The sequence below is a fragment of the Musca vetustissima genome, unplaced genomic scaffold, assembly GCF_032173495.1.
Source record: "Musca vetustissima isolate MV318-11 ecotype Yass unplaced genomic scaffold, APGP_CSIRO_Mvet_v1 utg11963, whole genome shotgun sequence".
Taxonomy (NCBI): Eukaryota; Metazoa; Arthropoda; class Insecta; order Diptera; family Muscidae; genus Musca; species Musca vetustissima.
The window spans coordinates 1-62,385 of NW_026885097.1; the positions used below are offsets into that span (position 1 = coordinate 1).

Here is a 62,385-nt window from a genome sequence, read left to right on the forward strand (position 1 = left end):
CCCCAATATCCCGGAATGAACTATTTTAACTACAACAATGGGAATGGAGACATATTAATTATTGGTAAGAAGATTTTACACAACATGAGAAATTACGGGGGATACCATTATATGGGTGGAACCCACAAACTTTGACCAATATTGATAATTCTTTGTAAGGAGATTTTATAATGTGGAGTTCCATTATATGGATTTCGTAAGCTTGGGTAAATTTTGTTAGGAACATTTTCTACTCAATGATCATCCAAAATGTAAAATTACAGCCAAATACCAAATATTATAGGGTTACCTGGATACTTGGGCCAATATTGATAATTTTATGTAGTGAGATTTTCTGTTCAATAAGTATCCCCTATATTAAACTAAAAGCAATTCTGTTGAAAACCGTGCCTAAGATCTTCAAAATACCGAATGTTTAGGGCTACCATTATATGGGCGGTACACCGAAACATGGGCCAATATTGATAATGTTTGGTACGGTCACTTTCTGCGAAATTTCAGAGCACTATCTTAAAGATAATTTAATATTGGGCTATCGTTATGTGAATTATACATCAACAATATTGCTATGCAAGACAACGTTTGCCGGGCCGGCAATGTTGAATGTTGAAATGTTCGTGGAGCTCAAGGGAAGGTTTAAAAGGTGAGAAAAAGTCAAAAACCGCGAAAAATTTGCAAAAAATATTTTGCAAGATATTTGCATTTTCACGAATTTAGTATCGAGCTATTTGAATTGCACCACGTCGTAGTTGTTATTTTGAGATATTTTTGGCGAAAATCGGAAGCATATCATTCCTTTAAGCCTACATTTGTCAATTATTGAAAACTTTCTAAATATTTATTTTTTTTCAATTGGATTGACATTGCATTAAAACATTTTTAGGAGAATACAACAAATAATTGAGAAGTATATCATATCACACTCAGGTTGGAAAACGGGAATAAGAACTTCAACATACCGAAAATTGAACGGGAAATAATTAGACGTATTTCTAAAACGTTAATCTATAGTCCATAATTTCTGGGATGGTGTTTTTTATTCACAGGAGTAGTAGCAATGTATGTGCAAAATTCAGAGCAATATCTTGGAGTGTAGCTTAATATTGGGCTATCTTGAATTATATTTGTGAATTATACATCAACAATAATGCTATGCAAGACAACGTTTGCCGGGCCCGCTAGTATTCTTTAAAAAAACCACGCCTACAGGCCTTCTAGCCCATTGGAAATATTCTTTAAAAAATCCACGCCTATAGGCCTTCTAGCCCATTGGAAATATTCTTTAAAAAATCCACGCCTATAGGCCTTCTAGCCCATTGGAAATATTCTTTAAAAAATCCACGCCTATAGGCCTTCTAGCCCATTGGAAATATTCTTTAAAAAATCCACGTCTATAGGCCTTCTAGCCCATTGGAAATATTCTTTAAAAAATCCACGCCTATAGGCCTTCTAGCCCATTGGAAATATTCTTTAAAAATCCACGCCTATAGGCCTTCTAGCCCATTGGAAATATTCTTTAAAAATCCACGCCTATAGGCCTTCTAGCCCATTGGAAATATTCTTTAAAAATCCACGCCTATAGGCCTTCTAGCCCATTGGAAATATTCTTCAAAAAATCCACGCCTATAGGCCTTCTAGCCCATTAGAAATATTCTTCAAAAAATCCACGCCTATAGGCCTTCTAGCCCATTGGAAATATTCTTTAAAAAATCCACGCCTATAGGCCTTCTAGCCCATTGGAAATATTCTTTAAAAAATCCACGCCTATAGGCCTTCTAGCCCATTGGAAATATTCTTTAAAAAATCCACGCCTATAGGCCTTCTAGCCCATTGGAAATATTCTTTAAAAAATCCACGCCTATAGGCCTTCTAGCCCATTGGAAATATTCTTTAAAAAATCCACGCCTATAGGCCTTCTAGCCCATTGGAAATATTCTTTAAAAAATCCACGCCTATAGGCCTTCTAGCCCATTGGAAATATTCTTTAAAAAATCCACGCCTATAGGCCTTCTAGCCCATTGGAAATATTCTTTAAAAAATCCACGCCTATAGGCCTTCTAGCCCATTGGAAATATTCTTTAAAAAATCCACGCCTATAGGCCTTCTAGCCCATTGGAAATATTCTTTAAAAAATCCACGCCTATAGGCCTTCTAGCCCATTGGAAATATTCTTTAAAAAATCCACGCCTATAGGCCTTCTAGCCCATTGGAAATATTCTTTAAAAAATCCACGCCTATAGGCCTTCTAGCCCATTGGAAATATTCTTTAAAAAATCCACGCCTATAGGCCTTCTAGCCCATTGGAAATATTCTTTAAAAAATCCACGCCTATAGGCCTTCTAGCCCATTGGAAATATTCTTTAAAAAATCCACGCCTATAGGCCTTCTAGCCCATTGGAAATATTCTTTAAAAAATCCACGCCTATAGGCCTTCTAGCCCATTGGAAATATTCTTTAAAAAATTCACGCCTATAGGCCTTCTAGCCCATTGGAAATATTCTTTAAAAAATCCACGCCTATAGGCCTTCTAGCCCATTGGAAATATTCTTTAAAAAATCCACGTCTATAGGCCTTCTAGCCCATTGGAAATATTCTTTAAAAAATCCACGTCTATAGGCCTTCTAGCCCATTGGAAATATTCTTTAAAAAATCCACGCCTATAGGCCTTCTAGCCCATTGGAAATATTCTTTAAAAAATCCACGCCTATAGGCCTTCTAGCCCATTGGAAATATTCTTTAAAAAATCCACGCCTATAGGCCTTCTAGCCCATTGGAAATATTCTTTAAAAAATCCACGCCTATAGGCCTTCTAGCCCATTGGAAATTTTCTTTAGACCTTCTAGTCCTTTGGAAATATTTTTTTTTAAAAAATCCCTGCCTATATCCCTTATAGTCCTTATGGAAATATTCTTTAAAAAATTCACGCCTATAGACCTTCTAGTCCCTACAAAATATTTATTTTAATTATTAATTGCCAAAAATCTCTATTCCCCAAATGTATCCACTCACAAATTGTTTCTATGTGTGCACAGCAGATCTGTCCGCTTCCACACTTCGCATCCCACAAATAAATCAAATTTTCTTAGGGGTTGACATGATTTATTTCCTTCAATTTGTAGCTTAGTTTTCATTTATATATTGTCATGAGGCGTGTATGGTATTTGTCTTATAAAGTGTCAACTGGAATCAAATTTTCCGATGTTTACACTATCTACTTAGTGTGTGGAAGCTGGTGGTGGATCGATCTATTTCTTTTGAAAATTTTAAAATATGTTCTATTATGATTAATCACCAGTAATTAATATGATTAATTACCGGAAAATGTCTTTGGGTTTAATGTGGACGGATGGAAAGCGTGTGTTGGAGATTATAGAAGCCTTAATTTTTTGTTGGGTATAGTCAATATTGTATTTGGATACTAGGGGATTAGTAAAAATTAGAAAATAAATTATTTATAAAGCAAGAACCATTTTTTAATTTGTTTATTTTTATTATAGTTGTTGAAACAATATTCTCTTATTCGCTGAAAAATATTCTTTAATAAATCCACGCCTCTGAATGGTCTTTGGAAAAAATATTCTTTAATAAATCCACGCCTCTGAATGGTCCTTGGAAAAAATATTCTTTAATAAATCCACGCCTCTGAATGGTCTTTGGAAAAAATATTCTTTAATAAATCCACGCCTCTGAATGGTCCTTGGAAAAAATATTCTTTAATAAATCCACGCCTCTGAATGGTCCTTGGAAAAATATTCTTTAATAAATCCACGCCTGGTCCACGAATGGTCCTTGGAAAAAATATTCTTTATTTAATCCCTCTTGTTCTTGACCTTTAAACAAAAATTGTTTAAAAATCCTTCACTTTTTCTATTCATTACACAGAATGATCATTCTATATTGCAGCTACCTTGTCTGTGCTCCAAGGACATTTTCTATAATTTACCGCAAATAAATTCCATTACAAAACACCCACTCAAAATGAGGTCATTCGAAAAACTCTTGTATCCATAGCTAATCTCAAAATTGACTGTGAATGAACTCAGGATTTAGGTGACATCATAATAATCTGGTCTTCCTCATCCTTTCCACTCAGCGATTCTACACAAACCATAAGTCAGTCAATCACATTTCAATATTCCATTTCAAATTTTAGTGAGACAGCCAGCCAGTCAGTCAGACATATAGCGTGAGTTTTTAATTTGTAATTTAATACCATGAATGGTCGCGATAACTTTCGTCACACCACCGTTGACATAAGGTCAGAATTACACCATGTCTCATAAGTATGTATTGTAAGGGTATGGGTGTGTGTGTCTGTCTAATCATCTTCATTTACGCCCATGCTGATGGACCTAATAAAGTGTGAAGATGATATTCTTTTTGTAATAAGGTGTTGCAATATACCCTGTCACCCACCCTCTCACCACGTCTTACAAACAGCCAATTAGTTCTCCTTCCAATTCGTTTAGTCACTGTATTACATTAGTTGTTCGTTCGTTCTTCTTCATTTCATTTTGGCTGTCCATCCTTGATCCTGGGATGTTGGGGATTATTTTATAACTCAACGTCTGAGTGACGTCGTTGCTGGATTGCATTAACCGAATTATGTCAATATGTTTTGGTGATGACAGTTCAAGGATTCAGTTATTATATAAATAGTTCCAGGTTCATTATTATCGTCTACATTTTAAGGACTCTAAGAATTATGGATTTTTATTAAAGAATATTTTTTCAACGACCATCCAGTGGCGTGGATTTATTAAAGAATATTTTTCCAGGGCCAACTGAGGCGTGGATTTATTAAAGAATATTTTTCAACGGCCAACTGAGGCGTGGATTTATTAAACAATATTTTTTCTAAGGACCATTCAGAGGCGTGGATTTATTAAAGAAAATTTTTTCTAAGGACCATTCAGAGGCGTGGATTTATTAAAGAAAATTTTTTCTAAGGACCATTCAGAGGCGTGGATTTATTAAAGAAAATTTTTTCTAAGGACCATTCAGAGGCGTGGATTTATTAAAGAATATTTTTTCCAAGGACCATTTAGAGGCGTGGATTTATTAAAGAATATTTTTCCAAAGACCATTCAGAGGCGTGGATTTATTAAAGAATATTTTTTCCAAGGACCATTCAGAGGCGTGGATTTATTAAAGAATATTTTTTCCAAGGACCATTCAGAGGCGTGGATTTATTAAAGAATATTTTTTCAAGGCCTACAAGAGGCGTGGATTTATTAAAGAATATTTTTTCCAAGGACTTTCGCCAAATTCGGAAAATAGTGTTTTAAAACTCCCCTGGTGGTCATTTGTTGTCGTTTCAACTAATGTAACTGTGTCTCCACTTTATAGTGGAGATATGTATCTCATGTCTTTGCTTAACGGTATAGCAAAGACACAAACCACGAACAACTCCGAAAGGGTAGACATTCTCTTTCATAAGGGAAAAAACAGTATTTGCCGGTAATAATAAATGGAGACAATGCATAAAACTACTATTTATTGTAGAGTTTTAGGAATTGCAGTGCGAATGTACTGATGTGCCCATCTGGGAATAAATAACTTCGAAAAAAAGAATTTTTATTTCCAATCGGTGGAATAATAGCAGCTAATATATTTTAGGTTTCTTATTGGAATATTATTTTATAAATTGTTGCATTTGTTGTAGTTGTCTGTTTTTATTTCTAATAAATAACAATAATTTTTATGCTAATTGAAGTAATCACCAAAAATTCCTCTACAAATTATTATTCGTTGACGTTACAAGGGACAATATTTTAATATTATTGTTATTTTTGTTGTTGTAAAGTTAATTTATAATTAATTTAAAGATAATTTATTTTATCTTCTCCGTAAGTAGTGTATATACGTATGTCATTTGTAGGCTGTTGTATATATCGTGTGAAACGTTGTATGTAAGTCTTTTGTGTTGTTATGTTACTGTTGTTGTTGGCTTTTGTTGTTTTTTTATTTTGGTGTCAATAAACATCAAAAAAAATTCCTCTGAATATTTTTTTTTATAATAAATGTCAAATGCTTTTCGTTTGCTACATAATAATAATAATAATTGCTAATATCATCATAACGTATTTTTGATTGGAATGCATTGTAATGTTTGTATGTATGTACGTTTATCATAAGCGCTATAGTTGTTTATGAATAAATAAAATAACTAGTTTTGTTGTTCTGTGTATGGAAATTAGTTTCTTTATTGAAATTATTAAATACTTTTATTTTTCAACAATTAAATGCTATACAAGAAAATAATTTAACGTTTTTTTTAATTATTGATTTTAAAAATAATTAAAATAAATAACAAAATCACAGAGACATATTTACAAAAATTATATTAAATAAAGAGAAACATGCAAATCTATTTAAATATTTTCCCCTTTACAGATTCCGGGTGAAATCTGAGGATATTTTACAAATCGGGTGGTAGTGATAGAAGGTGAAGCAGAACATAACATAGAAATGCTGTAAAACAAAACAATTAAAAATTGTTGTGAAATTTTCTACATAAATTCGGAGATTATCATTATTATGATTTTTTGGGAACTTTTCAACTCAACTCGGATGGAAAACAACATAATTATACCCTACACAACTATGTTGTCAGGGTATTATAGCTTTGTGCAGCCCCAAGAGTTTGTAACGCCGCGAAATATTGGTCCTACCTTTATGTATACCGATCGTCATATCTCGACTAGCAGAGCCGATATAGACATGTGTGTCCGTCCGTCTGTCCTTATAATTTGTAAACACGATACAGGCCACAGTTATGGACCAATCTTCACGAAATTTTGCATGTAGGATGGGTTCTGGTCAATGAAGACCCCTATATTTCAGTTAATATTTATTGGACCAAATACTTAATTTTATTCGGTTTTCTGGTCGCTCCAGAGGTCCGAACATCGTGAAATTTTACGTGGAGAAGGGGATCGGGCCAAAGAATAAGCATGACTATTTTGATAAAGATCGGTCAATATTTAGCGGTTCAAATGAACCCTGACTTTTATATGGAAAATTACAAAATTTGTATTCTTAGGGGTATATAATTGCTCCTGAAGGACATATATGCGAGAAGTTGATAGTATATCCAAGAGGAGTTGTCGACCTTCAAATTGATACCAATTATATGGCTGTATGTACTCTGATGTGGGAGTTATACGTAATTAGGTAAAGGTGACTGTGTGCATAGTATTACCATTACTCCATTAGAGGACGGAAATGTCGCGCAGATCGCTTTGATATTGTACATGAAGTTCCGATTATGTTGAAGGACGACGCCTATAGTTTTCGGTGAAGATGAGATTTTTTTCAGGGGGGTACAATGAACTGAAAACTTTTATTTCGTCAGATTTTCTAGTCGCTCTAGAGGCAATTATTATATGCAGAACATCACATATTTTACATGTTGAAGGCGGTCTGACCAAATACTTAGAGCGGCTGTTTAGATGATGATCGCTCAATTTCTTATTCTATGGGGTAAAAATTTACTTCAAGAAAAAAAAAATTGGAAAATATGCCAAGGTTAAAAAGTGAATTTTTTGATCTATAAACGGTAAAAAGGGTGCAAATATCACGAAATATTGCCCAGACTCAGAATATAGAACGGCAGAAAGTTTGCTTTTCATGGTAGTTGTGTAGGGTATCATATGGTCAGCCCCGTCCGACTATACTGCTCAGTTCACTGGTTTTGTTAATACGTTTCTCGGATTTATATGCCAAGTTTTTTGGACCGATAGTCCTGAAAACAAAAAAATCTTTTATAATCACGCTTATTGGGCCTATAGGTTCATGAAGAAAATATTCTAAAAAATGGATCCATAGTCTTGGAAAAATATTCTTTAAACAAAATACGCATCTATAAATACTCTTTAAAATCCACAACTCTGGGACCGAGAATCCCTGAAAATATTCTTTAATAAATTCTCGTGTTTTGAGCGGATAGTCCTTTATACCGATTATTCTTGAAAAATATACTTTCAGAAATCCACGTTTCTTAACCGATAGTCATTGAAAAATTTTATTTTATCTTTTAAATCACTCTTCCGATAGCCATTGAGTATTCTTAAAAAAAACCCAACCTGTTTAGGCTAATTCCATTGAATTCCATGAAAAAAATATTCTTTAAATAATTCACGATCTTTACACCAATTCTTGGAATGATAGTCCTTGAAAAAAATCAATGTTTCTTGAACTGATAGTCCTTAAAAAATAATCCTTAAAAAATTCACGATCTTTAGACTAATTCTTGAACCGATAGACCTTGAAAAAAATAATCTTCTAAAACCACGTTTCTTGGGCCTACAGGATCATGAACAAAATATTCTTAAAAAATCCAAGTTTCATGGATCCATAAACTACCTACACATTTATACAATACGCAATAAAATCCACGCCTCTTGAACTGAGAATCCTTGAAAAATATTATTTAATAAATCCCCGCTTCTTGGACAGATAGTCCTTGAAGATATAATCTTTAAAGAAATACACGAAATACTTTCGACCAATCCCTGGACCGATAGTTCTTGAAAAAATCAACGTTTCTTGAACCCCTAGTCCTTAACATTTTTTTTTGGAAACATGGAGTAGGAAATTGAACATTCAAAAATATTATGTGTCATATTTGTTTAGGGGTTACATAAGAACCTGGACCTATCTATCAAAACAGCCAAATTACAGCCACTTCTTAATTCTAAAATATAGTCACTTTGGTTGGAAAAAGCGACTAGGGGGCTATACCAAAACGCAGATTAATACTCACAATTTTTGGTAGGAAGATTCGAAGATGAATAAGAGGGGTGTCATGGCCAATATTGATATCGAAACTTTGGTCAATATTGATAAGTTTCGGTGCGAAGATTTGTTAATCAACAATATCCAAAAAAAAAAAAAACAGTGAGCGGAGCAGTATAGTCGGACGGGGCCGATACGATACCCTACCCAACTACCACAGAACTCAAATTTTCTGGAGATGTTTATTCCGATTCTGGGCAATATTTCGTGATATTTGCAACCCCTTGCCCGATCATTTTTGGTCTATAGATTGACCCGAAAATAACACAATAAATTAAGTTTTCGGTCCACATCATTCCAAAACTATTATCGGATCATCACCGAAAATTATAGGCGTTGTCCTTGACCATAACTGGAGCCTCATGGAAAATTTCACATGCAACATGCAACAATATAATTGGTATTAATTTAAAGGTCAACCACTCCTCTTGGATATAATATAAACTTCTCGGGTATATGTCCTTCAGGGGTAAATATATACGTTATAGAATAAAAATGCTGTAATTTTTCACACAAAAGTCAGGATTCATTTGACCCGCTAAATATTAACCGATCTTTATCAAAACAGACATGCTTATTCTTTGGCCCGATCCCCTTCTCCATACAAAATTTCACGATGTTCATTTCATCCCCTAAATATTAACCGATCTTTCCCAAAAACAATAGGGGTCTTCATTGACCAGAACCCATCCTACATGGAAAATTTCGTGAAGATTGGTTCACAACTGTGGCCTGTATCGTGTTTACAAATTATAATGGACACACGGACGGACACACATGTCTAGATCGACTCAGTTAGTCGAGATATGACGATCGGTGTACTTAAAGGTGGGTCTAGGACCAATATTTCGCGGCGTTACAAACTTTTGGGCTGCACAAAGCTATAATACCCTGACAACATAGTTGTGTAGGTTATAAAAAACAAAGAGAGCTGCAGGTCTTTTTTTTCCTATAGATGGAGGACTTATTTTTCCAATAGAAGAGTTTGAGATATACCTTCTATAGAAGATCAGCAGCTCTTCTTCTTCCTATAAAAGAGAAACAGGTCTTTTTCTTCCTATAGAAAAGCTGCAGGTCTTCCATGTTTTGAGGTAGCATTAACATAAATATTCCTCCTTATTTTCGATATTTTAATTTTTTTATATTCCTAGTTCATTGAGGGTGGCTATATTTTCAAAAGAAAAAAATATATATATGGGCAATATTGCCAATTTTTTAACATAGCTGAAGCGGAGGTTCACCCCTTCATGTTGAACTTTATTCTGGCTTGTCTGCTCTTCACTTCAAATAAAAGACTTGTTGCTCGTTTGGTTGCTATGTACAGAGTGTTTATTTACAACTTACATTCTAATTAGGTACACTTAACACTAATAATGTCATCGTCTAGAGTGTGTGTTTCGCACTCTGCGATCTCTACACAGTTACTCTGGGTTGTGTGTTGTAACATACGTAACGTGTGAATTCAATAACTTCAACACTACCCCTCAACACACATACCCAGACACTATCCAAAACCAAAATCAAAATATTCTTTATTCATTTTTTTTTTCAAACACATTACAAACTCTTTGACTTAAAATAATTTAGCAACCGTTAGTCATACCTTGGCTTCCCCTGAATCCCATACTTACAACGGCTCGACAATATTTGACCTAACGGTGCATCCACTCGAAACTATTTGATGCTGAGGGCTCCCCCCTCTTTGTCGACCGTAACGGTTTCTGCAATTCTTTGCATTTGTTGTTGCTGCAGCCATAAACACATTCTTGTTAGGGTTGTTGATCATAAACACGTTCCCCACTCTTCTCGCTGTCAGCACAATTTTCCCGTTGTTTATTACCTTCGCACATTTCTTCCCAAATTTCACATTATGAATTGCCGCTACTCTGCCTACCGATATGAAATTGCTTTGTAGGCTCGGCACAAACAACACATCGTTGAGCACAACGTCACCATCATTGATCCGTACTCTCCCCTTCCCCTTTGCTACAATTGTTTTTCCACCAGCTAGGGAGATTACCTCTCGATGCTCCTCAAACGTCGTAAACAAATTACGGTCACTACACAAGTGTGAGGAAGCACCGCTATCTAAGCACCAAGCGTTCTTGTTAAGGTTGTTGTTGTCGATCGTCGCCAAACTTGTGTACGCATGCTCACCCTTTTGCTCTGCCTTTTTGCATTGAGCAGCGTAATGGCCTCTGCCGCCACAGTTGAAGCAGTTGTTGTTATTGTGTGTGCGGGATCCTCTATACCTGCTACCTGCGTTGTTGTTGGGACTTTGCCTATTTGCGTTGTAATTTCCTCTATTGTTGTTATTTCTTCGATGTGCGTTGTATTTACTGCTATTGTTGTTGTTGGGATTTGCTCTATTTTCGTTGTATTTTTTACTGTTGGGGTTCCATTTATTGTGCGCCATAAATGCCTTTGTGGAATTTTCTGTTGTGATGCCCATTGCTGTTTTTCTTCTCTCGCTTTCCTCGGCTAACTTTACCTTTAGAGCAGACAATGTGGGTAAAGTGTCCCTTGACTCTAATGCAACCACGAGATTCTCGTATGAGCTAGGAAGACTGGCGAGGATCATAATTGCTAACAGATCTTCACACAGCTCTATACCTGCCTCTGCCAATCTATCCACGACTGATGTGTATTCGCATAGGTACTCTTGCACGGCATCGTGCTCTTCCATTTTCATGCCAATTAGCTTCTTGAATAGAGATACCTTTCTGATTGGCCCTTTTGGTCGATGAATTTCGGACAGACTGCTCCACGCGTCCTTCGCCGTCTTGCAGTTCTTAATGTGCGACAACTGAACTGCTGTGATGCTGAGGATAATTGTCGCCATCGCCTTTTGGTCTTTTTTCCTCCACTCAGCATTTTTCTCTTCCATCATTTCCTCGGCGATCACCTCCCATAGATCTTGGTGAATAAGGACGGACTTCATTTGGAGACTCCATGATTCATAATTGTCCTCTGACAATTTCTCAATGTTGAACATCGACGCCATTGTTTCTTATTTTTCTTTGTCGACACACGATACAATTACTGGCACACAGTTTCAATCAAATATCTTCCTGCTGTCCACGACCTTTCACTTTTGCTTCTGGGCTATCACTTTTTATTTTTCCTTCTTCGGCGTTGATCTGGGATTCACTATCTCGTTCAGAGTTCTCCTGGGCCCATAACCTGTTGAACTTTATTCTGGCTTGTCTGCTCTTCACTTCAAATAAAAGACTTGTTGCTCGTTTGGTTGCTATGTACAGAGTGTTTATTTACAACTTACATTCTAATTAGGTACACTTAACACTAATAATGTCATCGTCTAGAGTGTGTGTTTCGCACTCTGCGATCTCTACACAGTTACTCTGGGTTGTGTGTTGTAACATACGTAACGTGTGAATTCAATAACTTCAACACTTCATAACTCGGGAACTACTTAAGTATATGAAAAAAGTGAATAGTTTTGGGTTAATTGATCTGTCGTTGCAAACTGCTCATGATATTGACCTCCAAACTTTATTTTGGTGGAAGCTGTGTCTACTTTAATGTAAAAAAATGTGTAAAAACACGTTGAGGCGAACCAGTTTTTTTATGTTCTCTATCGATTTGTGACTAAGCCACTCATTGCACGGTCTTCGTGTCAAAATAAAACTAGAAGCCAACAAAATGGGGACTACGCCCCTTATGTATCATTTTTCAAAATTTTCACTGCATCTACCTTTAAATGATGCTGACATTTTTAAGCTCGATTTTGAGTGTTTTCTTAATTTTACTTCTAGCTTTAATACGCAAACAGGAATTTGTAAAAATTGATTAAAAGATTATTGTAGTCGCGAATCTGCATCATTTGATATGTATTCTGTGTATGTAGTATGCACAGCTTCAGAGTAATACTCATCCGAAGGTGCGAATTTTGTGCGATCAAATTTCTAAAAAACCTATTATTCGGGCCAAATTTTTAGATCTGTCAACTGAATGATATGGGTACCCGCGATCAATAAGGTTTTTTACGTTTCGGATGATATAAAATCTTCTTCGTGAAAATCCATCTACTAGAACGGCGGGAACTGGCCTTCCAAAAACACGAAAAAATGTTTTTGAAAATATCGCGGATTTATTTGCGTTTTCTGTGTATCATTTCCGCTTCAATAAAAGACCTCATACGGATTTTGATCTTTTTCGAAAAGAGAACTTTAAAAACTTCAGCCGAAAGAGAGATGTACGCAATTTATCTCAAAAATAGATTTTGCTGGCACATCCATGGTTCTTAATGGACCACATTGAAATGGTATAGATCGATGTATTTTTTTAGGGTGCACACCGAAATCGGATGCGCGTTAATGGCATATGGAGTTTTCGGAAATTATTCGCGTTTTATGATGTTTTGGGTACTTCAATGTAACGTGCGGCACATCTTAGTCGTCAAATGAAATTTCGCAAAATATATATGGATTGGAAGATAAACTTCAGTACTTCCTGGAAACCGCATGCGCATTAAATGATTTTGAGAATTACGCGATTTACACGCAATTTAAAATGTATATTTCATAATATTATTTTATTTTAAGATTTATTCCTATTGATAGAACCCCAAGATTTATCGGAAGGGTCTTGATATAATCCGCAAGGCGTATACTTATACACAAAAAGTGATTATTATTATATATGTCAATTTTTCGGCGAAATTCGGGTAAAATAGCAGAATAACCCCAACATTTTTTTCTGAAATTTCTTGTATACAATTAAAAAAATAAATATGATGACATTATTTTTTCGAACCAAAAACAAATATTTTTCCTCAAAATCTTGTTTTGTTGTCGCTGTGATTTAGAAACCCCTACACGGACTTGTGTGATTTTGATATCATTTGATTCACCATGGTGTTTAGATTATGTAGATATTTTTAAATTAATTTTTAGGTGTGTGTATGTCATTAATATAATGAAAATGTTGACGTAATCTCCTATATTTTTATTATTTTTCTCATATTTCGCGAAGATGTACAACTTTTTCGCGATTATTCATATTTTTATTTTACGGAGGAAGATATATATCAACGTTTTTGGTCAATATAATAAACGGCGTAATTTTAAGATTTTTTTCTTATGCCCAAAATTAAAACCTCGATAACTTTTGCGCGCATCAACCAAAAATTTGATCGCGAACGGTTTCGGAGTCAGAACATCTATATGTGTACCAAAAATCATAGGCTCATGTTTTTGAAAATCACATGTACAAAGGTCCCACCACTATATTGACGTAGTCCCGATTTTGTTAAAACAAGTTCCCATTCTATATTGAAATTTTAACATAAAATTTCTTTTATACATTCCCAATTTTTTTGTAAATAACAAATAATTACAAAATATACAAATGTATTTATAATTTTGTTGTGTTGCGTTTATTTATAACAAAAAAAAAACATAAAAATAATAATAAAACAAACATTAGTAACAAAATATAATGCATGCCTATTTAATGCAAATTATTTTTCCATTATTTTTATAATATCTTTAGTTTTTTGTAAATTCCCTACAATCATGCATAATTATTGTTTTAGGTTTTAATTTTTTTCTTCATTATTATTATTATTATATATTGTATGTTTTACACAAAAAAGTATATTTTTAAAGCACGACGTATTGATTATTTTCGTTAATCATTCTAAACATTTATAATAAGTTAATAAAAATTAATTAATATTGTATATCGACAATCGACAGTCAGTGTGACAAAAAACCATCGTATTTTTTCTATGCTTATAAAAAAATTAATCACATTCATTTTGAGTAAATTAGCAAATAAAATCTAAAAACACAGCAGGGGGAATAAGTTTTTAGTTTAGATTATATTTTATGTATTACGGTTTAATATTTGCCCAACAATCTAATTAGAGCTGTAGATTCCTACGAATATATCATCAATTCCCCTAAAGATAAGGTCATACTTATGTCCGCACAGTTCAAAATACTTATAAGTCTCCAAGACAACGCGACCGGACTGATCTATTCATTCCCTTCACTGAAAAGAAAACTTAAACCATTATTAGGGTCCTTGCTCAACGTTTTTTGGAAGCCAATTCACAATAATGGATTTCGACAGTCAAGTTAAGAAGCATCTGATATCCACCTAGTCCCACTATATGACCTATCTGCTGCAGGGAGATAATAAAATCGTTCTTGGCGATTTCAAAGCTCATCATGAGATTTGTTTTTTCCCAACATCCAAATGATCCTTGCGGTATTCATACTGGAAACCAGAATCAGATTTCGCTTCTATCTACCAGGTGTTCATAGTCAGTCCATCACTCCTTCCATATACTTCCTGGCAAACCCAGGTCGCTTTAAATTCAGACCATATTCCCATTTTGGCCACGGTAGAGAAACCCAGCGATTTCGTGGAGCCCGATCTGCGAACTTTCACGAATTAGAATGAATCCAACTGGCACGGCATCACAAAATTCATTCCTTAAGTCTTATGCCGCCACCCGTATGTGCCAGAAAGGGTGAGTAGATTCATTCTTGAATATATTCTAAAAGTGGCAAAAAGTTTCATTCCCGCGGGCAGAATTCTTCTTATAACTATCCATCCAGGGCCTCCAGACCTGCACATACTGTAGTTCTTGAGCATAGGTGCACTAAATGGTTAGAACACCTTAACCACTGCAATATAATTTCCAAGCAGCTATGGTCCATGGTCAAAAGAAATAAAAATCTCCCTGCTACTTTCCTCAAAAATATTCAACATTCTGATGCCAAAAATGTGCATTGGACATTTCGCAGAACAGGATCAAGCGAGCAGTTATCCGGAGATCCAAGAATCTTAAAAAAGAATTGCAGCCCTTATCCGTTACATTCAGCGAGGTAGCGGAAATTATCTCCAAATCCAAGCCATCCAAAGCAGAAACGGCATATCCATGTTCATGTTAAAGAAGCTTCATGGAATAGGACTGGGTTATCTGACCAAAGTTCTCGAGTTATCGATGTAACAGTTGGTAATTCCTTATATTTGGATTTGATACGGTCGATTATTCCGAACTTATATCCCATATCACAAATTCCACCCTTCCGAGTGATATCAAGCGTTGGCTTTCCAACTATCTTAAGGGACGGCAATCCAAATATCGTAAGATTAAAATGGGAGTTCTGCAAGGCGGTGTCCTATCTCCCATTTTGTTTAACATGTATCTTGCGAAGCTCCCCATTCCTCCCAAGGTTTCGTACGCCGAGGACGACGAAAAAAAAGTTACAACTATTTAGACACAATCTCCAACTTCAAAGTCTTCTGTGTCTCCTTTCACTTCCTGGACGCGTGAAATCAATTTAGGACCATTGATTATAGTCGCATCCCCACCGTCCAAGCATACAAGTCTATTGCCTATAGACTTATGGCTAAAGCCACAGGCACAGTTTCGACTCTTCAAATCCCAAATCCTATTAATAATTAATATCTTTTCCTTGTTCCGTTTTCTATCAAAATTTTAAGGAAAGAAGTTTCATCAACAGCCAACCTGTTAAGACAACTGTATGACCTTATTAATAGCTTGGCTACGCAGCTGTTGTTTTTCTGCTTCTATTCTATCTACTGAGTAATTACTCCGCTGTACACCTTTCAATTCTGTTGTCCCTCTCTCTACACCATACAGATCCCTCCAGACGTGCATACAAATATAAATTCTATCCATAAGGCTATGATATAGTTATGATATATGGATTGTTCAACAATGTCATACCGACTCATCTTGTCAGAAGGTTGGCATTCTTACATTCTGCCTACAGCCCGAGGTCAACAAATATATCCTTTGACATATTTATCTCAATACCTTGAATTTGTGGTCAGATTTTGATCACCATCGATCAAGATGTTCAGCGGGAAGTTCATTTATGATATACCAGCTAGTGATATACCCTCCGATGGTTATGGAATATCAGATAAAGTTTAATTTGTTCCTGGGATATCATTTCTGAGGAATTTACTTTTTAATTCTGCCGAATTCCACTTATTGACGGACGTTCAGACAAATAGTTGATATTTCAACATTTTAAATATGACCGAAGGTAGTGTTATCGCCATAAGCTCACATATTTTGGCGTAATTGAAAGTTATAGTATACGGTATCTTCTTCGAAATTAAGGTTAAATGTCTCCTGAAATATCGCAAAATGAATGAAGATGCGCTTTCCATAAAAACAGCACATAATTCAATATTTTACAAACATCCGACGTGAGGATAATTTTTATATTCTCAACTATCTTGTCGAAGTTTACAGTAATCGATTGCCCTCGATAGGTCTAGGACCACCGAATTTTAAATATTTCCTATCGATAAGAATGCTAGCACCTCATGAGTCGTTTCTATTGGCGATAAAAGCGAAATTGACATACAGTCAGTCAAATCGGACATTCCATTAGCCTAATATATGATTTATAAATATTGAAAATGTTGACCCTTTGTGTGGGAGGTACTAGAAACTGGAAAATGTCCATCTTCAGACTTGATATAGGCTTGGCAAAGATAATACATTTTGCAAAGTTTGGTTTGAAAAATGCTTTTTCAGCAATATTTTAACCATTTTGTGGGCTGTCCACTCCTTCTGGTGGACCGATAATAACCATATTTGAACTTGAGCTAAGTTTGGGAGAAATACAACGATATGCAAAGTTTGGATGAAATCGGTTACTCCCTTCAACAGTTATCGTTTATCGTGCCAGCCGGCCAGATAAACTGATGGACATTTGTAAATTGACTCCAAATTCCATCCATCTCTTGAGTGACCTTTCAGCAAAATAGTGTACCTATCACAAGTTAGAAAACTAGAGTTGGCGATTAACTTCGTCTCTTAAATCCTGATATCCATAACAGACCTCATGAATTCCGAAATCCTTCGCAGCCAACATTGGGTTTTCTTTATCAAAAGGATTTGAATAATACATTCTGCGCGAGGTCTCATAAACTAGAAGCTAAATACTTAATTTTCTATTTTTTTTTTTTTGCAAACAATAAAGTACTTGAAAGCTAATTGATTAAATTATAATTACAAATAAATACAAATTTACAACTAAGAACTTTACAAACAAACAATAAAAAAAGAAAACATACTAAGCAAACTAATTGTTCGTTCATATATAACAACCATACAATAATAAATATGCGTTTTGAATTTTTGAAGCTTTCCACCACCGACTGTTTGTACTATAATATATAAATATATTCAATTGCTATGTTGTTGTTATGAAAGTATATATGTAAATGTGGGTATACATATCGTAGTATGGATAATTGCATTAATTAATAGTGTATAGATTACATATTTTTTCAATATTTATATTTTTTTCTTTGGAATTGCAGCAGTGTTAAGTGTTATTGTTGTTAATTTTTCCTCTGTGTGTACAAATAATTTTACATTAAGTAAATAATTAATAAATAAATTTGCATTTTACTTTGTAACCCATCAAAAAAACAGAATGTGATGTTCCCTAGACGTTCTTGGACAAGTGTTTCTTTTTCGTTTTTGGTTTTGAATTTACAAAGCTATTAATTTGGTTTTGCAATTGTGTTCCAACCACATTTCCTCTAATTGCACCTTGTTGTTGAGGCTACGTTCGGGCGGTGTATTGTCAGCGGAGCCGGTTGAAGTGGGTGTCAAGACACCGGTCTAAAAATTAAAAGAAAAAATTATACGTTAATAAAAAAATTATTTTTTTAAATTATTTTGACCTACCTTTGCAATTTTCCTGGGATCCAAATTCATGCCAATATTTTGCACACCTTTGGCGATTTTCGACAGTGGACTGGTCATTGATTTCAATTGTTTTAGTTTACCCGTATCTATGGGTAGCTTTAGATCCTTGGGTGACATTGATCTGTTGGGGGAGGTTTTCAATAGTTTTTTTTTTTGGTTGTTTTTTTTTTATTATGGGAAAGAGGTAAAATCAAATTGTATGTTTTTGATTTAGATTTTTTATTTATACAAATAAATGTTTACAATTTTTATAATTTTCTTTAATGTGGTATTGGGTAAAAAAATACAAACATAAATAAAAAACAAACAATTTACATATAAAAAGTTGTGCATTTAAAGCTTTATGTGAATACATTCTTTATAAAACAAATAATTTAAAATTGTTACTAAATAAATATTACTAATAAAAATATTATATCCATTGAATAATTATTATATTGAAAGGAAAACATCTGAAATTTTTTGGTTTTTTTTACTATTGTGACAAGATTTGTGTCGTTCTGCAAAGAACTAGTTCAAATAATCTATTCCGACAAGGGAACGATCGATACTTAGTTCGAGGAATTCATAGGTACTCAAAATGTTAAATCCATAACTTTTCGCACTGAAAAAAAATGTGAGGTTGGGGAGAAAAAATAATTTTGTAAATATTCTGAGTACTTCCAAGTTCAGACCAAAGATCCTTCCTTTTTTCCATTCTAATATAAGTAGGCTTATCAATTATTGCATCAATAAATTTGATGTCGGAATATCTACCATATGGACAGTTTAAGTGGGTAGATAATGTGGAATATTTTAATGCAAGATACATTGCAGCAAATTCTGAAGTAGGTTACATACATGAGGTTGATTTGGAATATCCAACCGAATTTTTGACTATCATAACGATTTACCATTATGCGCGGAAAATAAAAGAAACGAAAGTATGAAACATACTAAATTAATAACAGATTTAAAAAATTACAGGAAAAATACAGATCTACCTTGTTTTAAACAGGGAATATAAAAGTTACGATATCACCCACCGCGTCCTAATTCACAAAATGGTTACCTTTCTTAAATAGCACGGGTTTGCTGTTTTTCTTGCACTTGCTTCTTCAGTATTTTTATACCAGACAAAGTGAAGTAAACACTTTTACTTATTTAATATATCAAAATTATATTAAGATAAGTCTAAGAATAGAACTCAAATAAAGAAAAAGTAGCAGAAGCTACAAGAAAAAAAAATAATTTTGTTTTTTAACGACGACGAAGATGGGATTAAACCAAATCTTGAAAATATAATTTGTGTAAGTTACCAAAATAAATAAAACATTTGTCGCTGAGAAATGCTTAGTTAGCATTTTCCCACAATAAATGATTGGAAGTGCATCGTTGACATGTTTTGAAAATGCACCACCAACAAAACATAAAGTCTTTAGTCTTCAATCGAAACTCAAACATTCAAGAACATAACAAAAGCTGAACCTGAGTAGCAGCACCAACAACAATCAACATTATTTTAATAATAATAATAATAATTTTAGTGAAACTCATAAATTAATAATAACATTTGGTTTAAACTATTAATACTTAAGAAACAATAATATAAATCAAAATAAATAGACAAATTAAAAATATTTAACTTGTACAAAAGTTCCCTTTGCCAAAGACTCAAAAGGAAATAAAAACAATTTCTTGGATTAGCAGGTTACTACCGAAAGTTTATGAAAGATTACTCAAAGATAGCCAGTGACAATGACAAAATGCAGATGCATTATCCAAAATAGAATTTCATTTCAACGAAGATGAAAACGTATCTAACGATAACCCAGAAACAAATAACATGCTTAACTTTTACAAGAGACAAATTGTAATTTATAAAACATCTTCAAGATCACTGAAGCTAAACAAATGAACATATTTTTAAAAATAACCGGAAGACAATTTATGCGAAAGTTTTTCATGAAGAAACTCTAATTACTCTATTAAAAAATCATTTTGATCCAGATAAAACCATCGCAATTTTCGTAAATGATGAATCTGTTTTACTGAACTGGAAAAAGTTTTAGAAAAATACTTTGGAGAAACCCAACATTTTAAGACAATACGTTGTAAAACTCTCTTTAAAAATATTACAGATGAAAATGAACTAACAGAAAAAGAGCATAATAATAGAGGAATTAATGAAAATATCGCAGAGCAACGCAATTTTCGTAAATGATGAATCTGTTTTACTGAACTGGAAAAAGTTTTAGAAAAATACTTTGGAGAAACCCAAAATTTTAAGACAGTACGCTGTAAAACTCTCTTTAAAAATATTACAGATAAAAATGAACTAACAAAAAAAGAGCATAATAATAGAGGAATTAATGAAAATGTTGCAGAGCAAAGCAATTTTCTTAAATGATGAATCTGTTTTACTGAACTGGAAAAAGTTTTAGAAAAATACTTTGGAGAAAACCAAAATTTTAAGACAATACGTTGTAAAACTCTCTTTAAAAATATTACAGATGAAAATGAACTAACAGAAAAAGAGCATAATAATAGAGAAATTAATGAAAATGTTGCAGAGATAATAGTTCAAATCTATCACCCACAATTAAAATTACGTATAACACAATTCATTAATATCTGTGACGTATGTAACAAAGTATAATATGAAAGAAACACGGTTAAAAGTAATATAAAATTACCGAAACGCCTGATGAATATGAAGAAATCATTTCCGCAGACTTCTTTTATAGTTTAGAAAAATCACTATTTTTAACATTTTTATACAAATTTTAAAAACACGTTCAAACCATAAGGATAAAAGATAGATCCTGGATCGAATTTAAAAAAGCACTTACACAATATCTCTCAACCGTTGAAAGTAAAAAAATGATTATGGACAATGAATTAGGATTTAAAGCACTGTTCCTTCGAAAAATTTTAAGAGAACAAGAAACTGACATATATTTTACTTCAAATAATAAGCACACTTCACAATACAATCAATGAACATATCCGATTTTGAAAACACGACCCTAACAAGGACACAGAAAGCGTTGAAGACAAATATATTTTATATGATTAAAGCAGTTTAAGTAGAATAAGTTTTTTTTTTTTAATTTTAATAAAAGAAGTCAGTTCATTCAAACTCATCAAAAGACAACCAAGTCTTTTATTGTTAACTGGCGCCCAATTGGGTTAATTTTAGGGATTTACTTTGTAAAAAGTTATCTTCTAACCCAGCCCAAAGATAAAAACAAAAACGAATATTGCCCAACGGAGTAAATTAAAATGGATTTATTTCTTAAGAAGTCATCCGTAAGTGTATTACCCATTGAAATTAACAAATTGTGTCCAAAACTGGGGAACATATTATGAGATTCTTACATAGTCTAGTGCGCATTTAAAACATTTAAATTTCTGTGCAAAAAATGCAGTGATTAAGATCGTGTTATACTCGTACCAACTTTTCTTAAAAAAAGGAGAATATAAACGCTGACGAAATTTCTACATTGATAGAATCCGATGTACGAGCAGCGATTCTGACACACAAAACAAAAGTCGACGACTTATCAAAAATTTGTCCTCCATTTTTGTATGACAAAGTGAACATTTATTCAAGGATAACATGCGTTGAGTCGATAGATGTTATTAAATCTTTGCCCGAATTTGACGGGAAAATAGAAAATTATGTGTCGTGTAGACAAGCGGCACATAACGCATATAAGCTTTTTGAAAATTATGATGGTAGCTCAAGGCCCTACCAAGCGGTTTGCATCATTAGGAATAAAATTAGAGGATCGGCAAAACAGTATTAGCATCATTCAATACTGTGTTAAATTTTAAAGCTATCATAAATAGGTTAGATTTTACGTATTCAGATATACAACCAATTTACCTGATCGAACAGGAACTAAGTACCCTCAGATAAGGCGGACAGTCGGTGATACAATTTTATGATGAAGTAGAGAAAAAGCTTTCATTGTCAACTAATAAAACTATTATGAGTTATGACAGAAATCTAGCGTTAGCCATCTATAACAAATACCGACAAGAGTATTTGTTTCCGGATCAAGGAAACCACTCTGTGATTTACTCTTCACGACCCGCGCCGCTGATCTTCCCTCAGCTCTAGCCTTAGCGCAAGAAATGGAGGCGAATCATGAAAGATACGTTTTCGCTACATCGTTTGCGAATAGGAATGATGAAACAGAGAGAAAACCGTCTGTTAATAGTTATAACAATAACGAAAAAAACGATCATAAACACAAAAACCCACATTACGAAAAAGGTGGTGATGCTAATTTAAAGCCTAGAGATCAAACCGAAGAAATTGACTTGGATCCAGCGTCTTCTAAATTCAGACAACCGACCAATTATGGTAACGGTAAAAATGCTCCCATACACCCATTTAAGCGTCAAGCAGGGTCTGAACCGGAGTACGGGCCCAAAATTCCAAAAAGTTAATAAAATAATGCCAGAAGTTCATTCAGGAGAAGGGCCGGCGGAACACTATGAAGACATATCTCAATCTGAATTTGAAAACATAAACGGCACATTCCTCATAACTTTTGAAAAAAATGTGACTGTCAATGGTACGTTGTTCGTAAATAGAAACAACATCGATATGCGGAAACCAGGAACACCATCACTTAACTCAATTATTATAAACAACCACAGCGAAATTTTAAGTTTATCACTTGCAAAACTTACAATATATTGGAAGAGATGCAAAGTCTACTTCACATTATGCCTCATTAAGCGTTGGAAGAAGAAGAGAGAACAACGAGATTTTAAATATGCTGTAGCAATGGCTATAAAGAAGACCAAGGACGGCCTTCACTTAATTGAGGGGGTAGTTAGCACATCCCTGCCAAACTAACAGGTAACCATGTTGCCTGTTGTGAGCATTGCTTGCCTATATTGATTTTGAGTGTTGTGTGCTTAGCTTGGAGTCGTGTTACGTCTGGTGGCGTGATCATGGGAAGCATAGTGTCAGCAATTTTAATTTTTTTGATAAGTAGTTTAAGTAGAATAAATTTTTTGATTTTAAGAAAAGACAAACAAGTCTTTTTTTGTTAACTTATATCACAAAATAAAATGCGAAAGAAACCTGGTTAAAAATCAATACAAAACTACCGAAACACCTGATAAGCCCGGAGAAATCATTCACGCAGACATCTTTTATAGCTTAGAAAAAACACTATTTTTAACATTTTTAGACAAATTCTCAAAAAAAGTTGAAGCTATAAGGATAAAGATAGATCTTGGATCGGATTTAAGAAAGCACTTACACAATATCTGTTGAATATTGTGAAATAATTATATTGGCAACACATATTTTATGTTAATTAGAGATCCCTAAGTAAATTAGTTACGATAAGCAAGTAATGATTACTTTAGATTTTGGAAATAAATGTAAGTAACCACTAAGATGTATCTAGAAGAAGAAAACTCTAGAATAAGACGAAACGTTCATAAAGTATCGCCAGTTAATAAAGTAACGTCCACCTGTATATAAAGTATATAAAGTATTGTGAGTGCCGTGTAACGTCCGAGAAATAAAGTCTGCCAACACCCCGTATTGCCACTGTGTTTTATTTATTGGGGGTAATCATCGTTTGTCGATGTAAAAATAAAATTTTCAAATTTTTGATTATGGACAATGAATTGGGATTTAAAGCACTGCCCCTTCGAGAATTTTTAAGAGAGCAAGAAATTGACATATATTTTACCTCAAATAATAATCATACTTTAAATGCGGATGTCGAAAGACTTCACAATACAATCAATGAACATATCCGAATTTGAAAACACCCACACAGAAAGCATTAAAGAAAAAATATATATAATAACATATTGTAACAATACGATACATTCGACAACTGATAAAAAAACAATAGGTTTAAAAAATGGAAAAATAAGTCAAGATGAATATCTCTTAATTTATAAACGAACCCCGTGAGAATGTAGAAATCCAGACAGAACCGATCTACTTAAATTATGAAATTGGCGGAAAAAATCGTTCCAAATTTCGTAAAGTAACAGTAAACGAATGAGATGATGAACATGTAGTAACAGATCGAAATCATAAATATTATACGTCTCATAAAAAGGAGAAAAATAAATTCAAAACTATCGATGATAATTAGACGTCAACATGATCTAACTACAGATGTTATTCTTTCTATATGAACTTTAAAATACTCTTTTTATGGAGACAGAACCGATCTACTTAAAGGATGAAAGAACGGAAAAAATCATTCCATATTTCGAAAAGTAACAGTAACAGAATTAGATAATGAACATGTAGTAACAGATCGAAATCATAAATATTATAAGTCTCATAAGAAAAAAGAAATTCCAAACTATCGATGATAATTAGTCGTCAACATGATCTAACTACAGATATCATTCTTTCTAGATGAAATGTAAAATACTCTTTGTACTACTCACTTCAATGATGAACAATAGCCAAAGCAAACTAATGGAAATGCCTGACCTAACGGATAATGATGGATACATTCCAATCAAAGACGGCGATATAAAGATCGTTGATAATTACCGCAGAATATATCAACTTTTTAATTTAACACATTACCATAACATTATCGAAATTATAGATACAAATATTAACTCATTACATGGTTCAATGTCAGAATTGTTGCCGTTACTTGATACAACAATAAATAATTTTAAACTTTTAAAAATTAAATTGGACAAGTTATCACCAAATCTTAGAAGTAGACAAGTTCAATATGAAATTATTCAATGGATATTCATTAAAATTAAATTAAATATAATTTTTATAAAATAAAATACTTTTATTACATGGTTTTCATTTGGGTTTAAAGAAAAACAAAATCACATTCAGACATGACATTTAAAAAAATACATAACGAATCAAGAAAATCTATAACATAACATATCTCATGATTTAAAAGGACTAAGTGACAATCTATATTGTTGTTGCTTTTTTTTCAACTCAACTTAAATTCTATACAACTATAAGACTACAACAATACATTGTATGAGGTATTTCGGAGAAAATTCAACTAAAAAAACAAGATCATAACACAAAAGAAATTAAAATTATTATCAATATAAACGGCACACGCAAGCCACCAACATAAATATGTATGTCTCCATATGGATATCTCTATACAAACAAGACTTACAACACTTTTCATTACATATAAAATACCGACCTTGATTGATTTTCGCCAGCCGTAGCCGATGATGCTGCAGCAACATCTTCTTGTATACATATTTGTGGATTCGGTGTAATTGGTCTTAGCGGTGGAGCATTCTCCAATAGACCCGTTGGCAGGGTCACATTATTGGCCACCGATGAAATCGAAATTGAATTGACATTTTCCGTATGTTTAACAGCATTATCTTTATCACGCAATTGTTGCATATCATCTGAGTTGGGCGATTGAATTTCAACAGCCTCCTGTGCAGCATTACCCATTACAATACCCACAGAGGGTAGAAAATTATTATCGTTGTTAAAATTGAAATTTGTTGCAGCCGATATAGCCAGCTCAGTATCGGAATCTACATCCGGTTCGAAGATGCTATTATCATTTTCCTCCGAATCGGAACCACTTGTGGAGAGTTTCGAAGATTTACCACCAACTGTAAATGTGGGCTTTTCTGTCGCTTCCATACACTTGTCTATGGAAGATTGTGATTGACGCATTACTTGGGGATTTATTTGAGCAGTAGTTTTGTTGTTTGAGGTGCTTGGAGCGTTATTCGTTGTTTTGTTTTTGTTTGGATTGAGCGTTTGACCCAATTTCGAGAATTGACCAGCGACATTGGAAAAGGCTTTGGAACTAATTTGCAGCAATTGAGATTCGGAGAGATTGCGAGGCATTCCCTAGAGAATATTAAAAAAAGTAAAATTAAAGATTATTGAAGGGAAAAATAGAATGGCAGAAGTTCACCATGCGGAAAGGTTTTCGTAGTCCCCAAGACGAAAATATATCTAAATCTGAAACGATAGTCATGAAACTTAACACACATCATTTTCGTGCATATGGAAAGATATTTAGGGACTTTGGCGCACCATTTAACTTAAATCGCACCATTTAACACATATATATGGGAGCTATATGGAAAGATATTTCTATGAAACTTCGCACACATCATTCCAGACTTAATTCAGTACGCTATGCCAAATTTCATGCATAATGAAAGATATTTAGGGACGTTGGTACACCATTTACCTTAAATCGGATGAAAATATATGTGGGAGCTATATCTAAATTTGAACCAACTTCCACGAAACTTAGCACACATCATTCTAAACTTAATTTAGTACGCTATAACAAATTTCGTGCAAATCGAAAGATATATAGGAACTTTGGTGCGTCATTTACCTTAAATCGGACGAAATTACCTATGGGAGCTATGTCTAAATTTGAACCGATTTTTCCCAATTTCAATAGGGTTTGTTCTTGGGCCAAATAAATGAGCTGTGCCAAATTCCATCCAAAACAGATGATAAATGCGACCTATTAAAGGGAAAGTCTAATGAAAAAACAAGGTCCTGAAAGCGCTGACAGGTACCTCTTGGGGAGAAGATAAATAAACTACGCAGATGATTGCACCATTTTTTGCATCATGTCTTCGGGTTTCTTTAAAAAAAGGACAGACTTTTTAATATGATAGTTTTTAATCGAACATCTGATAATCTTCTCGAATAAAAAACACTAGGTCTTCATTCAGTTTTTTCTTTATATACCAGAAAACATAACTCCATTCTTTTCTTTAAGATTTTTCCGGCAATCATCATCATGAACTCACCTTTGGTACTTCCAATAAAGGATTTCGACTTTTGCGTCTTTGCAAAACACCACCGGTTATAAATTTAACATCTGAACGACCCACCGTATCCAAAGCTATACGAAACATTTCCACAATCGATTGCATTGATTCTACAAAGAAAAAAAATAAAATTATTACAAAACTTTCAAATTATTCCCCTTTCTGAATTTGGTCCTTAACTCACCAGATATTTCCTCCGGTGTCCTAATGGGATAAGCCATATTATTAAAGAAACGTATATTTGCCGATCTAAACATATGGAAGTAACCATCGACACCATCCACAGTATAATTGATACGCAAACAAAGCATGGCTGGTGTGGAGCCTTGGAACATTTTCGAATGTTGTTGATACATGCCCAACTCAATCATGACAATATTTTCCAATAACACCTTTTCAAAACGTACAATTTTATCTAAATGGGAATCATATTCGGCAACAATATAACTTTCATCGGTTAACAGGAGTATGCTATCGACTTCGGTTTCATTGATGTCGCCAGATCTAAAAAGAATAAAAAATGTACAAGTTAAAATTGATATGAAATATATATAATATAAATTGTACTTACCCCGGATCGGCATCAATTAGACCCCAAGCACCGACTGGATATTGTGCTGAACCCAATAGCAATTTACGACAATCCTCCACAAGCAATTTTGCGTGTTCGGCGCCTTCCGAAGCATCGGTGTCGTCCGGGGCCGCTTGGCCCCCCAATGCGTTTAAAGATTCAGCGGTGACAAGATTACCCAACATTAAATCGATGGTGGCTTGACGATAGCTGTCCTTAAAACGTGCCAAGTAATAGCTATAAAAGAAAAATCACGTAAAAAGGAAACACACAATTCGAATCATTAGAAATTATTTTCAAACTGCAACAAAATCATGCAAGTTAAATGAAAAAAGAAAACAAAACAAAAACTGAAAATAATACCTTTTGTAATGTTAAAATAAAACAAATCGAAATGAAAGGTATAACTAAATAATGTTGAAATATGGAATTGTTGAAAATATCTGGTATGTGCAATTGAAACTCGTTGCGAGTGGCAAGTTTACTACTAGCATCGCTATTATTATCATTATCATCTTCTTGTAGATGATCACCACCATTGCCGAGATTATTATTACTATTACGCCACCTTGTGTAAATAACATTTTCCAATAATTGCAATTCCGGTTGTAAAACCCCAGCATAATAATAGCCCCTTGTTGGTGCCGGCACAGAGGGACATAAAATTTGTAGTATTGTTGTCAAAACTTCGTCCTCTCTCAATTGTTGGGCATCATTCAATTGGCCCTGCATTAAATCAATAATGCACTGACGAAATGTATCGGCAAAATTTTGTATGAAAAAACTACGAATAGAAAAAAAAGAGAAGAGAAAGAACAAAGATACGAAGTTTTTGTTTTTGTTGGTGTTGAGGATATGTATAATCGAAATTAAAACAAAAAAACGAATAAGAAAACACAGAAATTGTTATTAGTTAGAAAAATGTCGTGTGTATTAAATATTGAAATGTTTTCTTTGTTTGGTTAATAGAGAAATATGATTGTGATGAAGGAAATTAGTAAATTTATATTACAAATGATTTTTTACAGAAAAGAGAAAGAATTGTTTTCAAAAAACAGTTCCAAAATATTTGCCTAAGCACCTAACCTCCATAAAAAGAAGAACTAAATATTCAATCATTTAATTTGTTAATAGAAAGAGAATTAACCTAAACTAAATAACCTAAAAAACTTATTTAATTCAGAAGAAGGGGCTCAGAAAGCAATGCTTACAATCTATTAAAAACTCTATGCACAAAATCTCGAGACTCAAGCTTCGGATTACAAAGCGATGACATACAAGTAAGGATTCTGTCCATATCGCATAAGTCCTCACTTCAATTACAAGGAAGCTGATTCAAAGCACCGGATTGACTCAAAGACTTCGACCAGGGGCTACCAACTCCACAAATGCAAGTATTTGGAAATATTATTGTCACACTTGGTCTGCGAGGCTATAGAAATAATCTCCGGACCTTGATTCCATCTGCCAACCTCAAAGTGGCTGAGCCACAGGCGGAATTACGCCCACCAGCAGAAGGTACACTCTCCCCCTTGGTGAGGGGCGAAACCACAACCCCCCGCAAAGCTCACCAGGGGGCCACACCAACTGACAGACTGGATCAGGCTCGAATCCCAATACAAAAATATACAACAGATCGCAGCCTCTACCAGACATCACAACACATACAATCAACGTTTCCCGCAAGTCCGGGTCCATTGTGTAAAAGCAATAGGACTGGAATCCCAATACAAAAATATACGACACGTTGGCAGTAACGACGTAAGTCAGCACAAACAATTAACATGCCTTTGTCACTGTTCGTCCACGTAGTCCCTCACCTATCAAAAACACACTCCCGAAGTATAGTGCTGTACCCACCTGATCAGAGGGCTTGAGCCAATCATCCTCATCCAACTGCAAGCCACGCTTAAGCCCTAGTAGCGAGGTGTCAAAACTGCATGGATGTGGGGTATGGATGCATTTTCGTGATTGTATCGGTTTAAACCGTATATAAAAATGTCGCTAAGTTCAGCCGTGCCAAACTTTTGGTAGTCTTCACTATGTGGTGGACATTTAGAATACATGTAATCGTACGGGATCTTCATAAATGGCGGGCTATGCCATGTTTAATTTTTTGAGGAATAAGCCTCTTTCCTATCGCGTATAGAGTGCTATTCAGCGTACTGTGTGAACGACTGAAGCAAACGGTCAATGACATTATTCGCCCATACCCAATGTGGCTTCAGACCTGAAAAATTCACCTTTTACCAGATTTTCACTCTGCGCCAAATTTTGGAAAAGACCCAACGAAAAACACATCGGCACATTACTTTCCACTATAAAGCCGTCTTCGATAGCCATATCCGTTTAGAGGTTTTTAAAGCCATATCAGCGTTCGGCATTTCTGCAAAATTAATACGGCTATGCAGGATAATTTTAACTGGCACATAGTCAGCAGCTAAAGTCGGAAATGACATATCTGAGACCTTTAATACCGAACCAGGATTCAGACAAGGTGACAGTCTTACGAGAGGTAAATGTGAACAGAAATGACACGATACAAGATGCTGAAACTATCCGTGCTGTTATATGGATCTGAAGCTTGGGTACTGTCGCAAGCAGATAAGGCAGCTCTTGGAGTGTTTGAAAGATAAATTCTCCGAATGATCTATGGGCCGATCTGCATCTACGGTGTATATCACCGTTGAATGAACCATGAGCTGTACCATCTATTCTCGGAGATCGGCATTGTCAGACGTACCAAGCGGCAGCGACTACGTTGGCTAGGTTATGTGGTCAGATTTGATAAGGCATGTAAAAGCGAGCCAAGTAATGGTTCATGCAGAAGGAAAAGGCCACGAATCCGATGGAAAGATCAAGTAGCAGACAACATCTCGGAAAATTGTCTTTCAAATTGGATGAGATACGCACAAGAACGACGCGCATGGAAATCTATTTTAAGTTCGTCTTATGGAACAAATATTCTGTCCTAAGCCAGCTAAGTAATGTAAGTGAGTACAGTAGACTACGGATTAAAATTAATTTTTTTTAATACAGTAATGAATTCAAAAACTGAATCTTAAAACCATATAAAAATTCTACCAGATACTTTTCAGTACAAATCAACTGTTAAATTGTTATTCTAAAAATATGATACAGGAAACGAAATAACAAAGTCGATATATCCCCCATACTAAGGTGTAGGATATAACATGTTCATGTAATGTTTAATTTTATTGCAATTTTGAATAAACGAATCGCATCCAGAAAAAATCTGTACAAATTATTACCGAATTTTGAGTAAAAATATGCCTAATAGAAAAGCTAGCTTTTGAAAACAATTCTTAATAAAATTAGTAAAATTTTGAAAGAAAAACCAAGCATGCCGAAAATTATTGATGAATATTAGTGGAAAAAATGGGGATAGAGGAGATACGAGAGAGAAAGACCCCAACAAAAGTATTCACAAAACGTTAATAAACCAACTTTGCGATTTTTCGAAGAGAAAAAATTAAAGCATTGGCAAAATATTTTCAACAATTGTCTAAACTAAAACAAAAGACAAAACAAAAACTAAAAAAAAAACATAAAATAACAACGAATAATATATATACAACTACAAAAAATGGGATAACCTACCGATTAGCTGAATTCATGCCATCTTTCATCATGCCGCTGATTTTGCGTTCACCTGTGCGTGTGTAATCACCCTGGAAGAGAAAAACAAATTGTATGACTGATTATTAAGAAAAAATGGAGTACGATTTAAATTACCTTCAAAGCATTGGTGCCAGCATATTGCCGACTTATAATATCACCATTGTTGGCCCACAACACCATAAATGGCGATTTCAAAGCCTCCGGTATGGGTGTATATGGCGGAGCCATACCCAATTTAACTAATTGCGATTCTAATACTGCTTTACCCAAAGCGGTCTGCACCACATTTGTACGATCCAAACAATCCATACAGTTGACACGAAACACTGATTTCTGATTGCATATAACACCACGTTGATCACGCCAATGAAAACCCATGGCACCGGCCTCTGGTGCTAAAGCCTCTACCAACGCCGAGACATTTTCAAAACGCATACCACGACAATAGTCGTGAAAATCAAATGTTATATAGACAATACGATCGTTGTTATATTTCAAAACATGTTTGGCATAGGCATCGCCGATCAGCTTCTCTTTGCCACTTTGTTCGACCAAATTTACAATACACACACCCTCATAGATATTGAGTTCTTTATTGAAATGTATTTCAAAAGCTTCCTGGGTCTCTTGTTCACCTCTATCCAGGCGGGGTGGTGGTCGATATTTATAACCCGGCTGAGACCAATAAATCGGTACCGAACCGCGAACTTGAGTAAACGCCAATTGATGATGACGGAAAGTGAGTATTTGTTCGGTCTCCACATAATTTGCACAATTGCCGTTTTCATCGACACCACGTCGTTTGTAACGGGTCCCGGCACGATGTCGTGACCGTCGTGAAACCAAAGCCAAATTGAAGCACTCATTACCAATGACACATGTTTCCACTTGGACAAAGCCCTGAATTATGGGCAATATCCAGGTTTTGTCCTGAAAAAAGAAAAAAAATTGTTATAAAAGATCTGTCAATAGGAAAAATTGTTCTCTACTCACATTCAATTTCATTATAGCCTCCAACATATGCATATTCCAAAAGAACCTCTCATCCGGTGTCTGCTGATCTGTAGAGCCCGTCGGCAGATGGCGTTGCAAATTATTTGTAATATCATGTTCGAAGCAGAAATAAAAACTATCCGTATCATCGAATACCTTGTGCAGCTCCTCCGTAATTCGCTTCTCAATTCTCGATGGATCGCGTATACCCACCGATGACTTAACTTGATTTGAGGCCAGGGCCGCCGCTTGCTGTGTAGTATTCTTTATAGTTGTACCAGCACTTTTCACAGCACCCCATGTTTTGTTCATCAACTGATTGCCTTCGAATAACTTCGTACGTGACGACGACGTTGATGTTGCCGAATTGGCATTCGCATTATTAGCATTCGCTATCGACGTCGATGATGTTGAGGAATTTCTTGAATGTGTTGGTGTTGTATTGGAACTTCGTGAATGACGTGTACATGGTGTAAGGCTAGTGTCCGGATCATCAGCACTTAAAATACATATTGACTTAATTTTATACACTAAATGTGGTGGATAAAGTACACCGACCGGTGTAGCCTCCTTAATTATCACAAGATGCGGTTCATAGACATTGGGTAGGGATATAACGCCGACAATGCCATGTGTAATGCCAATGCATTCAATATCGTCCACGGAAGAGAGATCCCATCCTGGAAGAAACGAAAAAAAATTTAGGAAAAAAATTATACAGGTTTTTAAAAAGAGAAATTAATATTTTAAGGACATGTTTTTTCAAGGACGAACATAAAGCCGTGGATTTTTTTAAAAAATATATTTTCAAGGACTATAGGAAGCATGGATTTATTAAAGAATTTTATTTCAAGGTCTAACAGAGAAGAATATATAAAGAATAATAATTTATCAAGGACAATAAGAGGCATGTTTTTTAAAGAATACTTTAAAGGACACAGATTGTATATTTAAATCTTTTTTGTGTATGTACGTTTAATTTTTTTTTTTTTTTTTTTTGATTTTTTATTTTTTAGGTCAAACAAAAAATGGGATTATTAAATTTCTTAAAGGTATTAGTACCGAAATTGTATCAAAATTGGAATTGTTGTTGATTGTTTACCAAAAAAACCTAATTTTGTTTCCGTTATTAACACCCTCGATGATAAATATTTTAACAATTAATTGTCATAGTCACGCAATGGTTTTATGAATTACCGGTTACTATTTGTTTACGTTTAAAACAACAACAACAAAGTATCGAATATACCAAAATAATCCATAATTTTGTTAATAGCTCCTTTAGGTTAACACATTGTTGCTGATATTATTTATTTATGTTTACCCGGAAATGAAAGGGAATTATTTACTTTTTTGGGAAAAGGGTGACTGAGAATAGCTTATATCTAGGACACGGATTGTTGATTCGTTATAGCATTTCCAGTGTACAGCTAATTCGAAATTTTGGGGTTAAGTTAATATAAATATGAGGGTAGTGAAGAATTGTAAGCAGAGATCAAGGCATGATATGTCTACCTTTTGAGCATCCTCATCAATTCTCACAACGTAGTCGCTGCAACTCGATACGCCTATGTCGATGTCCGAGAATAGATGGTACAGCTCATGGTTCATTCGACGGCGATATTCACCGTAGATGCAGATCGGCCCATATATCATTTCTAAGTTTCTTTTATAGGTCATAGTAACATTTGTTGGCCAAAACTATCATTAGTTTTATTTATGGCGGTACCGAGATATCTTGTCTAGCAGGGTGTTAAAAAGGTCACAAGAGAGGCTGTCATCTTGTCTGAACCTTATGGTATATACACTTTGATACGGCAAAAAGTGTCTCATCGAATATTAGTTTTAGATCCCATGTTTCTTTGGGTCAAATCCGTTTCAGACCATTTGAAGTCGATTAACAACTGTTCGCCTATCTGTTGTTCTGACTGGCGGGTGCGCACGATAACTATCAAAGGGAGTTACCGATTTCAACCAAACTTAGCACATGGTAATATTTCTTCTAAACATAAATAAAATATGAAGATGTGGAATATCCGTCCACTCCTTCTAATACCTCCCACAAAAAATGGTCAGAATTTTGCTGAAAATTAATTTTGTAATATCAAGGGAATGGACTATCCGATTCGAACCAAAATTTGTACAACTTATTATTTGTACCTAACATAGATCAAGTCCGAAGATGTGGACCCATTGGTCCACTCCTTCTGGTAACTCCCCCATCAATGGTCAAAATTTTCGAATAAATTGTCCGTCTTAAACCAGACTTTGCACATCCTATTATCGTTAACGATACCAGATTTAGACCCATTGGTCCTTTTGGTAACTCCCCCCTACAAATGGCCAAAGTTTCAATATTTCTAAATCCAATTTCAGGGGAAAGGAATGATTGATTATAACCAAATTGCACAGTTCTTTACCAACCGGGACCCGTCGGTCCTATCTTTCTGGTACCTCCCCCATAAAAGGTCAATATTTTATTAATTTCTACATTTGAAGCAAATTGAATAACTGCTTCGGTCAACATTAAATCCGAATCCTCTTTGATAAAAACATAAGCCTCATATAAAGCGAATACTAAAGCTGTGTGTAATTCCGGAGACCTCCTCAAACCATAGGCTAAGGGCAACACCGACTAAAACTTTTTTACTTGTTAAGAAGAAAATCTGTAGGGGTTAATTTTAAATTATTTGTGGACTAACAGAGACATTTTATCTAAGAGTATCAGAGTCTGAAGGCGTCGATTTTTAGGACTGTTTGTATTAGTCGTTGGCGTTGATTTGTTTATTTTTTAAGACAATTAGAGCCATACGTCTTGAATTTCTTTGTAACAGTAAATTGGCAATCTAAATTGATTAGACAATTAGAGCCATAACGCGTGGATTTTTCCTTAAGCTATTGGAGAAATAAAGTTTGAATTTTTGGATACTTTTTTAAGATTATTGCTTTTAGGACTTATGGCTCTTCCTCAGTCCAATTAACCATAATCCAGACCAACAAAATTAAATCCGTATCATTATTAGTAAGATACGAGTATTGATTTCACAGCATACAGAAAATTATTGTCACAAATCAGTAAAAACTTTGGCCAAATCCATTAAACTGGCTTCAAATTCCTTTCACACATATCGAATTTTTGTTCTTCCATCTCAAATGATTGCTCACAGGGAAGAAATTGTCTTTGAAAAAAAAAAATCGAAAGAATTTATTTATAAAATTAACTGTTAAAATTAAATAGTAAACACTCGTATTGCATGCAATGACCCCCTTTTTTTGTTGTTGAGCAAACACGTTCAAGGATTATTCCAAAGTACACAAGTTTACTTTATGTGTTTAATATTTTTGCAAAAAAAAAATATTTTCTATTTTTATTGCATCTATTCTAGCGGAAAATATGAGCTAGTGAAATGGTCATTTTATATTGAAGGAGCAAGAATAAAAGAAGGGTTGTTTTGCAGATAGCTTTTGGTATATTGCCTACCATAGGTTGATATGGAAAAAATGGAATTGGAATTGAAAACAAAAAAAAAAATTAAAAATTTTGTATTTGGAATTGAAAACAAAAATAAATTCACCGATTCTCAAACATGAATTTTTTGAGAGACTTGAATGAAAATCTAATTTTATTTTTCAATTAATACTGTAGTCATTTTCCAATAAACTTAGCTAATTTTTTGTATTGGAGAAATAAAAGTCAGAAATCATAAATCTCTCTTTCGTCCTCAACAACAAATATAATACGAGCCACCCTCATATGTATATTTTTATTTAGAAAATGATAGTAGCAAAGAAAAAATCACAACACCATTAATAGTTGCTATGCGTTGCTACTCTTTCTCGTCCGTATACATTGTATACCAAGGATATAATAAAACAAAAATATCCTTAAGTGGTTTGCTCTACAACCGTCGAATACAGAGATTACATTTAAAGTGAAGAGACGTGAAAAGAAGTTCATGTCTTTAGAATACACAAATTAAATTGAATTACAAAAAAAAAAAAAAAAAACTAGCGAAGAAACGTCATGGAATATGATTAAATTAATACTCTAATATATTAAATTAATAACAAAACAAATTGAGATAAGGGACCTACGAAACTCCCAGGAATATTACGAAGAACCATAGACATAATTTTCCATATATAATAAATATGTATATTAAATTTTGAATTTAATTTAAAATTCCTCCAATGAATCACATGGCATCTATTTTCCAATAGACGTCATTTAAAAGAAGTGTCGCTTCCACCATTGTTACAAATTCGTTTCATACGATACGCATAATCAATAAAGTTCACATTACGACAGCAAATCTATTGTACGTAATTTTTTTGGATAAGAATAGATTTCAAAAAAGAATTATTGGCTTGCATCCAATATGATGTCATGCAAAATATAAAGACAATTTTTCAAAAAAAAAAAAAAAATCAAGTGAAAACAAAAAGGTCCATAAATTTAAAACTTGCCTTAAGTAATTGTTATATTAAAGGGTGGAGAAAACAAGTGAAACGACAGATAAAAATTCTGGAAAGCAGAATTATCAACTCATCCTTAGGAGAGAGTTCCGTGAGGAAACTGACAAAACTGAGCTTAGTACAGCGATCGGCTTCAATCTTGATCACCGGAGCATTAAGAAGTACACCACAGGCGGCCTTGAACGCAATCTTGAATCTCCAACCATTGGATATTCTGATTAAATTCCAGGCGGCCAGGTATGCCCAGAGACTCCGGGAAACAGATGCCTTCAAATCGCTGAACTATGGTCATACCAGCATCCTAAACATAACACCAGGTTATGATCTCTTTAGGGGGGATAGTCATATCAGTGACTATATCCCCCCCATAGGGACTTTAATGACATCATTCCTAGTAGGGAATCCTGGACTAGTGGCTCCCTACCTCTGCCAGGTCTGTCAATCTTCACAGACGGGTCTAAGATTGATGAAGGCACAGGCGCAGGCGTTTACTGTAAGGAATTAGGTATACACAACTCATATAAACTCAACAATAACTGTAGCGTTTTTCAAGCACAGATTCTCGCAATCACGAAAGCGGCCGAGATAGTATAAGTACTCAATGTCGATATCACGGGACCGGTGACTATATATGTCGATAGTCAGGCGGCCCTGAAAGCGGTGAAGTCGCATACTACAAACTCGAAAGAAGTTCATGATTGTAAGACCGCTCTGAATGATATACGGCAGATAATTGAATTATGCTGGGTTCCAGGACAAAATGACATTGAAGGGAATGAGATAGCCGACGACCTTGCTCGAGGTGGCTCACAGTAGTCCAATCTTCTGATTGAGAGAACTGTGAAACCCCCCATTAGCTATTTCATTGGCAGAATCCGTGCGTTCCATTGCAATGTAATCGGTAACAGATGGCTAGGGGAACCTGCTTGCAGAATCTCCAAATCTATCTGGCCTGAATTCTCTCGTAAAAGAACGTCTTCGCTGCTGGAACACAGTAAGAGGGAGATCAAAATCGTTGTGGGGATTATAACTGGTCACTGCAAATTTAGATCTCTCACTTCTAAGTGGGACATCAGTGGAGAGGATTACTGTCGTCTATGTGAGGACGAAGAAGAACTGGAAACAACTGAGCACATCATCTGCAAATGTCCATCGCTGATCAACAGAAGACATAAAGAGTTTGGAAGTTCTGAAATTGATAATCTAGTCTTCTTCTCTAAAATAGACCCTAACCGAATTCTAGGCTATGTCAAAAATCTGACTTGGCTAAAATAATCTCTCTTCCGCCCCCTTTATTCTCACAATCTTTTCTCCCTACCCTTCCACTATATCTTTTCTTTACAGGTACATATACATAAAGTATGATCACAATGGACATAGTCTCCGAGTGGACGGTTGCCGCAACAACCGTACTTCCCTAACAATTAGGCTTAGCCGAACTTTTAATAACCTCACTGTGAGGTGGGAGTCCAAAATAACTACAATCTTCCAAACCAAGGAATTTTTTTATTCTATAATAAAATACGTACAAAATTACAGGTTGACATATTTGGCTTCTACCTTTAACATATCGAAAAATTAAGTGGGTTTTGTTAAATATTCCGATGGCAGCAGATTCTATAAACTGAGACATTCACTAGAGGCTGTCATATCATCAAATACAACTACGTCGTCTTATTTTTGTCATGGGAGCGGCGGATTTACATCCAGGAACCAAACTGTTTATGTCTTTTGCCATCCGGGATAGGAATAACCTCGAACCTTGGTTCTGTAATGTTTTTCAGAATGGAAACCACAGATCTATCTCGGCGAGATGTAATGTATATTTGCAGTGGGTGGATTCTTAAGGTGGTTCCGAATTAAACTGGTTTAGAGTTATATTGTGCCTAATTCATCGTCGACGTCGACGTGTGGGCCCCTTGAGTCGGGATGTTCCCGTCTCTGCATCGGCAATGGTGGATGAGCAAGGACCTCCGAGACATTTAACCACCGAAGACAAAGTAGTCAAGAGTGAAAACTCTAAAGAAACCTTGGTTACCCCGACTGCAGTGTAGAATCCAAGACCAAAATTAGATCAGCGATGGGAATTCCGTTTGGTAAGGAAACACCTAAGAGTGAAGTACAGCGGAAGAATATTCAAACTATTCTCATGACACCAGTAGATCAACTTCAAGAGAAGGATAAGATCATATCCATCAATCAAAACAATCTGCCGAAGCAGACAGGAGAGAACTTCAAGTCAGAAGAGACATTCATGATATGGTGAAAGAGAGAGAGGTCAACAAGTATAAGCGTGAATCCTTAATGTCTATACCAACAGACCTATAAGGCAGATCTAAATAGCATTCATACAGATGCATACGCCCTGGCAGTAGAACAATACCGAATGAATGCTATGCTCGAAGATTATCCAGCATACATGGCTCTCGGTATGGATTAAAAAATCCATGCCAAGAGCTCGGATAGCCCTTGAAAAAATACTTTAAAAAATCCATGCTTAGAGCTGCATGAATACTTCACTTATGTGGCTGCAGCACTCTGAGACCGTTAGGTCCGTCATCCACAAAAAGAAAAGAGATAAGAAGAGATCTATAGTGGAGAGAAGATTGGGTAAATAAAGAGAGATGAGAAGCTTACAGAAACATATAAGAAGGTAAGTTTGGAATAATGTCGATGGCTATGGAGATCAGACAGAAGATATATTACATGTCAAGGTTGCACTTTCCCAGGTTCGGTTGTTGAGAAGAATCTAAGACTCGGTGGAAAATAAGCACCCACTAGTCTGTGCCACCTGTAAGCCAGGACTGAACTGTGACACAGAAGATGCTCAATTGTCTCCGTCTCCCGTTTACTAGTAAAGGCCCTGGTATTGCAATGATCAGTAAAGATTTCTGTCATTACTCTTATTTCAGTTTTGCTCAGGTTCAACAGTGAGTGCGTTCTTTTGGTAGACAGAGTCGGCCAAATGGATCTTGACAAGTTGCACCTAGGTTCGTTGTGCCAAAGTTCATAGGCTCTTTCGTCGAAGAACGCCTCAAAGTTGCCTAGAGCTTGGATAGTCCTTTAAAATATTACTTTAAATGGATTTCCTTTCTTATATTTCATTTTCTACAACAACAACTAAATCAACGTAGATTTTTTTACCGATCAGGCATATTTACGTCAGGGGAACTTCGACGAATATTTCGATATGTTGCAAATGGAATGATACATTTCTTATACACTCCACCTTAAATATAAACCATTGTTATATATAAACCATTGTTGTATACAACCGAAAACTCATATAATTTTTATCTACTATCTGGTACGCATGTTATTTTATTGGAGATTGTGCGATAACTGTATTTAAACAATAACCTTCACAAATGCATTCTACTACGTAAAAGCTAAATTTCCTTAAAGATTAGTCATAGTCGCTATACTTATTAAATAAACTCGATTGAGTTCTAAAAGTGTGAACAATTTCTTTTTTTCCATATTAAATATAACAACAATGATATTCGAAATAATATCGATATTCCTATATTCATTTTTCTTCATACCATACATAATAGTGACAATAATTGCATTTGAAACTTATGTGATTACTTGACACTTTACATGCGCTGCTACTGTCCACCGTTTGATTGAAAGTTGAAAGCATTCAAATTAAGAATGGATAATTACGGTTGCGTGTATGATTGGCAAGAGCAAGGGAGGACGGACATGAGGATTTTTGTTGGGTTTTTTTTTTACTGTTGCAATAACTGAATATCAAATTTTCTAAAAATACCACAACAATTTGAGTTTAAAAATATACATGTCAGCAGTTTTTACTCAACACTACTAAATGCAAGTAATACTGTTTCATATTATTCATTTATCAAGAATGAATTTGAGTGTTTATGGATTTCACTTGATATAAGTAATGTGTTATATGGTTCAACAATTAGCTAGAATGTATTTTATATTAGTGTTTGTACGATTAATTTATTAAGAAGTGTATTCAAGTACATTTCTTTACTTTATGGAATATGCGATACTTTCGTTTCTAAATAACCACAAGTACTGATTTTCAGACGTCATGATTACTCCTACATAGAATCTAGAACCACTTTAACACATAAATAATAATCCAATATCGAGACCATATTTATGAACTCTAAATCTAGACCGAACATATTTTTATTTACATTTACTCTGTCCATGTTTCATATTCCTCGTATGGAAAAGCTCAACTATATCAACAGGATTCCTATCAATTTAACCCGGACGGAGATATCACCCCAACCTTGGGGAATTTCCTGTTTGAGTCATTCTGTAGACTTAAAAAAAAGGAAATTTCCAAAGTGGACTGGCGTCTACAAATATAGATCATGATCCAACGTTTTAAACTTGAATAGGTTGTAGCTCATCCAACGTTCTTGAACAGCTCTGCCTGATTGACAGTATCAAATGCTTTTTCCGGAGTAAACATAAACACCCATAGAATGTGCATAAACACTTATTTATTCACTAAATTTTATGTGGGGTTTTGCCAAAACTTGGACCTATACACCACACAAATTTGTACATAAATCAGCCTTCCAGGAACCTTTATCAATCAGCCTTATCAATTGAAAAAAATTGGGTAAATCCTTCAAAATGTCGAAAACCAGATTGGCTTTCGCAAAAACTCATATCAACTGACATTTGACTAAGCGGAGAAACACTCTGTTTTCAGATGAATTAATGTTTAATATTTAAGGCTCAGATACGAACAGATTTTCGATGAGAAGGCATAAAAATAAGTCTCAGGCCTCCGTATTACACTCTGTGAAGGTGGGTTAATAATGTATTGGGCTGTTTTTCTGTTTATGGAGTTCGATCTATTTCAAAGATTTATGAAGTAATCGATCGGATTGTTTATAGAAATGTGTTGAAAAGGCTATAGTTTCCTTTGCTGAAGAAAATATACCGTATTATCTTGACAATAACTTCAAACATACCCCGAAATATGGTACTAACTGGTTGAGGGAGTCAAAAATTAGGGCTTTGTAATGGGCAGCACAATCATCTGATCTTCGCCATATAGATACATATTTTGAGTATCAGAAATAGCAAAATCAAAAGATAGGCAGATATAACCTCTTCCCAAAGGTTCAGCATGCATGGAATAGTATACCCAAGGATCAAATTGAACCTTTTATTGACTCAATGCCTTGTAGGTATGCTGCCCTAATGAAAAATAATGGTTATGCTGCTGATTACTAGCAGAATTTGCTTATTTAAAAGAAAAAATCAAAAATTTAGAATTTAAAAGTTGAAGGTTATTTATTCAGTGTGCAATTTTAGTTGCGTTTTGGCCATCAGTTTATATCGTCCATCATAAATACAAACGGACGTAACTACAGAAAAATTCCAAATTAATTTTTTGTCCGTCCGTCCGGCCGGCACATGTACACCATAACTCGCGAAGGAAGTAACCGATTTCATCCAAATTTTTCCTTTAAACTAGTTTGAATTCGAAGATGGCTAATATCGGTCCACACCTTCTGGTACCTCACCCACAAAATAGTCCAAATTGCGCTGTAAATTAATTAATTAATCCAAACAAAACCTATTATCATTACCAAGCCTGGATTAAGTCCAAAGATGCGACACTTTGGTCCACACTTTCTGTTACCTTCCCCACAAAGGTCAAAATTTTCAATTTATAAATCAAATAGGCTAAACGAATGTCCGATTTAATTCAAACTATGCACATCTTAATATATCTATGAAACTCAAATTTAAATCTAAGATTGGGAAAATCAGTACCATCCTTCTGGTATCTTCCCTACAAAATTACCATAATTGAGCTGGAACTGACTTTTGAAACTTTGTAAATCTTATAGGGTAAGTGCACCAATAGTCGGCACATTAAGAATTTTCGCTTTTTTAACGTTTCACCATTCCAAGTGCATCTTTTCTACGATATTGTTCTTAGGTTCATCTGTTTCGAAATTTTGTTTACTCCCCGATGGAATACAAATTTGTTTAATTAATTTGTATTAAAGTAGAATTAATTAATAATTATGTAAAATAGTGCCTTTGTGCCAATAGTCGGCAATTTTTCCCAATGGTCGGCATGTTATGTTCCAATAGTCGGCATGTCGCATTTTAGTTAAACACAAATTATATATTTATTCGATTTTTCTGCTATTTGCAATAATAAATTATTACTACAGGACGTTTCTATCGGTTTTGTATTGAAAAAGTTATATAAAATAATATTATTTATTAAAATATTACAATTATAAAATATGGTGCCGACTTTGGGAACCTGTTATCCAATTTTCGGCATGGCTAAATAAGACATTTCATAGGTTAAAAAAATTAAAGATTAAACAAAGTTTTCCATTATGTAAAACTACTCAAAACTGATTGTTCCTAAGGGCGGCATCGATAAAAATATCATAATACCAAATATTTTTTAATGATTTTAAATTGTAATGTATTCTTCTCTATGTTCTTTACAATTATGAAGAAGATTCTTGTGAAAAATATATAATTTTAATATAGTTACAAGTCTTTTGAAATCGCCATGCCTACTAATTTTTTCTTAAGAAACATGAATTTTCGCTAGTTTTGACAAACCTCATTGACTAAATGCCAAATTTTGACTGAATAAATGTACTTAGCTCAATTAAATTTTATACAGAGATAGGCCGCAGTGTTATTGAAGATTATTCAAGGTATTTTTCATATTTAGTTATATGATATTTTAGTTACTTGAAGTTATATAAAACAGATGCCGACTATTGGTACATGCCGGAATTAGGTGCGTTTACCCTATGAAACGAGCGGAATATTCAATTTTATCGAAACTTTGCACATCGTAATATGTTTACCTTGCATAGATCAAGTTGAAAGATAAGATCCGTCGGCCCTTTTCTTCTGGTACCTCCCTCACAAAGGGTCAACATAAGCATATTTAATTTGAAGCGAATTGAATTTCCTATTTTATTCATTGCTTACAGATCGCAATATTATACCAAATCTACTTTAAATCTGAATATGGGGTTTATAGGGCAGCCTCTTATGGTGCCTCTCCGGAGATAGGTCAAGATACAACAAGCAACGTCCCTCGAAATCGTTACCATTAACCAAACAGAACGCAGTTGTATACCAATTTATTGTTTATATATTATTATGATTATTTTGGAGAACAAAAAACAATGGTCGTTAAAGGCTGTGATTGAAGTCAATTAGGCATTGGGTTAACGCCTTACAAATAAAATACAAAACAGACTTGCTGACTGGCAGTAATCACAAAAAATAAAATATATATATATTATTTGTTATTTCAAATTGCTGAAATGCAACCCGTTTTGCCATACAAAAAAAGCGAAGCAAGCAAACAAACAACAACAAAAGGTTTTGTGCTTTAACATGCCACAAATGTGTGTGAGTCATCTGTCACATTAGAAACAGAGGAACTTTTCTTTCATTCATTCATATTTTATTTGTTTATGTTGGGATATATTTGTTTTATTAGTTCTCTTAATATACAGTTTAATGTAATTAGTAGCGTATGTCTTAATGAAGGGCATTGAGATTGTTTTTTTCTTGTCTAATCATGCCGTAATCGAAATGTTTAATCTTACCAGCTTTAATGGCAAATTCCGATGTTGTCCTATTCCACCAAAGACTTTTCTCTCGTTTTACAAAAATGTAATAATTATCTGTTTGAAACACTTCCATTTCGTTGTTGTTGTAGTATTTTATTGGTTAATTGCTTTTTAGTTGGCTTATTGGTTATCTTTATTTGTCACTAAAAACTATGCATATTTTTTGTTTCTTTGTAAATTCTTGCACAACTATTAAACTTTTTTCCAACTGCCTCACCCTTCTACCACTTTGGCATGACAAATGACTTCTTTTTTGTTTTTTCTTTTAGGCAGTTTGTTTTATTTATTTTTTATTTTTCGTTTAAATTGTAATTAATTTTTAATTAGTTGGAGATTTTTCTTTGTTTAATTTTATCCGAGTTTGTTAGCTGTAATATGTTTATTTTATTTCCGCCGAGCGTAAAATGAGGAAATTATTAATCCTGCCTTCCAATTTTGTACACAGAGAATAAGAAATTATCGTTGCTGCTATCGATGAGAGAGAGAGCATAGAAACGATAAATGTCAGCTGGCCGCATTCGATAACACAGAGATGGTGTAAAGGGTAGTAGCTACAAAAATATTGCGACCATGTTAACAAAATATTTTTTTCAATATTTATTCAATATATTATAGACACAAACCATTATTGTACACTTGTTGCTCAAAAACATATCACGTAACTAACTACCTACGATAACATATTTATTATATATATATATATTGATTGTGTTTTAATACAAAATTGGTGGAATGATGAGCTATCCTGTTATTGACAAATCAAATTATTTTTTAAATTTAAATTCGGAACTGTTTGTGTGTGGCGTGCTCCTCGTGGCTCCTGTCGTTAGAATCAGGCGGCTCTTTCTACCATATCTAGTTTGAGGAATGTCGACTTGAGGCGCAGACAGTTAATCCAAACAAGAGAACCATAGCAAAGGACGAGCCTTAAAACGGAGATATTACAACCAGTGTATAGTCGATAGTTTTAGCCCCCCAATTTTTCTCAATTCTTGCATGCATGGAGCGCAATCAGCACTCTCTTCGTCCGTTCCTCAGCGTTCCTGTTCCATCGGAATTGACAGTCCAGAATTGTGCCAAGGTACTTTGCTTCGTGTGATAGATGAAGCTGCACTCCATCCAGTGTTGGTGGAGCAAAGACGCCGAGCTTACGCTTCCTAGTGAAAATTACCAGTTCCGTCTTTTTTGGGTTTACACCAAGGCAGTTCGCCTTGGCCCAGCGTGACAGCTTTCCATAAGCTCCCAGATTGTTGACGAAAATTTCCCGGAAATCAATATCACCACGTCGTCCGTATACGCTACGACTTTGATACCTTTTCCGTCCAGTTCCATCAATATAACACCAGTTGCCAACTTAACATGACATTCCTGTGTTACCTCCTTTACGGAATTCTTTATTGAAAATTCAAATTTAAAGAATTTGTATTAATTTTTAAATTTATGTCGTTATGCCGTTAACTGCATGCATTTGTAATAGATGACATTGGTGACAATTTCTTGCTTAGTGTGCCCTATTTTGTTGTGCCGCAGTTTTTGTTGACAAAATGATAATCATTTTCATAACTCGGATAAAATGAAATTTTTGTATTTAAAAAGGCTCAGAATTCCATTAAATTTTATATAAAAAGTGAACAAAAAGTGTTAATAAACAGTTAAAATAATTTATTACTGACAGAAAATAGTGATTCTGGGATATTTTATAACTTTTTCATTATTTTTTTTTTTTTTTTTTTTTGTGTTTTAAGTTATTGGCCCGCCTCCCGATTGTCGAGTGTTAACAGCGCCACCACCAATTATGCAGACTTCGTCTACGTGCCTTCATTAGATTTTGACGTTGATTTCTCTGATGAATTTTGTGATATCATATAGGTGTTCCCAATTGTGCTTGCGTATGAAATCCTCCACGGTGAGAATTTCACGAAAAGTTCCGAATTTAGCTCTGACGGTGGTGTGCTTTGTGCATTCAAACAGAATATGTGATACGGTGTCTTCCACACCACAAGACGAACAGCTGGCTGAATCGATTACCTTCATTTTAGCTAGAGTGCTGCTGCTAAATGAGTGGTTACTTAATACTCGGTTTATAATTTTTTGATCATTAGGATGAAGTTTTGATTTGTGGAACCATGGTTTTTTGATGGTATGATTGAAAATTGTGAAAAAATGTGAGTTACCATTTTCGGCTAAATTTTGATAATCCTTGCACCAATCTTCCCAAATGTTTTCTTTGATGATATTTATGGCATCTTTGAGCGGCCATTTTATAGAAATTAACAAACCATTGTGCTCAGCATTTTTGGCGGCTTTGTCAACTTGCTCGTTGGGGTCAATGTTTACATGACCTGGAATGAATTGCAGTGTGGTATGGATAGATGCAGTGTTGATGATATTAATGAAATCGTCGATTAAGTAATTCCGATGTTTTTTAGAGGTTATGGCTTGAATACCACTAAGACTGTCTGTCAGGATGGCTATTTTCGTCAAGCCTTTTTCTCTTGCATATAATACCGTTTGCCTGAAAGCAAGAATCTCTGCCGACATTGAAGATAATCTTTTATTTGTGTAAAATGCGTGAGTAGCGCCACTGTCTAGATGGAGAAAAGCTGCGCCAGAGCAGCTATTCGTCACTGATCCATCCGTGAAAAATACATGGTGACCTGATTCTTGAAGTTCGGCCAGTCTTTGTTTTATAAGTTGTTGAATTACGTCTTGGTTAGCGCCTGCTTTGCTTTTGACTATCCCCTTGAAAAAATCGGTATGTGTGGCTAGAAGTTTGCATGGTGTTGGGACTGATTTGGTTGTTGCCACGTCATCAATAATATCTTGAAATCTGGAATATACCATAGAATAACTTGTACTACCTGCTGAGAGGCTTGTCGCATATTGTAGACCGGGAAGATTGAAGGCCTTGGTTTTTAAAAGTTCTTTGGCTGTGGCTAACTGAAACCTCCATGTTGGGGGAAGTTCGGCAGCTAGGTGGTAGATTATAGGCGTAGGTGTTGATCTTATAAGGCCAAGTGATTTTCTTAAAAACTTTTGTGTGCACGTTTTAATTTTGTTTGCTGACGTTTTGGTTAGATTTGATAGAGCAGTAGCTCCATATTCTAACTTGGCTCTTGCAAAAGCCTTGTAAAAGTGTATTGCCTTGGCCGGCGATATGCCAAAGGTACAACCACTTAGAATTTCCAGGAATCTGTTATTCTTGTTTACCATTTCTGTGGCATTATCAATATGCACCCTTGCCGTACCACTGGCTGATATAATTAGGCCCAGATACTTGATGTTTGAGGATTGGTTGATGGCGGTACCATTAATTGAAATGTTGAGTTCTCTAGGTCTCTTCGAGAAGTGGATGGCGTTAACTTTTTCCATGTTGAAGCTCAGGGACAGTTTGGAGCATTCACTATGGAGTTTCATGATGCTTTCTACCAGTAAGTTTCTTGCTTTTTCAAAGTTTTTATCCTGACACACCAGGAAGAAGTCGTCTGCAAATTGGAAGAGTTCAATTCCAGGCTCAACGATTACATGCAGCGAGGATGTATAAATATTGAAGAGTATTGGACTGAGCCCACTACCTTGCGGTAGACCCTTTTTCACCGTCCTGACACTATTTCCTAATTCAACTTGTCTATTTGACATGCCGTCAACAATCCATTTGATAATGTGTGTGTTAAAACCTTTTTGGAATAAAATGAGCGCCAGTTTGGTGATGCTGGTGTTGTCAAAGGCTTTCTCCACGTCAATACATGCAGCCACCACATATCTCCCGTTTCTTTTATGGAAATTAATAGTATTTATAACATCGTTAATACAGGTGGTTGTTGATCTTCCCGGTCTGAAAGCATATGACCTTGCTGGTATTGTTGAATTTTCCTCAGCGTGATTTAAGATTTGTTCTTTGATTGCACTTTCTAGAATTTTTTGGGAAGTGCACATTAGTGCTATAGGCCTGTAATTTTCCACCAAACTGAGGTCTTTGCCCTTTTTTGGGATAGGGGAGATCCTAATCCTTTTCCATGTTTCCGGAAACTCACCCTTGTTCCAAATTTCCAGGAGTACGTCAAAAAATTTCTGCTTTTCCTTTTGGTTCAGTGAATTTATCATTTGATATGTGATTCTGTCGGGGCCTGCAGCTGAGGTGGGGCTTCTTGATGCTAAGAATTGCTCGAATGTAGCTGATTGTAAAGCTGGCCTTTCACTTATGATGTTTCCGAACGAGGGTGGTTGCTCCGAAGGGTTGGCTGCCGTAGACTGCACTATGAAGTCTAAATATTTTTCTTTTTGGCTGTCGTCCCATGCGTTATTTATGGGCTTTGTTTTTCCATACTTCTTGATGTTCTTTAGCTTGGTCCACATTTCCTTGCTGGAACAAGGGTTGGTGAGCTGGCTTAGTAGTTTCCTGAAGTTTCTACGCTTTTTCTTTTCGATTTTCCTATAAAGCTTTCTCTCCACTTCTCCTAACTCCAAAGCATGCGTCCACAGTCTGGTTTCTTCATACAATCTTCTGGCAGCCGTGCGTTCGTCGTATAAAGCCTTGATTTCGTCATCCCACCACGGTTTGGGAACAAATCTGTTCCTTGGGTCAAGAGAAATGGTACACTTTTTGATGATGTTATTTATGTTTCCGTAAAAGTCAGATAAATTCTTCCCTACCTCCATATTGTTTACTTGGTTAAGTACCTGATGTGTGAGCATAATTTTGCTTTTTTTGGGATTGTTTGGGATGTTTTGAAGGCTGATAAGTATGGGGAGATGGTTACTGTTTGAAATTTTGAAATTGATGGTTTTCCAACTGACCTGGATATTTGCTTGGTTGATGAAAGACAAATCGATTGCCGACTGCGAACTGTTAGTTGAAAAGGTGTAAGCACCAGTATTAAGACAGTAAAAACTGTTTTCTTCTGCATTTTGAGCAACAATATTCCCATATAGATCCGTTACTGAGTTGCCCCAGTCTGTTGATTTAGCATTGAAATCTCCCATGATTATAGTTGTGCCAGTTAATTCACTTGCTGTTTCAAAGATATTTTTCACCACAGTTTGGTATACATCACGACGCTGGTTTGGTGGAATGTAAACTGTAAAAATATTGAGGTTTTGTTGTAGGTTGAGTGTTTTAACTCCTACTATTTCAAAGTCAGGGTTCGTGTTTATTAGGCTGAATTTGATACCTCTTTTGATCAGCAGGCCTACGCCACCGTAGCCATCAGCTCTGGCCTTGCTGACAAAATTATAGTGACAAAAACTGGCATTTGTATTATCCTTGACCCATGTTTCGGAGAGACCTGCAATATCAATGTTGTTGTTTTCTAAAAATAATTCTAGGACATCTTTGTTTTCTTTTTTGCTAACGCTTTGGATATTGTATTGAAGTAAAATCATAATAAGGCTGTATGGTAGAAGAAATAAAGAATGAGCTTAATCACTTACTTGATTAGCTTCCAATTTGTCCTGCAAACTGTTGCTAATTATGAACGTATGTAAGTTAATTATTTGATTTGTGATTTTTTCTTTAAGGGCGTTTAGAATTCGTAATTGACTGTTGGATAAAGTGCTATCGTTAGAGCCAGCAATCGCATTTATCTCCTTTTCTATTTCGGTTAGAAATCTCTCTAGCTCCGTCACCTTGTTCGCGTTGTTTAGCGCAACGCCATTAGGAGCAATAAAGATTTCTTCCGAGGAAAGGGCATTTTGATATTCTTGCATAGTCTTTTTTGCATTGGCTTCCTCTCTCAATCTGTTTTGATTGTTTTTCGCCACCTTGGCGAAGGAGTTAAGGGCGTGTAGTTGCTTGGCTGATTCTGTAGTGTTGTTTTGGAGATCCTGCTTGCTGCCATTATTTATGGTTTTAGCGCTTTTGTTGGGTAGAGGTGGAAAGGTTACTTCCGGATTGTCTTCTAGTAAATGGAATTTGTTATTGAAGAGTTGTGGATATTTCCGCTTAACTTCGCCCTGCGTTAGGTTTTCAATTGTCATTACTTTTTTCATTTGGTATGCTTCTTTTCTGGCCGGGCAGCTCTTATCTAGAGGAGAATGCTGTCCTTTGCAATTTGGGCATTGAATTATTTCAGCACAGTTGGCGTTTTCCGCGTGTGCGGTGAAACATTTTTTGCAAAGTTCACGCTTTTGCTTACAATGGTCCGCGAAGTGATTGAAACGGTAACATTTGTAGCACTGTCCAAATGCAATGAAGTGCTTAACTTCTCTTTTGGTGTATTCGAAGAATCTTACACTTTTGGGCATTTCCAAGCCTCTGAACATAATTTTAACTCTAGGGGTAGGCACCATTTCCCCTTTTTCCCTTCTATTCATCCTGGTGACGCTAAGAATTTCTACATCAGATTGGATGGCATGGTACAGTTCGTCCTGCGTGAGATCCAATGGAACTCCAAAAATAACTCCTATTTTTGACACAAAGTGAGCGAATATCTTGCCGATATAGCCTTCGTTTCTCAGAGCTTGGCTGCTGGCTAAGATGTTCGCCTCCAATCCATTGCGACATGTAATTTTGGCTCTGGCGAAACCTATTTTGGTTATTTCCAATATACCTGGTAAACCTAGTTGTTTGCAGAGCCTGGCCAGTGAGATGGTATTTATGGGCATAAATTTGTTTGCGGCATCAGCTTTGTCGATATAGACCACAAATGGTCCCTTATGGTCTCGATCGTATCTATAGCTATAATTGTTTGCAGGTTTGTCACTCACCTGTTGACTGGGCGGTATTATTTGAATTGATGAAATTGAATTACTTGACGAATTGTCCATGTTTGCTGTTTTCCCGGATGTATTGATTCTTAAATCCGCAATATTGTTGTCACCCGCATCAGGACGTGGTTTTTTTGCGGAATTGCTTCTGCTGCTGCTTCGGCTTCTGTCCCTGTTTTTGACAATTTGCCTGCTGTCAGGCCTTGCAAGTGGAGGGGGGACGTTAACTCCCTCCTCCATTTCACTTTCCGTTACCTTTTCTTAATTGTGTAAGAAGTGACGCTACCACTACACCGAAAGAAGCACTGGGTACACAAGGGAGATGGCAATAGACGCGCACAGGACCGTTAAGCACGCCTGCTTGGTTAAAATTGCAATTATACTTTTTTCTTCTTTTGTTTTTTGGGAAAAATAAATTAAAGTTTAGGTTTGATGCACTTAATGTTAAATGAATGGTGGACGAAATTTGTGTATAATGGCCAAGGATGTCAGATGAATTAAATTATGGATTGGTTATTGTTAATTTTGAATTTTGATTAATTATGAATAGTAGAATTGTTTGAAGGCACTGTACTGATTTGTTTTAGCACTGTATAAATTAAAATTAGTTTTGATGCACTTAATGTTAGATGAATGGTGGGCGAAATTTGATTATAATGGCCAAAGATGTTAGATGGAGTAATTTATGAATTGGTTATTGTTAATTTTGAATTTTGATTAAGCATGTAAAGTAGAATTGTTTGAAAGCACTGTACTGATTTTGTTCTAGCACTACCACCGGTCGCCGCGCGAGCGAGATAGCGATAGACGCTCACTTTTACCGTTAGGCACGCCACTCACGATACCGTTTAACGAATTTTTTGGAAAAGATGAAATGGAAAAATTTGATGAATTTTGATGAATTTAGTTAAATTTAATAAACGTTTTTAATGAAGGTTATTGGTGGGCACATGTAATCTATTGTTTTTGTATTTCAATATTTGTGCACATTGATATTGGGAACACCTTAAAATGTCACGGCACAGTTTTTGATTGTTTTATTTTAAAATCTTTTTTTAATTGAAATTTCACGGCACTGTTTTGATAGATTTAATTCTATTTTAATTAAAAGCATAAATTTTCTGTTTTTTAAACAGAAAAAACACTATTGTTTGTGATCGAGTTGATCAGGCACTACAGTTTCTTTGGTTGGTTTGGATCTTTAACACTTTTTTATTTTTCCAACGCGAGCGCTTTTCGGTTTCACTTGTTTCCTCGACGAGTTATACACAGCGAAAACTTTTTCATTAGGTTGGTTTTGAAAATGAAAGTTTGCAAATGAAATTGTAATAGATTAATGACATATCAGTAATGCAAACGGAATGCATTGTGAAAAAATATTCAACAAATGTAAAAAACACTAAAATTTGTTTGGACTATCTGCAATTATGTGATTATTCCCGCGAAAACTGGAAATGTTCGGTAAGTGATGATATATAATTCAAATAGATGAATTTGTAAGATTGATGATCCTTAATTCTAGTTCGATCAAAGCGATCACAACAAATGCATTTATGGACAAAACAGACATGTCGACTCGATGTATAAACAATTGAACTGCGTCCTGTTTTGAACAGAAATATATCAATTTTAAATGGAGGTAAGGAGTAGCTACATTCGATTTTCAAAATTCAAAAAAGGATCAAGTAATGTATAAGGCCCGGTCGGGTATGAACTATTAGCACAAGTAGTCAGTCATAAGGTCCTGATTACAACGACATTTTTTTGCGGAAGTCTATATAATCTGGCAACCAGCCTTCGGGCAGGTGTTTTCGTCGGATGTCAAAACAAGCTGATCAGCAGAATATAATTTTAAATGAAAATATACTGAACTTTTGAGATCCATTTTTCAGCAAGCAGGAACTTCTTTGTAAACAGGAATTCAACTACTTTAAGAAGATATCCATTGTAGTTAATTTTAAACGAATGGGAAATACATTGGTTCTAATCGAAATATACCATTGCAAGGAGCCCATCAAGTATTATTGACATCAACACCAACTATATTGGAGATTCCTCAGTGAGAAGATAGATAAGTAAAAGTATTCTAACTGAAGAAGATACTAATTTATGAAAAGAATGCTCCAGACAGTTTTAGTGGGGAAATACATTAGTCTTTTATAAACAAAATCTTCTATATACAAGATCCTTGATTTATTAATTAAGAACCATATTAATATTGATCTATATTTGAAATATAGTTGCATTCCTATTTGAGTGTTACCCTTGGTATTTTGTATTAGAAATATCAACTCTATTAATATTGATCTATATTTGAAATATAGTTGCATTCCTATTTGAGTGTTACCCTTGGTATTTTGTATTAGAAATATCAACTCTATAAATGTAAATGATCAATGGACTTCTCTATGAAAAACCCATTATAGTACTCGCAGCATTAATCACTTTTAGATCCAAAGTGCTTTTAGATAAAATTACATTCAGATATTTCAAAATCGTTTTAGAAATAGCAAACATTGCAGACTCAAGGTTTGTACATCGGTTTCCTTTACAGCTTATACTAAGATTAAAACGGTGACTATCGAACCACTACTCCCAATGCCTTGGCCATTAAATTTTCCCAATGTTCATTAACACCAATTTGAATAATGTCAAAAATAATTCTCACGCTATAAAATTTTTCCCAAACCTAGAATAACAGCCTGTTTTTGTAAAAATCCAAACGAACGAACCCATCTAAGTGAAAAATATTATTATAAGCAAATATTATAATGAGCAAAATTTTCATCGAAATTTGGATATAACGTTCGTTTTATATAAGATGTATATAAGTTTCAAAATTTTGAACCTTTATGGGGGAGGTACTAGAAGGAGGGGGCCGATAAAAAACACCTCCTAACAATGTACAGGTATGTTTAAAATATAAGGTTGAGCAATGTTTTATTTATATTTGGTTTATTATAAAATACATTTTAGCTCAATTTTAACCATATTGTGGGGGAGATGCCTGAAGAAGTGGAACGATTTTTACCTTTTTCGTTCGATTTTATCTAAATGGTGCACCAAACAGCCAATAGTTGTCCGATTGAAACAACACTTTCAAAAAAATTAGTTTTGTATTTCGATTTAATTTGAATCTACACCAATTCCCTTAAGTCCAGTTTGATGTCCGTGAAGTTTTGTTGCAATCGGTTTAGATTTAGATGTAGCTCTCATATACAGTTTCGTCCGATGTAAATGGTGCACCAAACTCGCAAGGTTTTTCGATTGGTACAAAATTTTGCACAGCGTATTGAAATAGGTCCATGATGATGTCCACCAAACACCCAATATTTGTACGATTGAGATTAAAACTTGTACGGAATTAAATCCAGATTCTGATTTAGATATAGCTCCCATATATAGTTTCGTCCGATTTTATCTAAATGGATCATCTAACTTCCAATGATTATCCGATTGAGACAACATCTTGCACAGCGTATTGATTTAAGTCCAGTTCCATATATAGTTTCGTCCGATTTTATGTAAATGGTGCATCAAACTCCTAATATTTATCCGATTGAGACTAAATCTTGCGCTATGTACGAAATTATGTCTAGATAGACGTATGCGAAGTTTTGTTGAAATCGAATCAGATTTAGATATAGCACCTATATATATATATATATATATATATATTCTCGTCCGATATTATGTAAATGGTGCATCGAATTTTCTTTACTGGTTCGAACTTAATTTGAGTTGACTCTTTGCGAGGAATATGCCAGACGGAGCAGGTTCCATCTTCGGACTTTGTCCAGACTTGTTAAAGATATTAGGTTGTGTCATGCTTGGTTGAAATCGGATTTTGTAAATCGACGGACATATGTAAATCGACTCCAAATTCTGTAAAACTAATTTGTTTCAAATAACATGGGTCGATGAGGGTATAAAAAATTGTTTATTCAAGTCACTGTAAACCAAACATTGGGGATGACAAACTTCTTCCATATGTAGAAAAAAATGACTGTGAAATGAATTGGTCCTCTCCGTAGATAAGCCATTTGGCCTCAGAGCTAATGTATATAATTTTTAATCGATATTATTTATTTTATACATTTATTCTATCAATTCCTTAATACTAAATCTTCCAAGGCCAATAAATTAATTAACTTTATAAATTAATAAATTTTATTGAATTTAAAATACATCTGAATACATAAATATTTCATAATATAAGTATTAATTCGCCTTTGTTTTCTATTGTTTCAGGTAATATCAATCTGATCGTGTTTGATTGAATCACAAAAATACCCTTAAATGTTGAAACCCATACATTTCAAGGACAATAGTGGAAAGGTAAGAATATATAGATTTGTGCACTTGCACTTTAAATACGTCAACCTTTGTTCGAATTCACAGTTCCATTAGCTCATTGATCCCACTTTCAACAAAAAATCTAACATAAAAGTTAATAGTTTGTGTTTTACGATTGCGTATAAGATTGTGGGTCATACAACAATGTGTTCCTAATTTATATAGTGTGCTCATACTATGTTCCATAACTTAAAAAATTTATTTTTTATTTCTTAAGCGCATATAGACCAAAATTTTCATGTTACTAAGTTTCTGGGAAACTTATGTATTAATTTTTTATACATCTCAATGATTTCCATAATATTAGTTAAATTCAATATTGTTCTTTTTTATTTCTTAAGAAATCATTTCATTCACTATATCGATACAATTTCTATTTTCATTTTTCCCCCGAACACACAATACATTTTTTTGTTTGCATTTAATATCACCACCCCGACTTCGGCAAAACAATATATATATATTTGTGTATAACAACTGCATTTGTTGCATGTGTGTACTTAGGGCATTGTCGATAAACACCAATATACCACTTGACCCTTTTGACCATTGTTGTGCATCCATTTGGTTAGAGGTTGTTTGTTTGCTTGCTCGCTTGCTTGTTTCGACTGGTCACCATTGCATCCATCTGTGTCCAGTTCATAGATTTTATTGTCTACGTGTTGGGGTTTTTTTCTTCTGCGTTCCTTACATTCTTTTGGGTGGACATTTCCTTTTCTGTAGTTTTTTCATTCATCTTTTGATACGCCGCCACCATGTTATACATTTCACTTGCATCCTTTTGACATTATTTTGGGTATTTATTTTTTTCTCGAATGGATTCGTAGAAGGAAATTGAGCAGCAACAGCAGTGTACAAAACGAAGAAAAAAATGTAAAGAAATAACAAAATGAGATCCCTTCAAGAAACGAAGTAAACAATTTTGGCAAAGAAAAATATTCCAATACCACTACCACCGAACAAACGAACAATGGCAAATAAACAAAATTTTCAATTCACTGATGTGACACGAACTTTTCGATGGCAATGTGACGGGGTAGGGTTTAATAATGGAGTTAGAAAATCCAAAGGCTTTTAAATGGACGCCTATATAAAGAAAAATAATTTTTAAAAAGTCTACTCCTTAATTTGAGAAAAATATTTTTAAAAAATCCACGCCTATATAAAAAAAAAAATTTTTAAAATTTAACGACTTAAAATTTATTTTTAAAAAATCCACGCCTATATAAATTAAAAAAATTAAAAATTATGAGAAAATTTATTTTTAAAAAATCCACGCCTATATAAATTAAAAATTATGAGAAAATTTATTTTTAAAAAATCCACGCCTATATAAATTAAAAATTATGAGAAAATTTATTTTTAAAAAATCCACGCCTATCTAAAATTCTTTAAAAAATCCACGCCTATCTAAAATTCTTTAAAAAAATCCACGCCTATGGCTGTGCGGAGTCTTTAGGTAATATTTTTTTAAAAAATCCACGCCTATATAAATTAAAAAAAATTAAAAATTATGAGAAAAATTATTTTTAAAAAATCCACGCCTATAAAAATGAAAAAAAAATTAAAAATTATGAGAAGATTTATTTTTAAAAAAATCCACGCTTATATAAATTAAAAATTATGAGAAAATTTATTTTTAAAAAATCCACGCCTATATAAATTAAAAATTATGAGAAAATTTATTTTAAAAAAATCCACGCCTATATGTTGACTTCAAAAAATTTATTTTTAAAAAATCCACGCCTATATAAATTAAAAAAAAAATTAAAATTATGAGAAAATTTATTTTTAAAAAATCCACGCCTATAAAAATAAAAAAAAATTAAAAATTATGAGAAAATTTATTTTTAAAAAATCCACGCCTATATAAATTAAAAAAAAAATAATAAAAATTATGAGAAAATTTATTTTTAAAAAATCCACGCCTATATAATTAAAAAAAAAATAATAAAAATTATGAGAAAATTTATTTTTAAAAAGTCCACGCCTATAAAAATGAAAAAAAAAATTAAAAATTATGAGAAAATTTATTTTTAAAAAAACCACGCCTATATAAATTAAAAAAAAAATTAAAAATTATGAGAAAATTTATTTTTAAAAAAATCTACGCCTATATAAATTAAAAAAATTTTAAAAATTATGAGAAAATTTATTTTTAAAAAATCCACGACTATATTATATTATGAGAAAATTTATTTTGAAAAAATTTACGCCTATATAAATTAAAAAAAAAAAAATTAAAAATTTTAAAAATTTTTTTTTTTTAAAAATCTACGCCTATATAATCTATAAACGTCTTCTGTACAAAATAACTCTACTTTTCAAAAAACAACCTTAACCAAACCTCCCCTCCTCAAACAAATAAACTAAATGAAAAATGTCATAGAGTGTCCGATGAAAACATATCCAAATGGAATTGTTCTATTGCATTGTTCGACATAGACGACGTTCTCTTACATATATTAAGTTTGTAGAATAAGCAGTTTAGTTGTGTGTGTATTTCATTTATTCAGCCATATTCCTTAGAGTCCTGCTGCACTTCTCTGTACATAATACTTATGCTAGGGTATAAAGTAGAATCAATGTTATCCGGTAAAAATGTAACTTTTTTTCCAGTCCACTTTGGGTTTCCAAATGAATGGCACGAACAATTCTTGAGCTAAGCATTTCCTCTAGTGTGTGCCCACACAAACACACAAAAAATACATTTCTCTCGAATGATGTATTCTGTGTAACTTTAAGTTATGGGACACAATCTAACAATGGCATAGTTTGTTCTATTACTTTATTATGGGTTTGTTTTTTTCTGGAATGCATTTGACATTTATGGAAATGTATGTCAATGCAGTGGGCAGAATTGGTACAGTTATATTTAACCTTTTTAGCATAGTTAGTTAGTTATATGCATCAATTGATTAATACCGAAGGACATGAAGTTCATATTGGACGACTCTTAAATTCCGTCCTCAACTGTAACAGTTTAATCAAGGTTTGATCTAGAAGCTCATCTCGCTTAATGATTTTTCCTGTCATGCCTGGACCTTGAATGCCTATCCATTAGGTGTTAAATTCGAAGGCTGGTTCTGTAGCACCTAAACATATATTGAATCGAAATTATATTGTTATATTGTATAATATGGGGTGACGTAGGGATGATAGATACCAAGCAAGGGCTCTGATTGGCTTTAACATGTCACAATTGTGGACACTGACCTCCCCGTGGTGCCACTTAGGGTAACTATTTTCATCACCAGTTAAAATAGTGAGCAGATATTTGCCACGAGTTCATCCATAAGAACTATACAAAAGTGGGTTGAGGCGTCAGGTTAGTTGCCCACACGGGTTAGTTGAAAACCCCTCCTACTATGTAAAAGCAACGAAAAGGGAAACAAACGCCCCTGATTTTGACAACCCCCTAAAACGGATAAAGGACTGCGAATCTGCGCACATTGTACAGAACAGGCGCAGTTTTCGCTTTGGCGGACGTACTCAAGAAGTAAAAAGCCGATATTATTGCCTTACAGGAAATGCGATGGAAAGGGACTGGCGTAAGTAACTCAGATGATTACTCTCTGTATATATATAGCTGTCATGAAACGAGACATAAATTTGGCTGCAGATTTATGGTTAACAGGAGAATAAAAGACCTCGTCTCCAAATTCACTCCAGTAGATGAGCGAATTGCTATAACCGTATAAAAGCGGAGTTCTTCTACATCAGTCTAATTTGCGCCCATGCTCCGACCGAAGATAAAGATGAACAGACCAAAGACATATTTTACGAGCGCCTAGAAACAGCATATAACCGCTGCCCTGGCCATGACATTAAAATTCTGCTAGGAGATTTTGATGCACAAATCGGAGGGGAAAACATCTTTGATCCCATTGTTGGGAAATTCAGCATAAATGAAGAAACATCAGACAACGGCATGAGATGGATTGACTTCACGGCAGCAAAAAACATGGTAGTTAGCGGCACCAGATTCAAGCATATCGAATTGGAATTTTCCCGATCGAACAACGAGAAATCAAATCGATCATGTGGAGATAGACGGAAGTCATTCATCCAGTGTTTTAGACGTTCGATCGATCCGAGGAGCAAATATCGATTCGGACCATTACCTTGTGGCAGCACCCCTTGTGGCAGCACCCCTGGTCACAAAAATAATATAGAAGCACCATGGCGGAGAATTGCCCACTCCCTACAAATTGCAGCAAAAGCAATACTTGGGTACAAAAGACCACCATTAAGAAATCCGTGGTACGATCAGGAGTGTCGTAATACTACTGATATGAAAAACGCAGCGTATAGGGCAACCCTGCAGACAGTAGCGACTCGTAATGCGATGGAGAATTATCGGGAGAAAAGGAGAGAAGAGAAACGTATTTTCAGAAAAAAGAAGTAAGAACAAGAAAAACGTGAGCATGAGCAAATCGAGATGTGTAGGAGTCAGAATGAAGTCCGAAAATTCTACCAACGGGTAAAACACCAAACCGAAGGCTTTGGTGCAGGCACATCCTCCTGTAGAGATGAAGAAGGAAACCTGGTGACAGATACAGACAGCGTGCAGAGGATCTGGAAGGAGCATTTTGAAAAATGCGGTGAAGAGAATACCCCAGAACCAATAATAGATGACGGTATAGAGTGTATACAACCTAGCCAAGATGAAGTCAGAATAGCAATCAATCGGCTGAAGAATTATAAAGCAGCAGGTACCGATGGGTTACAAGCCGAACTATTCAAGACTGGGGTCAGATGCTGGTAAGGAGCATGCACCAGCTGATACGTACAATTTGGCTAGAAGAATGCATGCCCAATGATTGGAACCTCAGCATCCTGTGCACAAAAAAGGAAACACGACGATATGTACCAACTATAGAGGAAATAGTTCACTTCCCATCGCATATAAAGTGCTATGCAGCGTACTGTGTGAACGACTTAAGCCAATGGCCAATTCAATCATTGAACCATACTAATGCTAATTCGTCGACTATAAAGCCGCATTCGACAACCCTACCCGTTCGGAGGTGTTTAAAGCCATGTCTACGTTCGGCATTCCTTCAAATTTAATACGGCTATGCAGGATAACTTTAAGTTGCACAAGGTCAGAAATGAAAATCGGGAAGGACCTTTCAGAGCCCTTCAATACCGAACGAGGATTAAGACAAGGTGTAATTTGTCGTTTGACCGTGTTAACATCCTGCTGGAAATGGTCATACGAGAGGCAAAGGTGAAAAGAAGTGGCAATCTGTTCACCAAACAAAACATGCTACTCACCTACGCCGACGACATCGATATAATGGATCCAACATTGCCAACGGTAACAGCTACCTTTGAACGAATTGAGGAGTCGGCCAAAATGGGACTGGCAGTAAACGGCGAGAAGACCAAGCTGGTGGTATCAACGCACAAGACGTCCAGCAGACTCGGACCAACTGTGGAACTTGAAAACTATAACTTCGAGGTATTCAAAGATTTTATATAACTAATGACATCAGTTTTGAAATTCGAAGAAGGATAGTGTTGCCTCCCGTGCCGCTGTATGGATCAGAAGCATGGGTACTTGCGCAAACAGATGAGGCAGCTCTTGGAGTGTTTGAGAGAAAAGTTATCCGAAAAATCTATGAACCGATCTGCGGCGACGTTAAATATCGCCGACAAAAGAACCATGAGTTGTACCATCTATTCTCAGACATCGATGGATGAGAATGCCCAGTTCAAAAGCCATATAAAAGCGAGTGGTAGGGGAAGGCCACGCATTCGATCGAAATATCAAGTTGAAGACAACATCTCGGAACATGGTCTTTTTTCATCGAATTCGTGGTCTTCCCCTTCTACGTAAACCATCATTGGGTCGCTTTTATATGCCTTTTGAGCTGTGGAATTCTCATCAGCTCTTAAATATAAATCCCCTATTGAACTGATCTATGAACTTAAGATTCTCATCTGCTCTAGTAATAAGACTCCTCTCAGCTCGTCTATAAAAAATTCTTCAGCTTTAAGACTAATTTAATAGAGTCTCTTGTCAGTTTCAGTATATAAATATTCTCTTTAGATCGCATATACTGACTTCAGCATTCCCTCATTTCTTCAATAAAATGTTTCTTATTTTATTATGCGTAGCCGGCCTATGTTGTCTGATCTGTAATTAGTGCATACGAGAACTTCTTATATAAGGCTATCGAATGTGACCTCTAGCACCTTGGTGTTATTAGTGATCAGAATTATGGTGCTTTCTCTGCACTGTAGTTGTTCTTTCACATGTCTTGTTCTGGTTAAGTTCTCTCGTGATATGCGGTAAAAATGCGTGTAAATCGGATATCGGCATCTTCGAATAAGATGTGTTGTTTCCATTTTACAAGCATTGGGGACAATAGGGGTGAGGTTCTCTCTAGTGATTAACATATATAATTTTTCCGTGTATGTACCCCGTGTAGATTACCAGTGGCACACTTTTGATTCTGGGTTCAGTACTATTCGCACGATAAAGCTTATTTCACTTATTGCTAATCCCGCTTCTTCTGTTGGGAAATTAGATTTCCCAACAGAGGAAGCGGGATCCGTGTATTCGTCCCGCAGGTATATTGCGAGCAAATGCAGCTGTGATGATGGCCCGGAAATCTATTGACTTCCATTGGCATATTTCTGATTTTTTACGT

General features: G+C 34.8%; 1 protein-coding gene across 1 annotated transcript; it reads right to left on the reverse strand.

The window, feature by feature from the left end:
- Positions 1-18,316: 18,316 nt before the first annotated feature.
- On the reverse strand, positions 18,317-44,738 carry LOC133332207 (phosphatidylinositide phosphatase SAC2-like). Its single transcript, XM_061540587.1, is given in 9 exon segments — positions 18,317-18,451; positions 18,518-18,659; positions 25,720-26,396; positions 27,326-27,456; positions 27,531-27,850; positions 27,918-28,154; positions 31,539-31,609; positions 31,674-33,232; positions 44,639-44,738. Coding segments are annotated over 9 exon segments (3,366 nt in total). The 5' UTR covers positions 44,736-44,738; the 3' UTR covers positions 18,317-18,319.
- Between the last annotated feature and the right edge of the window lie 17,647 nt (positions 44,739-62,385).